This window comes from Pteropus medius, unplaced genomic scaffold (genome assembly GCF_902729225.1).
Source record: "Pteropus medius unplaced genomic scaffold, Ma_sr-lr_union100, whole genome shotgun sequence".
Classification (NCBI taxonomy): Eukaryota; Metazoa; Chordata; class Mammalia; order Chiroptera; family Pteropodidae; genus Pteropus; species Pteropus medius.
In genome coordinates, this window is record NW_024340696.1 from 18904053 (window position 1) to 18971815 (window position 67763).

A 67763-nucleotide genomic window follows, 5' to 3' on the forward strand; every position below is an offset into this window, starting at 1 on the left:
AGGCAGGAGCCTTGGAAGTACATCCCCCTTTCCAGGGCTGAAAACCCAAAGTTAGGAATAACATCACGGCTCTCATTGTTCCTTCCCCATAAGCTGAGAGCCAGCCTCAGAGCTGACTGTGGAGACCTAGTGCCTCCACCAGGAGGAGGCCAGGTTCCTGGCTCTTCTGGCCACACTCCAGGGCACCATAGTGCTGCCATTAAGGTCAGCTGATACCCAGCCAGGGAAGCCATTCTCCTCTGTTCTGTAGGCTTCCAGAGCCTGCCTGGGGCTGGTGAGTGTCCTAGCTGCCATGTCAGCTCCACCAGTAGCTGGACACCAAGGTCCCAGGCAGGTGGACTTGGGTGGGGACTGCCAGAGACAGTTGGGAAAGGTCCAAGTAGAGATCTCACCCAGCACACCAATCCTTCCAGAAACAGCAGGTGGGAGGTTTGACCCAGAGAAATCAAGGCCTTACATTCTAGGAGTGGCCTGTACCTCCCACCTCAGCCCTCCCACTGTCAAAGGCCTGTGTTAAGAAAGACATAATGAAAAGAAAGATTGTGTGGTCAGCTGCAGCAAGTCTTCCTTCCACCCTGTGGCCTGCACTTGAGCCACAAAGTGTGTGTGTGTATGTGCGTGTGTGCGCGCACGCGTGTGCATAGCTGAGAGGCTGATTCCTCTTTGGATATTTGTCCTCACATGTAACGTTAAGCTGGCCTCTGGGCCTTCTCCTCTCTACCTCCCTGTGACCTTTCCTAGCCTCACAGCTATTAACTCCCATGGCCCTAGCCCTGTCTCTCACTGTCCTCTGTCCTCGGACCAGAACCCTGAGGTCAGCTGTCCAGCACATTGACAGGCTTCTTCCTGAGATGTCCTCAGGTGTTCTCAGCCAGAGAGCTGCCTTTAGAGTCCAACTGTTGTATGTATGTCACCCTCACTAGAAATGTCCCATAATCATGTGGGGGAAGCAGGGCACAGGTGATGGTGTGTATTCAAGGCATTGGGTTGGGGACTTCCCTGTTCCCTTAGCCCCAGCCAGAAGAAAAGAGAATCAGGAGCTATTACCAGAAGGGATGTAGAACAAGCCTGGAATGTTTCTCAAGACCAGCCTGTGAGAAACCAAGGAGGCCAGAGGGCTCCGAGCCAGAGTCAGTATTTATCTAGCAGCTCCTTCAGACATCAGGATGAGTCCCTTTTCCTGCCTATTTGATTATGGCTCCCTTTCCTAAGGTACAAGTCGGCCAGACCACCCACCCCTACTTCATTATCCCTGGCATGCTGGCTCATTCCCAGTGGAATGGATCGGTTTTTCTCCTGGAGCTGGGAGGGGTGGGGTGAGGAGAAGGTGCATCCAGTAGCCTAAAGCTCCACGATGGCTTTGTGCCTCCCCTCTCCTGGCTCAGGTGTCCCTGGAGGCTGCTGCAGAGCATTGCCCCAAATCCTGATCCAAGGGCCAGTATGGGGAAGAGATGGTCGCAGGCCAAATGCACTTTATACAGAGATTTTCTATTGCTGAGAAAGTGTGTTTCTCCCATAATTTGTTTGTGAATATTCACTTGTTTCATAAATGTCTGATCCTGTCTGAGCAAAGATGTGTCATCATCAATCTGTGGGGGGTCTGGGGACTGGGAATCAGTAGCCTGAGCCTGAATGAAGCCATAGGCTAGACCTTCTTGATTCTGCTGGAACCTCCTTGGAGGTGATGGGGAAGGGAGTGAGGATGGGGAGAGATGGAAGAAGGGGGAGGCTCCTAGGTGAGAAACCAGAGCTCCAGATCTTCGTCAGAGTTGGGAGTCAGTTGGCTAGAATGGTACAGAGCACTCTAGAGCCAGGACAGGGTTCCTGAGTGCTATTCTGCAGTGACCCAGCCTTTGCCCCACTTAAACCTCGCAGGCTGGAGATCAATCAGTGGCAGGGCACTCTCCAGTCCTTCCATTTATTCTTTATCTCAGCTCAGCTGTTTAAGCTGCAGCTATGTGGTGCTGGAGCAACACAAGCCCTCTGGCTCTGGCTAGGTGGTCAGGATCTGCCCACAGCCCAGCCCAGGGCCTGGATGCTTACTTTGTCTCATGCCATTTGGCCAGAAAATAACCCCTCTCTGTGCACAGTGCATGGGCTTTCCTGTGAAGGTTTCCAGCCTTGGACCCCCAGAAGTAAGACCATTGTTAGCTCATCCCCCAACTTCCTGTGGGAAGGGGCTCAGGCAAGGCCCAGGCTGCTCTACATAGAGTGAGAAAGAGGAAAAAGGAGGAACTTGACCCTCAGACTTGTCTCATTCTTGACTGTTTTGAAGCTCCTAATGGCCCCCTTCCCACCAAGACCTGGCCCTGCCCTTCCCTCTCTCCTTTCTCCTGGCTTCTCTCCAATGTGACTTTGGCTTGGCCTCAGGAGCTAAGATACCTTTGTTCTTGAGCAAAAGGTTTTAGAGGGTGGAGTTCACACACACACACACACGCACACACACGCACACACACAGTTGACCTGAGGGTGCTCCCTAGCTGAGACAAGCACATACTCTAAGGAACAACTGATAGCTACTATGGCAAGATTGCTTTCCGAGGAAGAAAAGCCAGGCACGATAGCATAGCAGCAGGTGGTTACTGCTTGGGCCTAGTGAAAGGAGCCTGAACCAAGATAGCAGGAAAGGTAAACTAGCCACCCCTCTGGGCCCAGTGCAGGAAGACAAGCAGCCAACGCCTTTGGCTCTAGATATTGGGATGTTCTCTGGGCTGGAGCTGGAGGTTGGGCCTGCAGTTCCTTTCTGGGAGCTACATTGAAGGAAAAGGGAGGGGGATGGCTTGACCAGTTAGCAGTCCAGCTTTGCAAACTGGACAAGCTGTAAAACAGTTTGCTGTGCCCCTTCTTCAGAGAAAGGTGAAGGACAAGACCTGTGTGGTTCTCTCAGGTGTCCAGAGAAGCCAGTGAGCTTTGACCAGAGCCTCTGTGACCCACTGAAGCTGGGGCCCTAAACTTGGCCAGGCACCTGCATGTCCAGTAGTCCATGCTCTCTGAAAAGACTCACAGGCTCTTAGGGGAGAGAAGACCAGAAAGAAATCACAACCTGAACCTAACAGGGATAGAGGAACTAGAAAAACCACCAAAAGAATCCCAAGAAGTCAACTGTGGGTCAGAAGGAAAGGCCCTAAGTCTTAGAATGTGAGAAGCCACCTATGGTGTGTCTGTGGGCGCAAAAGAGAAGTACTCTTCAGGAAATGCAGCTGAGGTGCTAAGTTAGAAGAGGGAGAAATCTGGGAAAGTCCTGACATGAAAAAGGAGAAGCCGAGCAGCAGAAGCCAAGAGAAAGGGCTCAGTTCACCATTAGAAGCTGTTTGAGGCTGAAGCAGGGCTTGGGTCAGTCTTTAGAGAGAAGACCCTCTAGAGAGAGTCCTTGGGTGGATCCCCTCAAGGTGAGACAGGATGAGGTGAGACCTGGACCCCAGCAGGAGATGGGTTGTTTTAGCCTCTGGTGACAGTACATTTATATTATGTTTCATCCTCACTACAGCCAGGAGAGGGACCATTATTGTTCCCATTTCACAGATGAGAGAACCAAACCTTCAGACGGTTATATCACTAGTGCAAGTCCACACCATCTATTCACTTGGAGAGCCAGGCCATGACTTCACACCACCTGACTCCAAACCCATCTGCTCTAGGAGCCCACTCCCACCACACTCTCACCTTCCTCTGCCTTCCTCCAGGACCCTCCTACCCTCTCTGCCTTCTCCCACCATTAGTTACCTGATATCAGGGCGCTGGGCCAACCCTGAATGCAGAGCTCACAGATAGCTTTGCGAGAGGAACAAGGGGACAGAGGAGTCAGTATAGGATTTGGGGCCAAGCCCAGGGGCCGCAGGGGCCGCGGCTTCAGCACCTCGGAGAGCGCCAGAGGGCGGGGCTCACGGGCCCGGGGGCGGGGCAGGGGCGGGGCTCACGAGACCCCAGCCAGGGCCCGGAGGCGCGCGCAGTGGCGCTCGCTCTAGTACCGAAAGCGGTGCGCGGTCCGGAGCCGCGCCCTGCCCTGCGCAGGTGCGCCCGCCGTATCCACCCAGCCGAAGCCCCGCGGCAGCGGCGGCGGCGGCGGCGACCTCTCGCCGCGCCCCCGCCTCCTTCCCGTCCACCGCCTCCGCCGCCTTCACTGCCGCCTCCGCGCCGCGCTCCGCCCGGATGGCCAGGGCTGTGCGGGAGAATGGCGGAGCGAGAGAGCGGCGGCCTAGGCGGGGGGGCCGCGTCCCCGCCTGCCGCCTCCCCGTTTCTGGGGCTGCACATCGCGTCACCGCCCAATTTCAGGTGAGAATCCCCGGCCTCCGCGCCCCGCCCTTCAGCCCGGACTGATCTGCTCAGGCTCCCCCCACCCCCCAGCCTTCAACACACACACACACACACACACGCGCACACACACACGCGCGCGCGCGACCCCGGAAACGAGAGGGCAGCCCGGTGATGGGGTCTCTTCCTTAGAGTCCCCAGAATCCTCCTCAGCCTCAAGTCCAGACTGATAGTCGCTGCATATCCTTGATGTAGCTCCCTCCGCCATTCCATGTCCTAGCCTAGGAGATTCTGAGCTGAAATTAGAGGAGGGGACGCGGAGGCTGCTTTTTCTCCCCACTTGGGGATCTGGGGTTTGGGTTGAGACCCCAGAGAAGGCAGGAAGGCTGAGCTTTGCTTGTGCTCAATCCCAAGGCTTCTGAGTAGAGATGGGAGCAGGCAGAGGTGTCCCGCGGGTCCCAGTTTCTTGGGACAACGGGCAACCTTGGTGCAGGAAGGAGGAAGTTGTGGGCCCCTCTCCCGGCACCGCCTGGCCAAAGGGGGCCTGACTCCCAGGCCAGGGCCCTCTGTGGATTTGGACAAGCCCTGCCTGACCTTGTCAGGTGTGTGCAGGTGCGAAAGGTTCAGTCTCAATCCAGAAATCCTAGGCTCTACCATAGGAAGGGAAATCTGGTTTGGACCGCCCAGGCATAGCCAGGGACACTGGAGGGTGAGAGTCCCTGGGAGGGTTTAGTACCCAGGCCTCTGGTCTGAGCTCCTCTTCACCCCTGTCCCTGCCCCCTATCTGGTGTTAGGCACCTGGGAGGTGGATTTCAGAGAGCTGGGCAGTGGGCGTCGTGGGGGAAAGGTTGATGTCCCTTCCCCATAATCCCGGCCCCAGTTGGAGAGAAGGATAAGGCGGTGTAACTGCTCCAGAGCCTAGGAGGAGACCTAGACATATGGCCTTGTTTCTCCATCTAATGAGCTGGCGCTTTCCCCTCTCCTGGGGCTCCCACCCCAGTCAGGCCCCAGCTGGGCTCTGGCGCCAGCCCTTTTTCTTAGCAAGGGGTTGCTGGCTCCCTGGTCCTCAGGTGGGCAGGGAACCCTGTGGATGTCTAATGGCATCATCAGGACTAGAAGTCTCCCCTGAGACCCTGAGCTGAGACAGGAAGAACAGAGAGAGGGGACCAGATGGAGGAGGCCAAGCCTGAACGCTTGAAGGCTGGAGCCTTTGTGGGTAGTACCTCAGAGTAATGAGGCCGAGGTCTGAGACTGACTCCACCTGGCATGACACACAAACAGGCAAACACTGCCTTCCTACCAGGAGGACCTGCTGCCGTAGAAGAGCATGGAGCTTAGAGGGACCTAAGCTCTACCTCTGCATGACCTGGGCAGGTTTTTGTCCTCTCTGAGTCCCATGTGTTAGGTGAGCTAATTAATATTGATTCTTTAATATATGCCAAGATCATGCTTAACAAGTGTCAGGCCTCCATCTGTGCTGGCAGGCATTTATATAGCTCCTTACTGTTCAAAGCATTTTTCCAGTGCTGGCTCACTTAGCCCTCATAACCATGCTGGGTGTGGGAATCAGTCTGCCTATTTTATGGGGAGATTGAAATTCAGGAAGGCAGGGTGGCTTGCCCAAGCACCCCGAGGAAGTCAAAGCCTGAGGCCAGACTAGAACCCAGGTCTGTGTGTTCAACTCACTCTACCTCCAGGCCCTGCCTCTGGCCCAAAGGATGGCTTTGCCTCCCCTGCCCTCTCCAACAGGCAAGCCGTCATGGATACTTTAGTGAGAGGAGATGACGAGGTCGATACCAGCCAGCGAGTGTCCAGCCCTGGGCCAGGTGGACAAGGGTGGCAGTATGCCAAGGCTGAGGCGTGGGCCAGCCTTCCAGGACACTGTGGCCTGCCTGTGGAGACAAGGCCCGTGGGAATAATAAGAACAGTGTCTCCAGCCCCACATGGCCTGCCCTGCCTACTCCAGCAGCCCTCCCCGTCCTTTCCCTTATCCCGCCTCTCAGAGCTCTTAGCCCAGTTAGGTTTAACCCTGGTTGGTTACTGCTCTCTTGTGGCTCTTTGGTGGAGTCATGGATCCAACAGACCTGGGTTTGAGTTCTGGCTTAGCCTTCGTAGCTACGTGCCCTAAGACTGGGCAGTTAACCCCCCAAGCCTCTGTTTCTTCTCTGTGTTGCCGGCTTTGGCCCTTGCCCTGCATAGGGTGGTCTTAAGACTTGGAGGAGATGACACATGTTGAGGGTTTCAAGGGCCGTGGAGAGCTTCTTTCGGGCAGGGATGTTGTTGGTGTCGGTGCTGTTGTTGATATTAAGTGTGTGCACATGCTATTAAGTGGTGCCCCCGGCACCACTGTCAGCTTCCGGAGGCATAAGGTGTCAATACCTAAACTTCGGTTTGCCCAGTGCCCAGCACAGAGTAGGTGCTCAGTGATGCTTTATTGGTTTATTACTTAGTAAAGTATAAAATTGGACGCCACCTCCCTGGAGTACAGAGCATAACAGTTGTCAGTAACAGTGGCGAGCGCCGACACTGGGAAGCACTCGGCTTCGCTCAGGCCCTGTTCTGAGCACTTTCTGTGCAAGAGCATTTAGTTCCCACCAGAACTGTATAAACCAAGTACTGTTATTAGCCCGCTTTGCAGATGAAGAAACTGGGGCTTAAAGAGGTTAGATAAGTGGCAGAGCTGGGTTTGAACCCAGGTAGTCTGATTTCAGAGCCACCCTGAAAACAGAGAGCCCCGGAATACTGAGGGAGAGCTGGTGGAAGGGGTAAGCATGGTGTGGACCTGGAAGGGTCAGGAACCTTTGTTTGTTGGTAGTTGGTTTAAATAAATATGTGTTTTTTTTCTGATTATAGAAATGCTCCAACCAATTACTAATAATTTATCTGTGGCTATGGTATGGGGAAAGGATTTTCACTTATTTTGCATATTTCTCTGTTACTTCTTATTTTTCCAAGTATAAATTATTCTGTAACATGTATAAATTATTATTAAAATTTAATATTAAAGTGATAACATATTCATTACAGACATCTCATTTTATTGCACTTCACAGTGTTTTTGCGTTTTTTACAATTGAAGGTAAGACCCTTCACCAGCAAGAAGATTACAACTCATTGAAGGCTCAAATAATGGTTAGCATTTTTTAGCAATAAAGTATTTTTAAATGAAGGTATGTACCTTGTTTTTTTAGACATAATGCTATTGCATACGTAGTAGACTATAGTATAGTGTAAGTACAACTTTTATATGCATTGGGAAACCAAACAGTTCACGACATACTTTATTGCAATATTTATTTTATTGCGGTGATCTGGAACCGAACCCACAATATCTCCAAGGTATGCCTATATAAAGAAAACTCCATGAGAGAATTTAGAAACTGATGCAATGGCAACATTGAGCTGGGTAGGTGGAAGGAAGGGGAGGGCAGTTGGATAGTCCAAATGTGGGAGAGACAGAAGATGCTCACGAAAAGTAAAGTAAACAGCCTGCCCTGGATTAATGGGTGAAAGAGACATTAGAAATCAGCTCACCAGAACCAACCTCCTCCCCTTTTACATTGGAGGAAGCAGAGAGGCTGAGTGGCTTACCCAAGAACACACAGCAAGTTAGTGGCAAAGCTGGACCAGAGCCCTGGCCTCATGACTCCTTGGATGGTAGTAATTTTACCCTACCACAGTGCCTCAGGGATGAGAGAGAGGTCACTGCGAGATGCAGGAACCTCCTTACTTATCTCTTCACAAGGGGACATGCTTGGCTAGTCCTTCATTCACTCAACAAACATTTGCACTTTGCCAAGCTCACCAGACAGACACTCCAGAGGCAGATATGGGTCTGGTCATCATGCAGGTGATGACACGGAGGGAAGTCAGAGAGAAAAGGCCTTACTAGATAGGCTGGTAGGTCCAGTAACTAAGGTCAGGAGCCTGGGGGTCAGTGGGTCAAGAAAGGGTCCTCCCAGCTCAGGCCTGGTGGGCAAGTGAGTATCACTCAAAAAGGGAGGGATAAAGAAGGAGGGGGCAGCATAGGCGAAGGGCCCAAGACAAGAGAGAGCAGGCAGGGTGTCTGCCCGCCCACCCCTCCCCCCGTCTGGCACGAGTGTGGGTAGCAGGGCATGCAGAACTTGAAGGCCATGTTGGGTCCCTGGCCTGTTCACCGACAAGCAGTGGGAACAGCGAGAGTTTAGGCGGGGAGGGACAGCATCGAATCAATGTCTTGGGAAGATCACTCTGGCTGCTAGGGAGGGAGTGGATGGGGAGGCAAGGAGATTGCTGGCCATCCTGCAGATGAGGAAGGCTGGGGGAGGACGGAGGAGGGTTCAGAGGGTGACCTGTTGGTGAGGGATCTGGTATAAGGAAGGAGGAAAGGCAGGTGTCCAGGATGATGCTAGGCCCCTTGGGGATATGGTACCCAATGGGAGAGGCTTAGGAGACAAGGAAGTGAAATTACTATTAGACCTGTTGAATATGAGATTAGTGGTCACTGGGGGACCCAGTTGGAAGACTCGAGCAGGCAGTTGGTTTGGGGTCTGGAGCTCATCAGAGAGAATCAGGTGGAGCCAAAGTCCCTGGGAGTCTCATCTTAGAGAGACGGCCACTGAAGCCTCAGAGAACATTGCTCCCCAGCAGAGAGGAGAGCGAAGGGAGCTGGCCCAGGACCGGGATGAAGAATGCCATCCCTGTGACTGTTTAGTCAGCCCCATTTTAATGGGCAGACAGGGGTGGAAAAGCTGTTGCTGCTGGAGGAGCCACCCCACCTGCAGCCCAATCCCTGGGCAGCCTCTCCTGGCCAGCTCCTGATGAACCTTCAGTGTGGGGACAGTGTTGATGTGTGTCACCCAGCCCAGACATGGCCGAGGCAGGATTTCCACCCCAGTTCTTTGATGTTCAGAGACTTAAAGTTGGTCTCTGGATTGTTGGGACTGGCTAGTTGAGGCTGGGGGCCCCAGTGGATTCCACAAATTGGGTCACCGACATCCCCACTAGGGGTTCTTACCCATTCTAGAATGCCATCTCTGTCTCCTGGCCTCACTCTTGTAGTCATTCAGAAAATCTCTAGGAGCATTGGCTATGGGTCTCGCCTTGCTCTGGCACTGGAGATGCACATGGTGCTGTCACAGAGCATCCAGTGCCACAAACAGTACTTCTTTTAATAGGCATTTATTTAGTGTTTACGATATACCGGGTCTTGGGCTTTGTGCACGAATTAGAGCAAGGATGGGGAGTAAGTGCCAGGGTGAATATGATGGCCTCTGCCCTCATATTCACAGCTCTGTAAGAGGGCGGGCAGCCCAGAACCAGGACTAGGAGCCTGGTGCCAGGCCAGTGTGACCTGGTGCAGAAAGTGTGTCATAGAGAGCTGAAGAGAAAAGATCTCCCCAGGTCTCACCACATCTCACAACCATGTCTGTGTTACTGTTTCTTTTTTTATGCCTACAGCACCTGGTCTTCCCTAGGTGGTCTCCCATCAAGTACTAACCAGGCCCGACCCCGCTTAGCTTCCGAGATCAGACCGGATCGGGCATGTTCAGGGTGGCATGGCCGTAGACTTACTGTTTCTTCCTGTGTGTGATTCATCACATGAAACCGTAAGGTCACACATTCTTTTTGCTCATTACATTAGTTGCTGTTTTCCACATCAATACACAGACTTTATAATTCTCGTCCGAAAGCCTGCATAATATTCCATCCACTGGATGGCCGCCATTTAAACAGCCTCCCAGTGCAGGGCTACTTGGTTGTGTTTGGTTGTTTGCTGATGTGAGCAATACACATCTTTGTGTATAAGGTTTTCCATATGTGGGATTGTTTCTCAGAAGTTGAATCACCAGATTCCAGAGTTCTTGCTGCTTATGGGCACCAAGGAGTTTAAACAGATTGGACACATTACAACCCAAAGTATGGATTTCGGATGTGTTTCTCGGGTTGGATTCAGTTTTCCATTAGTGATGACCCCAGTGTGGACATGGTCGGGAAGGGAATTCTAGACCAGAGGAACAAACCCAGCCTGGCCTGTGTCCACCCAGAGCTGGAGTGGGGTGGAGAGAAGGTTTGGAGGATACAGGTGGACCTGGCTCTCCCCACCCCGCTGTTTCAGCCAGACCGTTCTTCCCAGAGGCCTCCACATTCCACTTCAGACTACGCCGGAGGTGGGGATACAGGAAGTTGAGTTGAAAGGGGACTGACTTAGAGATTTTCAAGGAGAAAATCTAGAAAGACCTGGGAACTCCAGTGGTTCATTCATTCAATGACATTTATTAAGTTAGGCACCACACATGTTGATCAAGAGAGACATGATCTAACCCTCATGAACCAACTGCCTCCAGAGGGAGCCTACTAGTGTTGCAGAACCCAAAGGTAAAATCATAATGATCTGGAACCACCAGCAAGAGGGACTAGGAAGGCCAGTAGCGGGATCATTTGGCCCCATCAGGGAGGTCAGAGAAGGCTTTAGTGAGGGAGCCTGTGGGGCAGGAGCCCAGAGAGTTGGGCGGTGGGGAGGTGGGGGCTGGGTGGAGGGGTGATGATATAAGCTACAAGGAAGAGGCAGCTCTGCTGAACCTTCAGGCCACAGGTGAGAATTTCAGCCACTTTCCCTAAGGGCCAGGAGGAGCTATTAACAGATTCTGAGCTGGAGAGGGGTGACAAGGCCAGATTTGCTTTTCAGATGGTTTTGGTTGCCCAGTGGAGAGTGGCCTTTAGGGGAGCCAGAGAGAAATGGGGAGCCCGCTTAGAGGTTTAGCATCTGATCCACAAGTGTCCTGAGAACCCTCTGGGAGCCAAGTCTTTCTTTGCTCAGCACTCAGAAGGCAGAGAGAGGCTGGACCCTTGGACCGCAGATGCTCTCTGTCCAGAGAGGGGCCCATGCACCATGGCCAGGACCCAAGGTCACTCAGCTGGCATCTTAACCTCACTCCAGGAAAGCCAGGAACAGGAAGACGAGAATGGCCCCTGGACAGCCAAATGACTGGCTCAGATGTGGCTTTGCTCAGCTAAAGCCTCGGTACTTTACCACTTATTTCTTATTTTGCATACACTTCTAACTCAGCCTGCTACTGCACTGAGACAACAATTCGAAAGGGGTAGGTCTGCTGTAGGTGGAACAAGGATAACAGAAAGAGATGGCAGCACATGACGACAGAAAAGGCCACGCAATAAACATCAGAACACAAAAGGCATGTTTGTTCATGTAGGAGCGCTCAGGGAGGGGAGGGGGGGCTGGAGAACAGCATGTGCAGAATGCAGTGAGGAGCCTGCTGGGCCAGAAGGACTGGGGCCTTGGAGTAGGAGGAGATAAGGTTATGCAGGAAGAGGGGGCCTCGAATCTAAAGATAGACGCCAAAGGTCAAGTGGTCTCAAGAGACCAAACTCACGACACAGTCACCAAATGTTATTATGGATGAGACCTCTGGGACGTCTCGCCCGAACAGGTGAGCAGGTCTGATTGATAGCAGTGGCTGCTGAGGTCTCCAGATCTAGAGGCCAGGGATGGAGATCTACGTGGGAAGGTTGTGGGATGCAGCTTTGGTTGGCCCCCTGGTGCTCAGGGCTCAGGTTTCCATGGGGAAGGTGGGTGGTGGGATCAGGAGGGAACCTCCCTCCTTTTTTCCTTCCTCTTCTCCCTTCCTCCCCCAAGGTTGCCTTCCTCAAGCCTGGAGGGACCAAGGGTATGTTTGGCTTTTCCTCCAGGAAGGGTGTCTGGGGCTTTGGCTAGGAGACTTAACATGTCCAGTGCCTGGAGCGAGTGGGAGGGCAGGGCCTGGGCGGGCAGGGTTAGCAGGATGAGTTACAAAGGAGACTTCTCCATCCTGGGTCCTGACCTGCTCACGGCACTCTAATTCACGAACGCTTCTCTCTGTGACTCCTCACCAGTACCCTTGAGATGGGTGGGCATATGTGGGTGACCTCATTTTATAGGTAGGGAAACCAGAGACCTACAGCTTCTTACGTCTGAGCTTTAGTGTCCCCATCTGGAAAATGGGCACAATAAACCCTCTCCAGAGGTTGTAGCGAAGACTGAGGGAGATGCAGGGCATCAAGAAGGTTGGTGGCCAGGGCACAGCTGCTGCTCAGAACATGGAGCGGCCACTTCTCAAAAGTGAAGGAGTCGAGATTTAATCTCTGACACGGTGACTAGTCTACTGTCCTGCCTCACTTATGAAAACAGGGAGCAACCTTAACCCACCCCACAGCAGCTGGGGATCAAGTGCAGGCCTTTGAGCCCTGGCAGAGCGCTCTTTCCACCACTGCCCAGGGGACTCGGCTCTCTCATCTGTAAAGGATGATACAGCTGTCCCCACCTGCCCACAGACCAGCGGTCCCCAGAAGTGGGAATCTTGGGTGATGCTGAGGATGTGGAGATGAGCTGGGAAGCTCCCAGCCCAGATCCAAGCCAGACCCTGCAGGCCTGTCCTCACAGGAGTGGGTGGAGACTAAGGACGTCAGTTGACATACATCTAGATGTATTCATCACCTGCTGGACACAGGGTAGAAGATGCGCTCCGTCCACCTTTGAAGCAGGCTTGGGGTGTCTGATGGAGCCCTGGTTCTGTCTACTCCACCACACTACTTTGCATCCACACAGATGGCGACACCAACCACAAGGGAGAGGATGACAGGGGTCAGTGAGTGTGGCCAGAAGGACTGTAAGGCACTGGCGTGGAGGGCCATGGGGGGTTCCTGGAGGAGTGGGCTTAACTGAGCCTTCTTCCAGCAAGTGCAGGTTGAGAGCCTGGGGAGGCAGGTGCAGGAGGCACAGGTGATCACATGAAGAGCCTGGCCAAGGAGTCGGCCTCCAGCAGGGAACCCTGAATGGAAGACAGAAGGGTGGTATTTCGGGCAGCTTTGCCTGATAGTGGTAGGTGGGTGGAGTGGTGCAGGCGTGGGGAGACTGAGGCAGTCAGGCCAGTGGGGAGGTCTGGGGCTGCAGTGGCAGGAGCTGGACTAGGGCCAGGCAGTGAGGAAGAGGAGATGCGGATGTGCACAGGGGTCACTGGCAGAGCAGGAAGCATCTGAGGGGACCTCTGGGTCAGATACCCAGTGGTCCTGCGACTCCCTAATGCTGGCTGAGTCCAAGAGGTGCCTTCTCTGTGACTGTCCAGGCAGGCAGTATGTATTAACCATTTACTTAGCGCCGGCCACTCAGTTGTCATCCTGGGGCCAGAGTTGTCACCCTGTGCTAACCAGACTAAGCAGGACTGCTCTGGCTTCTGGGCTGGGCTGCCCTCCCCTGCCTACCCCCACTTCCATACCACACCTTCCCCCAGCCCTGGGAACCTACCATCCTCAAGGCCAGAAGAAGCCTTAAAGAGCACTTTGTCTCTCCAGGCCACTCGTCCGCCATTCCCTCCATGGGCCTTTCAGCTTCTGCTTATGTCACTCCACAAAGACAGGAAGCTCATTACTTCCCAGGCCGCCCTTCCAGCCCTGCTAAGAGGAGTCCACACAGTCTGTACTTATCCTGGATATGGAGCCTCCTGTGCCCTTAGACACTTCCTGAGTGCTGAAGGATGGAGCCCTGGGCGTGGTCAGGGTTCTGTCCTGCATCGAGAGGGCAGTAGACACAGCCCAGACCCGCCCCACCTGGGCCCACAGAAGCCTCCCTGCTGAGCTATGGGGCCTGAGCGTGTAGCAGTATGGATGAGCCATTCATTCATGGAGAATTTTGGAAGCCCCCCCACCCCAATCTGGCCATCAGGCACCTTGAGTGTGGTGCTGGCCCTTTAAAGCAGATCAGGGGGTGGCTTTTGGGGGGAAAACAGCCCAGGTTTCTGCCATCCGCTTGTAAGCCTGGGCCAGGGACGGGGGCCACCCCGGCCCCCGACAGGGGCATTGGAAGGGCAGGTGGAGCCGGTGGCATCGATTGCAGTAACCTGATCCCGTGGGGGAGGCGGCAGCGACAGCGGTTGCAGCGCAACGGGCCGGGGGAGGAAGCTGCCTGCAGCTGAAGGCTGGGCTGGGAAGAGCTGGGGCTGGGCCCGGGTCGGCAGCCGCTGCTTCCTCTCCCGGCCCATCTATTTTTAATGAGCTCCTCAGGCTTCTGCAGCCGGCAGGATGCAAAAAGGCAGGCCCCGGCTGTAGAGGCCCGAGGCCCCAGCCCTGCCCTGAGCCCTGGCCCCCTTACCCTTCTGGGCATGAAAGGGCGGCCCTGGGTTCCCGCAGCCCCCTGGCTGGGCCGGGCTCTCCATGCAGCTGGTGCTGAAGATGGATTCGAGCCCAGACAATGACAGCTGGTTGGAGGATCAGTGGGAGCGCTGGTAGGGGTGTAGGGGGCCGGTGGGGAGGGGGGAAGTTTGGGGGTCAGCTTCATCGAGCTCTGTTTGGTCTGACTGAAGCAAGAGGCAGAGAGTGTGAACCTCCTGGCTCCCTTGGGGGCTGGGCCACCACCTCTCCTGGGTGACCTTGGACTGTGGGTCTCTCTTGCTCTAAGCCTCAATCTCTTGGTCTTATTTGGGAAAAGGCTCAGAATTCTCCCCAACTTCCCCAACAGAATTCTCCCAAATGTCCCATGCACACCAAACCAGGTGGAGCCCAGGGCTGGGGGTGAGCAGGTGCAGTGGGGCCAGCAGGCAGGGCAGTGGGGTGGGGTGCGGGGTTGGCCTGTTGGATAGGGAGGTTCTAGGAAAGCCTGTTAGTGTTCCGGTGTTGAAGTGCTCTGGTCTGCCTCCTGAGCTCACGGCACCTCCAGCCCCCAACCCAGGGTCTTCCTTGACCAGAAGTGCACCCTCTTGTTCAGGGTCTGAATGCTGGGCAAGGCGGTTTTGTGGTTGAAGAGATGAGACCCAGAACACAGAACAGGGGCGTAGTCTCTCCTGGAACAGGCTGAAACTACCCACACTGACACCAGATTTCCCTTCATTGCTCCACAGCTCAAACAGTGTGGGTCTTCCAGGCTGGGGGTGCGGAGCACTCCTCTGGGGCTGGAGAAGTGCCTCTGCCAGTGCTTTGGGTTTTGTTGCAGTGATTGCACAGAGAACCCCCCGACTCCAGGCATCCCACAGAGTCTCTCCTCAACTCTCTGTATTCTCCGTGGGTGAACTGGCCTTAGCACCTGACTTGACCCTGGGAGGCATTTCTCTGGCAGACTGGAGGCTCTGACCAGCTGGGCCTTCCAGGCACTGCCTCATGTTTGGTAACAGGATGGACAACTCCAGCCGGGAGGAGCAGGAGTAACCTGGACCCTCTCCTTCCACTGCCACTCCAAGAGGGCTGCCTTTTGGCATGGGCCCCAAACTCTTTCCCTTCCTGTTATTTATCCCTTGCATTGGCACAGGTACACCCCAAGTCCCATCCTCTGGGGGTTGTGGTCTGCCTTTGAGGGGCTGCCCCTTGGGAGATGTACTGCTCAGTGGGCTGAGCAGTCCTCCAGTGTTGTAACTTTGGCTTTCTGTCCCCACCAGGCTCACCCATGACATCAGCCTGGAGGAGTTTGAGGATGAAGACCTCTCAGAGATCACCGATGAGTGTGGCATCAGCCTGCAGTGCAAAGACACCCTGTCTTTACGGGTAAGGGTGGGCTCCCAGTAGCCCCTGAGTGGGGTGGCAGGATGAGTAGGGACAGAATTGAGGGCATCCCTAAACCTACAAAGGGGCTTTCAGGGTATGAACCACACCCTCATTAAATGAAATAACATGCAGGAAATATCCAGTACAATGCTTGGCACATCTTGGGTACTCAATCAGAATTTTTTTTTTTCTTTTTTGCCAGGAGTTAAGGCAGGAGGCAGCTCCTTCAACTGCCCATAAGGGAAGGAAGGGCAAGGGAAGGAGGTCTTGAGCTCCAGGAAGGTTGTAGTTAGAGCCTGAGTTAAGGGAAGGCTCAGGACAACCCTAAATCCTTTCGGTCGTGGCCTTGGCAGAGGGCCTGAGCCAGAGCAGGGTGGAGTCTGATGAAATCTGCAGTGCTTTGGGGCAGGAAAAAAAGAGCCAAGGCACTCCCTCAGCTGCCATTGCACCAAACCACACCACATGACCTCGCAGACCCTCTCTGGCCCGCAGTCTTAAAGGCCTCTTTGGAGGTTTAACCCAGCATTGCTGCTGCTTTTGACCTTGTAGCTTTGTCATAGGACAGATGGCTCTCTCCTGTCCCTAAAGTTCTGAATCCTGCCAGGGGTTCCTCAGCATCTGGGGAGCCTGGGTCAGAAAAGACATCAGAAAAGACATCCCCTATGTCTTTTAAGAACAAGAAGAACAGGGTGCTAGTCAGGAAATGGAAGGCAAAGCACAGGGCTAAGTTGTGGAACCCAGAGCCTCTCTCAGCCCCCAGGAGGGTGGCCAAAGTGGACAGGATGTTAGGAGAGTGGTTAGCAAAGGAGAGTTGCAATGTGAGTTGGGAGTGAGGTTTCTGACTCTGTATTGACATCCTGTTGCCCCCAGAGATTCTGTAAACTCTGCCACTCAAGAGAAAACCAAAGTTGGAAGATAACCTTCCAATACCTTGTATCCCAACCCTCCACCCTCTGGCCAGGCCAAGAAGGCGTGGAAGCAGAGGCCACTTATTCTGGACTTGAAGAATGGCCCCAGGGCCCAGACATAGCTTCTCTAAGGTCATACACCCTATCTTGCCCTCCCCCACAACAAGCAGAGCCTTAGAGAGGGTAGTCCTGCAACCAGCCAGGGCCCTGAGGCAGTACTAGCTAGCAGTGTACTCTGTGGGGCCTTAGACAATCTCTGGGAGGCTTACACACACTCTTGCCAGTGAGTCCTCGCCTCTAGGAAGCTGGGAGGCAGTTAACTGGTGAGAGAACGGGAGGGTGGGGATCTGTCCAAGGTGCCAGGGAGTTAGTTGCAGTAGTGGATCTAGAACGGGGTTCTGAACTATCAAGGTTAGGCCAGCCTGATGGGAAATCTCAGGTTGGAGGGCCCGGCCTGTAGATCGGGGATTCCACTGCCTGCCCAAGTAACCACCACTTGCCCCTCGACCTCAGCATCCCTCTTCCCGCTGCGCTCGGGTGCTCCAGTCCGCACTGCGGTCCTCCCGCAATCCCTCGCCTGGTTGAGACTGTTCTCCCAGTTTTTCTCTCTGTTCCCTTCAAATAACACCACCACTTCAGTCCCTTGTGGGGCCCGAACTCCTTGGCGACCCTGCGTCCCCATGGCAACAGCAGTGACCTCACTCTGGGCTCGGCTTACAACCCCGGTGAGGTCACTGGCCGTTGCCAAGGGAACGGGAGGGTGCAAAGAGTCCGGAAGGAGAGGATGGTGGAGAGGGAAAAGGTGCGGACTGTCAAAAGCGCCAGCTGGAGTGAGGAGTAGGCGGCCTCGCGCATCCTCGCGGGGGAGCAAGAGGGCGCGGCCCCCTTTCGCCAGGCCTCTGCCCCTCTTCCTCGTCACCCCTTCGCGGCCGCGGAATGGACTCGCCCGGGAAGGGGGCGGGGCGCGGCGGCATCGGCCCCGCCCCGGTTCCGCCCCCTGACGCCCCTCCGTCCGCGCCGCGCAGCCCCCGCGCGCAGGGCTGCTGTCTGGGGGCGGCGGCGGCGCGGGGAGCCGGCTGCAGGCCGAGATGCTGCAAATGGACCTGATCGACGCGGCGGGGGACACTCCCGGCGCCGAGGACGACGAGGAGGACGACGAAGAGGAGCGCGCGGCGCTGCGGCCGGGAGCAGGACCGCCCGAGGCCGAGCCTCGCCAGGAGCCGGCACCCCGCAGCCAGGGACAGGACCAAGGCGGCGGGGACACATACCGGCCTAAGAGGCCCACCACGCTCAACCTCTTCCCACAGGTGCCGCGGTCTCAGGTGAGGCGGGAGCGGTGTGGGGCAGGGCTAAGGGGGCGGCACCCTGGGTCCCGGTCCCGGGAGGTGTAAGGGACGCCCAGGCCCGGCCCGCAGGGTGGGGACGCGAGGAAGGGGTTGCGGGAGGACTTGCGGGTCCGGCTCGGGGAGAAGTCTCTGGCCTGGTGAGACCTTCTAAGGCTTCCCAAGGGGGAGGTCCCCAAGGAAGTATTCTCGGAGGCAGGCAGGATCTGTCGTAAGAGACGGGGGCTCTTGAGGTGGGGAGGGAGAGGGACAGTGGAAGGATCCGGGAAGGAGAAAAGTGGGAGACAGAGAGAACAGGCCTTTGAGGGGTTGCAAGGGTTTGGAGCTTGGACTTCAGGCTATGGCAGGCTTTCCTCTTCAGGGTATGGGGTTCCTTGTGAAGGTGGGGCAGAAGCAGGATGTGGAGAAAAGAGCATCTGAAGTGGTCCGCGTGGTGGGAGATCATGGGAGATTTTAAAGAGTTGGGGAGCTCAGGGGCATCCGCCAGTTTGAAATGTGGGCAGCTGAGCATTCCCAGAAGGCAGACAAGAGAAATGGGAGGAGGAGCTGCTTGGCTAAGTTGGGGGCCTAGGGCCCCTGGGATGGGTGGCTGGATGCCAATAGGGTCAGAGAGAGTGGCTGTGGCCCTTTGTCTTCCAAGCCCAGTCAAGAGGGGTACAGAGGAGGAGCTCAGGGAGGAGGGGATGTTGATGGAGGGTGCTGCAGGGAAAGGATTGGTCCCCTTCCCAGGATCCTCTGGGGTGGATTTTTGGCTCCCAAACTCATGAATGTGAAGATCTGTGAGGGTGTTCCCAGAGGAGGGGACCTAAGTTGTGTGTAGGGAGACTTTATGTGGGCGTTGTGGAGAGGTTTCTGAGGGGCTGAGGCTGTGGCATGGGCAGTCCAGGGGATCCAGGAAGAAGGGTTGCTTACATCTGTCATCCCTCAGTCATGTGCTCCTGGGGGGTGAGGGAACCATGTTATGGATTTGTCATTTGGATGATTCATCCCAGTCCCCAGGCCAGCTGCTGGGAAGACCCTTCCTCGTGCTTTTTTCAGGCTCTATTAGAATGTCCCTGCCCCTTCCCTAGGCTGTAGCTTCCTTAGTTCCAGGGGACTTGGGATGGAAGTGAGCATTTTCATGTAAACCCTCAGTGTTTGAGACTGGGGGTCTGGCTGTCCCCAGGTGGCTTCTGCTTTTCCCTCCACCTCCCCCCTCTCTCACCATTATACACAGTGGCCATCACCACCTTTGGGGAGACTGATAAGAATATCTCCCTGAGGGTTGGCCAGCTTCTCTAAGCCAGGAGGAGGCCCAGCTAAAGCCAATAGGCATGGCTTGGAGGGCTGGGAGTTGCCACTCTTCCTGCCTGCTCCAGAGGGGGTTGGCGGTGAGACCCTGGACAAGTGGTCAGGGTGGGGGTGCAGCAAATAGCCTAGGGATGGCCTGATGGGGGCAGGGCCAGGGCCTCCCTGTGCCGGGTACTGTTGATCGCTTCTGTCACAGGGCCTTTTGTTCTCTGCACAGGACACGCTGAATAATAATTCTCTGGGCAAGAAGCACAGTTGGCAGGATCGAGTGTCTCGATCATCCTCACCCCTGAAGACAGGTAAGTCAGGACCCTTTCCTTTACCTGGACTCCCACCTGCCCTGACCCAGTCTGCACTGCAGAGAGCAAACCCATCAGTCTCCAGCTGGCAGGTAGAGATAAACTATCTATCGTGCACCCTTGAATAGACCCATCTGGGGTCAGGTGTGACACAAATGAGAAGGCTGGCTCCAGGGCTGGCCTGTTGCTAAGTGGCCGTGCTGAGTGGAGGGAGCAGGTAGCTTGGGAGTCAAGGGTGAGGGCACCTGCCTTCAGCACTGACCGGCTTGCTCTCCAGGGGAGCAAACACCTCCACATGAACACATCTGCCTGAGTGATGAGCTGCCACCCCAGAGCAGCCCCGCCCCCACCAAGGACCGAGGCACCTCCACCGATAGTCCTTGCCGCCGCAGTGCTGCCACCCAGATGGCGCCTCCCAGTGGCCCTCCTGCTGCCCCACCTGGTGGCCGGGGCCATTCGCATCGAGACCGTATCCACTACCAAGCAGATGTGCGTCTAGAAGCCACTGAGGAGATCTACCTGACACCAGTGCAGAGGCCCCCAGACCCTGCAGAGCCCACCTCCGCCTTCTTGCCGCCAGCTGAGAGCCGGATGTCAGTCAGCTCTGATCCAGACCCTGCTGCCTACTCCTCAACTGTAGGGCGACCACACCCCTCCATCAGTGAGGAGGATGAGGGATTCGACTGCTTGTCGTCCCCAGAGCAAGTTGAGCCACCAGGTGGAGGGTGGCGGGGGAGCCTGGGGGAGCCACCGCCCCCTCCACGGGCCTCACTGAGCTCGGACACCAGCGCACTGTCCTACGACTCTGTCAAGTACACGCTGGTGGTGGATGAGCATGCGCAGCTGGAGCTTGTGAGCCTGCGGCCATGCTTCGGAGACTACAGCGATGAGAGTGACTCAGCCACTGTCTATGACAACTGCGCCTCGGCCTCCTCACCCTACGAGTCGGCCATCGGGGAGGAATATGAGGAGGCCCCCCGGCCACGGCCCTCCGCCTGCCTCTCTGAGGATTCCACACCCGACGAACCCGACGTCCACTTCTCCAAGAAGTTCCTGAACGTCTTCATGAGTGGCCGCTCTCGATCCTCCAGTGAGTGTGCAGTGGGGAGCTGAGGGAGGCCCTGGTGGGGAGAGTCAAAATGAGGATACTCCCAGGAGGTGGCCTCAGGCCCTTCTGGTTTAAGGAGTAAGGCCTGGGAGCTCTCTACCTGCCCGTCAAACCTCGACCAGAGCTGGGACTGTCTTCCTCCAGCCCGTCCCCCTCACCTACAGGTGCAGAATCCTTTGGGCTTTTCTCCTGTGTCATCAACGGGGAGGAGCAGGAGCAGACCCACCGGGCCATATTCAGGTAGGAGCACCTGAGCTGGGCTGGCCAGGCAACAGTTGGGCCACCCCCTCCCTGCCTCTGCCATTACCCCATGGCCCACCACTGGCATTCATTCTTCCACTCGGCCCCAGGGACAGTGTCCACCCTCTGGGAACTCAGAGTGTGGTGATGGAGTGGGTGGTTTCGGTGCAGTGTGGCCTTTGCTGTGCTACTGGAGCTCAGGACTGGGCATCTGATCTGACCAGGGTGTGGAGCCCAGGAGGGTGCCCAGCAAAAATGATGCCTGACCCCACACAAAACCGCAGCCCTCACCCTCCTCCATGTGGAAGTGCTTGCTTCCCATGACTTCTCACAGTGTTACCGGTGGCTCTGGTCACTTCCTCCCTTGGCCTGTGAGTTTATCCATGGCAGATGCATGTCTGATTGACCTTGGTCTCCCCCTGAGCTAGCACTGAACAGGCTCACTGGAAGCTTTGCAAATGTTTATTGAACTAATAATGATGCCAGTGCAGCTCCCAGACCCCAGAGTAGATGGATGGCCTGGCTGGAGATGCCTTGATGGTAAAGTCCTCACGTGCCCTCTTTGGGGACAGGTTTGTGCCTCGACATGAAGACGAACTTGAGCTAGAAGTGGACGATCCTCTGCTGGTGGAGCTGCAGGCTGAGGACTACTGGTACGAGGCCTACAACATGCGCACGGGGGTCCGGGGCATCTTTCCTGCCTACTACGCCATCGAGGTCACTAAGGAACCTGAACATTTGGCAGGTAGTGTTCCTTTTCCCCTGCCTGTTGCCACCTACCCTTCCCCGATTTACTGCCAGGTGAACCTGTGCTCCAAATCTCAACCACCCAGGGAGTGGGCTAAGCAGAGGTGACTTTGGGTCCATTTCACAAAGTGAGGCCCAGCCAAGTTGGGACATCCATGGATTTTAACACCCTGTACTGGCTCTGCCAACTCCTCACTTCATTCTTGCTTTCCAGCCCTGACCAAAAACAGCGACTGGGTGGACCAGTTCCGGGTAAAGTTCCTGGGCTCAGTCCAGGTTCCCTACCACAAGGGCAATGACGTCCTCTGTGCCGCTATGCAAAAGGTAACTACTCCCTATTTCCCTGGGGTGGGTGCCAACCCCTAGCCCAGTTAACGTCCTCCCCTGGGGAGAGGGACACCCAGCACCTGATGTTCCTGTTCCTCACCCACAGATTGCCACCACCCGCCGGCTCACCGTGCACTTTAACCCGCCCTCCAGCTGCGTCCTAGAGATCAGCGTGAGAGGCGTGAAGATAGGTGTCAAGGCTGATGATTCCCAGGAGGCCAAGGTGACCACTCTGGCCCCTGCCTTCGGCTCTCCCACCAGATTTCCCACCTGTGCGCCTTGCAGACTGGTAACCACCCTCTTTTCCTCTTCCCTCCTGTAGGGAAATAAATGTAGCCACTTTTTCCAGTTAAAAAACATCTCTTTCTGCGGTTACCACCCAAAGAACAACAAGTAAGTGGCATGGGACCAGAGGTCAAGGTGTGGTCTGGGGGCCTGGAGCCATTATGGCAGGGCGTAGGGTGAGAGTGAGCCTGGAGTGGTCTGAGCCCCATCCTACCCAGACTGCTGTCCTCCCACAGGTACTTTGGGTTTATCACCAAGCACCCCGCCGACCACCGGTTTGCCTGCCATGTCTTTGTGTCTGAAGAATCCACCAAAGTCCTGGCAGAATCCGTGGGGTACGTATGTGTGTTTCCTGTCAAGTGCTAGGCCTGCCAGCTAGCCCCACTCCCTGGCCCTCGAGCACATTCCTTGTGCTCACCGTCATCCCTCAGTCCTTCCCCATTTCTGCACACCGCCTCCAGGTCATAGTGTGGTGGCCTGGAGAGAGGCCTTGGTGGTCTTGAGGAGCAGCTTCCAAACTTTTTAGCTGCTGGACCCTTTCTTCAATTGCATTCTCATTCAGGAAGCAGAATTTGTAGAGAACAAAGCTGAGCAGCTCCAGCTGGAGGAACGGGAGTCTCACCCAGGGACACCGAGGCTCTAGCTGGAAAACTTGGGTTGAGTTCCTGTTCCTCCCTAGTCAGCGTGTGTGTCTGCCTACCTCCTAGGAGAGCATTTCAGCAGTTCTACAAGCAGTTTGTGGAGTACACCTGCCCCACAGAAGATATCTACCTGGAGTAGCAGCGCTGCCTCGCCCTCTGCATCCCCCAGGCTCTCAGGCCAGTGCCAGGACACCTGGCTGCTGACAGGAAGTGGCACTGCTTGAGGAGGGGCACCCGCCACCACCAGAGGATGGAGAAGTGAGGGCCATTGGCCGAGGGTGGGGGAGGGTGGGGGTTACGGGGAGAGGTAAATGCAGTTTATTGTAATATAAGGGGTTAGATTCATCTATGGAGGACAGAGCGGGCTGCCCGGGGATTGGGAGGGAGTGGGGCTGGTGGGTATTGGGCCTCTGGCCAGGAAGGATGCCCACCCCAAGAGCAGAGGGTTCTATCCCATCCTGGGGCTCGCTTCCCCTGCCAGGGCCTCTGGCTCCCTCGCCATTGGCTTCTGCCTCGATGAAGCCCATGCCACCTGCGAGTGCCCACCCTGCCCCCAACTCCCAACCCCAACCAAAGGCCCCGAGGTCAAGCTGAGCCCAGCCGCCTCCTGAGGACTTTCTAGTAAGGAAACGGCAGCAGGTGGAGGTGCAGTCCCTGTTCCCAGCTCTGTCACTTATGTGGCCTCTGGATGGCTCCCCCGCCAACCTCATGGGCATGCTGGCCCCTGTTAGGTGTGGGGCCTCACAGGGAAGGAGAGAGCTACAGCACGGCCCCGCCCGGGCAGGAAAAGAAGCCTTCTAGACCGGCCTGGGCCAGCAGGGCCTCTTGGCTGCTTTGGCTGTAGCCCCATCTCGGTCCTGTCACCCTGGCCACAACTATTAAAGTGCCATTTCCTGTCTGGATTGAAGTGGATGTGTCTACTTTGACCCCTCCCATGCCCAGCTCATCTCCATCCCAGGAAAGCCCAAGGCTTTGCTGCACAGAATAGCTTTATAAGGGGATCCCGTCACAGGTGTGCATCGTAGTAATACTCAGCCATGTCCGGCCCGTCACGTTTGCGCTGCTGGGCCCGGGAGAGGAGGGGTCGAGGCCCTCGTGGCCATGGGTGCTTAGGTCGGACCCCATAGTCTAAAGAGAGAGAAGAGAGTATGCGTGGGAGGGAGAGTCTGGTTTTGAATCCACTAAAGTCACCCCTGAACAGATACTGTTTGGAATTGAGAAGACCCCGAGGCTGGAGGACCCAGGTACCTTCCCTAGGGCATGTCTCTCCGCTCAGGGAGGGGCGAGGGTAGTGCAGGGAAGGGGGAGGAGGAGAGATGAGAGATACTACCATCCACGAGGCCGGACAGTGGCTGTGAGAGTTCCAGGGGAGCTGAAAATTCCTCGGGAACAGATCGCTGAGGCCTGTGGGAAGCGTTGGGGTGCTCAGCCCTAGCTCCAAAGACCACTTTGAAGTAAGAAATGGCTCAGGGTAGGGAGCTGCACGAGCCCCCATACACACCAGGGTAATGGTGCCAGCCTCTCCTGGCAGGGGAGGGAGGGTGGCCACACGGCAGAGTCCCACCTTCCAGGCCCTGGGCCCTGCTGAACCTTGACTCTGTGCTCCCGGGAGTTACCTCAGTGGCTGGGGGCGGAGGAGTGCAGCTGCCAAGACGAGGTAGAGGAGGAAGAGGCTCAGCCCAGCCCTGGGGTACAGAGCCCCCAGCATGGTGAGAACCATCTCCTACTCAGGTCCTGGCTCCTGGCTTCCACCTGCCCCTCCCCCAGCAAAAGGATGGAACCCACTGCCAGCTCCCAGGGCCGCCTCACAAAGGGCACTGGTTCCAGGGCTCAGAGTCAGCACCAGCTCTGGACCAGGCCAGAAACCTCCACGCTGAGGTTTGGTTTTTATTTGTTTGATTTCACTGACACTGTAGGCCAGCAGGTGCTAAGCCACATCTTGTTCTAGTGTCATTGCCCAAGGTTCAAGGGCACAGACCTATGGAGTTAGATTTCAGTTCAAATCCCACCTTACCTCTTGCTATGTGGACATGTCACTTAATTCCTGTGGGCCTGTTTCCTCATCTGTGAGGTGAGGTACATAATATGCCCAAGGTCTGGCACACACAAGACCCTCAGCAGAGGTCATGGCCACTGAATCTTCACCACCCAGAGCCCCGCCCATTCCCACTCAGCCCCCTCCATATCTCCTGCTACTACCACTACCTGGTGTCTCTGACATCTCATAGTCCCAGGAAGGTCCTGTCGGCTAAAGAGCCCCGAGTGGTCACTTAGTCCTGGCCAGCTCAGACAGCACTTGGAGGGACTTCTCACTTAGCTCCCCACAGCTTAGAACAGCTTGGCCCAGGGCCTCCAGAGGCCCTGCCACCACCCGAGGCTGGACAGAGGGATTCAAGTTAGGTGGCAAATCCTGGGACCTGCTTCTCTAGAGTGTCAGCTTTCAGAGGGCAGGGACTACGGGACCCCAGTACCTGACACTGGTGGATGCTCAGTACATATTTGTCGAATGAATAAATACAATGTGACAGTGTGCTGGAGACAGTCTCTCCATAGGCCTGAGGCAAAGCTGTGTGGCCTTTGGTTCCTGCCCAGCCCTCCCTTAATGCAATGGGGACCTGGCTCACTGCAGAAGCCCAGAGCCCAAGGCTTTAAAACCAAGCCCCAGGCCCCACCCAGACCTGTGGGATCAAAACCTTTGGAAACCCGGATGCTTCTAAAACACATCTACTGGCAGGTCCAACCCCTTCCTCTAACTGCTGAGATGCCCCCAGGTTAGAAAGGGAAGCCCCTTGTTTCCAACCCTGGCTCCTGGTCCTGAGTAGCCCCCCAAGGCTGACCTGCTCAGGTTTCCTTCACTCTATCTGCTCCCTGTGCTTGGAGCCTACACACTGACTTCTCACTGAACACCTCCCTTTCTGTCCTGTGAGTTCAGGACACTCAGTGCCTAACTCCACACCCCTCGTCCTTCCCCCCGCTTGCCTCCGAGGTGCCACCTCTTCCTCTCTATGCACAACCAGTCCCAAGGCTGGCTAAAACCTCTCTAACCCCCTGCTATGGCCTTAATTCAGCCCATCTGCTGTTCTAGGTCTCTGCCCTCTATGTCAGTGCCCCTCTCCTCCATCTCTGCCCACTAGTCCACCCTGCACCGGGTAGCTGCGACGAGGTTTGAAACAGGCTCTTCCCTGCTGCCTCCCAGTTTCTCAGCTGGTATGTGATAGCCTGTTAGCTTTGGCCCTGATCTCCCCCTGCAGCCTCACCCCCTGCTCACCACCCTCTACTCCTTTCTGCCCTAGCATTGGCTTCATGCCACTGTGACACAGGGCTTCCTCTCAAAGTCTGCCCATTGAAAAACTGTTGGAGATTTTCCAGTTTAAAAGCCGGCTTGAATGGAGGCTTCCCTGACCAGTGCACCTCCCCAGTCATCAGCCTGGGCAGGCCGACAACCCATTCGCCCACTCCAAGTCTAGACTACTTTTCGCACACACTTCTAACTACTGCAGCGATGCGGTGCATTGCATGCAATTACACACCTGTCTCCACCGATCAGTGAAGGCAAGAACTGTGCCTTACTCATTGCTGATTACACAGCACAAGGCTAAAGAGCAAGGGCCCAGCAATACCTGTTAGACTCAGCGGGATGTGGGCCTCGAGCGGCGACTACCAAAGCTCAACACCTTCATTCCCCGGCCAGGGCCGGTGTCGGGGGATTCTCGGAGGCACCTGGGGAAAGCAGTCAGGGAAAGGCTGGCCACTCTGGCTGGGGTGGCCCTCCACCCGAGAGTCTGGGAGGTGACGCACAACAGAACCAGTGCAGACCCCAGCCCCCTCAGAACCTAAGGGGCCACCCCTCCGGCTAGAAACTCCAGCAGGAGAGTGTGGTCTGTTCACAGGGCAAAGTGGGCAGGGGCAGGGGTTAAGAAAAGGAAAGACTAAGCAGAACCTGCGCCCGGCTTTCTCCCAGAGCTTCTCAGGCTCCTGTTTACCTTCCATTCCCTCCTCCAGCCCCCAATCCAGCATCACCCCCAGTGCTAGCTGGTGCCTGACATTCTTTTCCTAAAAGAGAAAAGCTTTTTGCATTGAAATAGCTGCCACTCTGCACTGAGCTGGGCCCACCATTCACCAGGCTCCCTCCCAGACAGGCAACAGGGCCCTGCAGGGCGAAGAGGCAGACAAAAGCTCTGGCCAGAAGCCACAGGGGTGGCTGTTATGCACTCACTGCCCAGGTTCAGCCTTGTTGTCATCAACAAGGAGTGGTAAGAGGCAGTTTACTCCCACAGCTTCTCTGACAAGCAGCTCCGCATGCTCGAGGTTAAATTCCAGCTTTCTGTGGCTCCAGCCCGGGTCTGCGGGAGCCCGGGTCCCAGTCGGACCTGAGACATCTCCGCCCAGTGATATGCAGCTGCAGTGGCTCCATCACCAGAGGGTACAGTCAAAGTCGAGAGAGTATGAGAGGGGCTCTGGTGGCAACCAGGGCTGTGTGTGGAGCCTGGCCAGGGTGGGAGTACCGGGCACTCTGGGCAGTTGGCACAGAGAGGCCACAGGTTTGGACATTGCCAGAGTCAGTTTTATTAGGGTAGAGGGGCCCAGGGGACTGAGGGCTGAGGTACTCTTGCCCACAGCAGCAGAGCATGCCACTCCGCCCCGCCCCCCACTCTTGGGATGTCTTGTCAGCCCCAACTGTAGAAATAAATTTTCTGCCAGGCGGGCAAGTAATCCATGAGTGGCCCTGCAGTGAGAGAGAAGAACAAGTTCAGGGCTGAGGGCCAGACTCCTGGTTCTGCTCTACCCCGGGACCTTCTCAACCAACCGCTGCTCAGATTTAGCTGCTCACATCTGCACAGCCACGAGCTCCTGACTCTCCCACCTCGTCACCCCTAGAGAGGCAGCATTGGCAGCAATCTTGTCTCCATTTACTGACAAGGATTCTCAGGCTGAGAGGCCACACGTCTTGTCCAGCTGTATATGCTGACAGCCCAGCCCAGTGGCTCTTTGCTGATGTGGGATCTCTAAACAGCCCAGCAGGCTTCATCCCCACCAGACTCTTCACCCAGAAACCCTGGTGTCGTATCGCCTCAGGACACTGAGTCAGGAAAATGGCTAATGGCCTGATGAGGTCAAATACTCATCCCACCACAGGGCACCCTCCTTCCAGCCACCCCTGAGGCTCTACAGGCCCGCCTGGCCCATGTCCAGGAGCTGTCATCCATCCAACCTGACTCCTAGGCTCCCTCTCCCAACTGTGCCAAGAATCAAATTACGAGGAGACAAAGAGAAAACGGTTGAAGACAGGGCCACACATGAAGTCCACGGCACTCCATAATAATCACACCCCACCCCAGGCTTACTTGTGACCAGGCCAATGCCTGGAACACGGTCTGCCAGCAGCCGGAGGAGGAAGAGGATTCTGGCCCTGCAAGGAGGAGATAAACAGGGAGCAAGCTGAGTAGGGAGTCTGGGTTCCAGCAAATCAGGGTGCTAACAAGCCTTCACTGACCTCTGACCACAGGCAGTGCATCCCAGAAGACAGAAACTATAGAACAAGGACAGACTCCAGGACAAAGGACAAGACCCCTGGGTGTGGCGCTGGTCCTGCCCTCCCCCAGCCACAGGCCGGGGATGCTCACAGCTGGAAGGCAGCCTGGCTGCAGAGAGTAAACTGTCTCTGACGGCAAGAAAGGGATAGAGAGACTGACGGCCTCCCAGACTGTACCCCAGGGCGCCTCCAACCCTGTTCCTGTCCTCTGGGGAAACAAAGACTTTCTCTGACAGGTTTCTAGATCCTTCTCAGTCTGGGCCGCTGCTCTGAGGGCACCAGGCTAGTCAGGTCAGCAAGACAGTGAGCCAAACTGGAGACTTGCAGCCCGGGAAGCCGCCTCTGTAATTACCGTCTCAAAGTTCCTCAGTTCAATGAGATACTTGAGCTATAATATTTCCTCTGTAAAATGTAAGTGGTTTGTTAGGGGAGGTCATGTGATCCATGTAAGCCTCTGGAATGTTCTCTCTAGAGTATGGGATAGAGTTTGGCTTTAGTACCTTATGAGCTTTCAAACTTATCTGAAAGCAGGAAATTGCCAAATAATTTTCACTGATGCAAGGTTGCTTGCTAGTATCTCAGAAAAAAAACCAGAAGTCGTATGGCCATAGTATAAAGTACAATTCCAATTCATATTCCAGTCTTTAAGCAGTGTACTTGTTAAAACCTAGACAGAAGGGTCCTGGGAGCCTCCAGTCTGTCTCATGGCCCCAGGTGCTATATATGGACCCTTTCTCAAATCTCAGTCTGACCTCGGGCTGTCACCCTGGCCCTGAGCCACCTCCAAATACCCCCAGCAGGCCTCTCTGTGTCTGGCTGAGGATGGGAGCTCTTGACCCTCACAGGTAAGAGTGGGGACTGGGTAAGGCAGGGACTGGGCCAGGAGAGAACATGGATGTGGGGTCTGGCTCTGCCACTGGCTAGCTGGGTAGCTTTAAGCTGCCCAACCTCTTTGAACCTCAAGTGCTTCCTGTGAGGAGTGGGGATAATCCAAACTATTTGATAGGGAGACGTGCAAATGAGCTGGAAGGTGTGGAAAGCCTGCACCCACCACCATCCCTGAGGCCCCGCCCTTGGTGCATCTCCTGCCAACAACTGCTTAAGCTCCTACACACATTGGCTGATGGCCCCGAGAGCTTGGAGGGCAGGTCTGGGCTAGCATCTGGTAAATGAGGGAGTGACTACATCCCAGGGAAGCACATAGCAAGTGCTCACTGAACCCAGAGGATGGGAGGAGGGAGGAGGGAGGGGTGTGATCAGGGGCTGGGCACTGGTGTCCCACTTCCCTCCCGTCGCCTTCGCTGAGGCTGGGTCCTTACTCAGAGAAGCGGTCATAGAACGGGGAGCGCAACAGGTAGTAGAGCAACAGGATGGTCCGGCGCCGCAGCTCCAGCCGCTCCCTCCGAGTCAGGCCCTTCCTGTCACTCAGGAGGCTCAGACTGGGGTGAAGAGGGAACACGATCAGGGCCAGCAACGGGAGGAGCAGGGGCCTCTGCCTGCTCAGGTGAGGCCAGGCCTGCGGCACGAAGCCCAGCAGGGGGAGTGGAGCCCCAAGGTTTGTCCAGGCTCACCTGGTCACGTCGACCACACCAGACAGAAGCCAGGGTGTCCACGACCGCTGACCCCATAGGCCCAGGCTGAGCACTGACGGCCAAGTTGTCAAGGATGTCTCTAGCACAGGGCCTGCCCTGCCCACTCCCATCTGTCCCTACCCCGCAGTGCCAGCAGCCCTACACTAAGGATACAGTGCAGGAGGGGCCGGGCAATATACAAGGACTCTGCAATGGTCTCTTGCAGTCCCAGTGGGGTGGGGGAGATGCTCAGCTCCTCCTGGTGCTGCTGCTGCCATCTCTCCTGCTGCTGGGGGGCTCCCCAGTGCCTTGTGTGCAGGGATGGGGCTAGAACACAAGGACAGCAGATGAAAGCCAGGCCCTCAGGCCCACGCTGACCTAGCACAGAGGCGCCCCGTCCAGCTACGTCCTATACTTACTGTTCTGGAGGGTTCGCACCACTCGGTTAGACCGCTTCCCTACATATGACTGCTCCTGGCTGCCAGAGCTGTGGTAACCATCTAGCAGGGATAGAAGGCCATACTGTCAGAGGGACATGTTTTCAGCAAAACCTGTTAAGAGTATGTGTGCAGTGAACACTCTTGGGCCAAGAGGAGAATGCAATGAGCTTATACTAAGGCAGCAGCTGAGTCAAGGACACTGTGTAGGGGCTGTGGCTCAACCTGGAACCTGTCCACAGCGGGCAGCATTCTGCAGTCCTTCCTGGCCTGGGGAGAGGTCAGCATCACCTGTTGCACATGAGCCAACCAAGAACCCAGGCTTCCAAGGGACTGGAACAAGGCAAGGAGGGTCCAACCACATCTACAGGGACTACAGTAACAGAGGAGCTGTAGCTCCTGTCTTTGGCTTTCAACATGACCATGAGGAGAAGCAAAAAACTGTCCCCACTCAAGGCCAGGAGAGTGAGGCTCAGAGGCTAACAGGTGATGGTCCCAAAGCCCTGAAGGGACAGATCTGCTAGGTATCCTGCCTCATGAGCCTGGGATTCTTGATATAGAACCAGACCCAGAGACGAGATTGGCAGGACCCCTGTTTCCTGCTGATGCTCTGTCCCTTCTTTGTGCTGTCCACAAAAAAGGATGAGGATCTGACGCCAGAGCTCCTGAGTTCGAGTTTCAATTCTGCCCCAACCTAATGTTTTTCTTTTTGAATGGCAACATTCATTAGATCAGCTCTAAATCCACAAATGTCCCATGCTCCATTCCACTCCAGAGTGGGGAAGCAGCTTACCTGGGGACTGCGCCTGGGTCTCCCTGTCCAGCGGAATGATGGGGGGTGAGGTCTGGAGGCCAGCCTTGAACCAGATGAGCAGGAACATTCGCAGTACCGCCCTGGATTGGGAGTAAGGCAGGGCTGGTGGGAGAGTGACTAGCGGGCAAGGGGACAGGGGTGCTCTGCTGAATCCCATCTGTACAGCTGGCCTCAGGTACCCCACCCAGGGCCTGCCCACCACAGTTCTGACATACTTGGCCAGCTGGATGAGGGCGATGACAAGCCAACGGCCCACTTCGCCCCACACCTTGGCAGCCCCCATCTCCATGAACACCTCCACGCACTCCAGCACGCTCAGCCATGTCAACAGCTTCTGCTGGGACAGCGACTGCAAGAACCCCAGGCCAAGAGGTCAGGGGACACTCCCTTATCACAGACCCTCCCCCTAGGGCAGCGGTCTCCAATGTTTCTGGCAATGGGGACCAGTGCACCTATAAGAATCTAATGCCTGATGATCTGAGGTGGGGCTGAGGTGATGATGCTAGCGCTGGGGAGCGGCTGCAAATACAGATGAAACTTCCCTCACCCGCCACTCACCTCCTGCTGTGTGGCCTGGTTCCTAACAGGCCACTGACCGGTACTGGTCCGTGGCCCAGGGGTTAGGGACCCCTGCCCTAGGAGACTCTTTTGACAGAATATGTGAATTTTCCCCTTTCCAAGTAACCTGTTAGATCTCCACCTGGGACAGGCTACTCCATGTCTCAGTCTCTTCATCAGATGGGGACACTGACACCTTGACATCTCACCTAATGAGATGACTTGAGGCTCAGATGGACGTAGGCATGTTTCATACTCTATGAGACCACAACATGTGCTACACACACAGGCTGGTTATTACTATTTTGTTCCCAAGTCCCTATGCTTCCCGCCTTCAGTTCCGGGCAGAGTTCTCACCACAGGCAACTTTTTCCGAAGCTCCTTCCGTAGAATTCCATCATTGAGCAGCACAAGCAGGTTAGAGGCAGAGTACACTGAGGGGTAGAGTGTGGCCTTGAGAGGCTGGCTCTGCAGCCTCCACCCCTTCACCTTCTCAGAGCTGCATGGGTCACCTATCACCTGCTGGGCTCAGCCACCCATAGACTATGTGGAAACCACTCTGCCCCTTAGCTCATATCCTCAGACCTCTATGCTCCCCAACGTGATCTCACATGGGTGGTTGGAACAAGAAAGAATGATTTGATCTCAGTGACAAACCAGCTACTGCCCTGCTTAATAGCACTGGTCATCCAGCGGTCCAGAACTGTCCATTGTGCTCCAAATAGCCACAGATGTGTGGTCTCACCTCCTGGCCTTTGCTCTCTCTGCAGCCTGTTTCTGAAAGCCTACTCCATCTCCACCTTTCAAACCCCACTCGTTCTTTCGGGACCGTCACCTCCAGTACTCACTGGGCAAACACTACAGAGGCAGTGGGGTCCTGGAATCTGGGAGATCTGGATTTGAATCCTTTTTCTAGGATCATCAGTGGCTGTTCCCTAACTTCACTGAACTTCTGTTCCCTTAACTGGACACTGAGGACCGTACCCACTTTATATGACTGTGGGGAGGAGTAACTGAGCATAGGCAGGGAAGGCACTTGACCCAGCTGCCTGACCAGTCAAGGTCCCCAGATTTGCTTCTCAACTATGGGGACATAGAGGGCCCAGGACAGAGGATGCTGGACCTTTGTCCCATTCAGTCACAGCACAGGATGATGGTCTAACGGGAAGCCTAGGACTATAAGCTGGGGTGGTCACCCCTCTGGGACGCCCTCCTGGGCCTTCCCATCCCCCAACCACCCCTCAGCCCGGCTCACCCAGCTCTGACAGCTCGTGCGAATCGGCGAAACGACCTGAGGAGAAGGCACAGAAGGAAGCGTCGGTGAGCACTGCCTCACCCTGAGGCTTTGGATCCCTGGATGTCCCCTCCCTATGCCCTACGGGAATTGGAAGGTACTTCTCAAGCACAGCGATCACTACCCTGACTCCGCAGAAAAGGGGGCCAGTGGGGTCAGAGGTCAGAGCCCCGAAGGGATGGGTCAAAGGTCGGGGTGGCACCTGCCAGCAGGTAACTGAGGCCCCGCACTGCCGTCTCCAGCTGGGCCGTGGCGGCCGGGTGACGAGTCACGTACTCCTGGTAGCGGAGGCCCAAGAGCCGCAGCTTCTCCATCCTGCTCGAGGGACCGACAGACACACTGACCGACAGTAGGAGTGGTTGCGGCGCCCTGCTTCCTGCGGCCTCCTTCCTGCTTCCGGTCCTAGGCCCGCCTCTCGATTGCTTAACTTCCGCAGGCCAGAAGTACGGTGACGTGAAGGACCATGGAGCCCCTCATCACCTCATTTCTTAAATCGCCTCCCACTAGGGTAGCGTTTAGCAACTGTGGGCCTAATCCCGCCTCCCTACTCCTTCAAGTCATTGGTTAACACACTCTCCGCCCCCGACCCGTTCAACGCTGTCGGGACTGGCTTTTCCGCCTTCCCGGTTGGCTGCCCTTGCGTCTGCGCAGTTACAGCTGCAGGAATGCTACCGCGGCAGTCTGAGCTGTTCTTTCTAGAGAAGGGACCGGGAGCCTAGAGTCTTTCCAATGGAACACCGAGAGGCTCGAACGGGACCGGATTTTAAAGGGCTGGGAGATAGCGCGCGGAAAGGAGCCTCCATCAGACTTGGGGAGGTGTCGAGAGAGTCTAAGGAGAGTCGAACTGTGTCTCGGCAGGCACAAGTGTGGCCAGGTGCCTCGTCTCCCCCCGGAGGTAGTGCTGGGGAAACTAAGGCAGCGAGGAGTCCAGCATCCCACGTAGGTTCAATCCCCCGGCCAGCACTGTTAGTGCTCCGACTTCGGCCCCAGTTCCCGCAAGGACTCTGCCACCCAAGAGCGCGCACCTGCACTCCCACCTCCGTGGAGAAAACCCTGGCCTGGGCTTCTGCTCTCAGCTCGGAGCGACCTTGGTCGGGAGTTTCCCTTCTCTGGGCCTCCGGTATCCCCATCTGTAAAATGGTTTGAGGGCAGACTTGGTCTTGGGACGCAGGATCAATCTCAAAGCGCTTTTCGGCCCTCTGATGCCATGCTTTGTGACCTCTCGGTCCTCAGCTGCTCCCCAAGGGATGGGGTGATTCCTGGGAATCCCATCCTAAAAGGGGAAGCCTAGCTGGACCGGTCGGCGGCGGGAGAAGAGTGGTCAGAGGTGGAAGGAACAGAAGCTCGGGGAGGTAGCCGCTGATTGGCTGTGAGGAAAGGGGCGGGCCTCGCCCATCGAACCTTTGTTGGCAGATTGGTGGTACCCTGAGAATAGTAATACATTATTTTACATAATCCTCTCCACCAGATATTATCTCCAGATGAAGAAAAGATCCGCTTAAGAACCAGTCAAGATTCTAAAATCCGGGTCTAGTCTGACCACAGAATCTAGGGGTTTTAAGTACAACATTTCACCAGAAAGACACAGCCTCTCCTTGCATTCACTCCTCCTAGCCTCCTCCCCAGCTTGAATTTTTTCTGTATCTTGTGGGGAATCATAGCTGCCCTCCCTACTCAGGCCAAGGAATGAAGACCCAGGGAGATGTGTCCAGGCACCTCTGGAGAGGCAAAGGCCTTGGAGAACTCAGGAGGTGAGCTTGGGCATCACCAGCATCATTTCTCACCATCTTCTGCATGTGAGGCTCACTCAACTCTTTTTAGCAACCTTGCTAGGTTGCTGTGAATTCCTTTTCACAGATGGGGAATAAATCCCAAGGAGGGGAAAGAACTTGTCCTGGGTCACACACCATGGCATTGGCCAAAAGGACCACAATGCAGGTCTCTGTGATGGTGCTCTTTCTCCTACTGCCCACAGCCAAGCAAGAACAGTGACATGTTGAGGCCATTTGGTCATGAGTCAAGTTAGTAACTGGGATTAAGACCAGGGTTTAGGGCATTCAGTATGGGGCTCTTTCTCTCTTCCTCCTTGCACCCCACCATCTTAATTTGTTTCCCAAACCTCACCAGTGGATAGTCTTCCAGCTCCTCTCTCTCTGAATGTAGAGAGAATGAGGAGGGAGAGTGTGAGGTTTCTTTGGCATTTCCTGTGCTTCTGAGGAGGAGAGGGGCATGGAGGATTGAGGAGCAGCCTCCCCCGACAGAATATGAGGGGTGCTTGGGCTGGAGCCTGTTTCTCTTGCCTCCCTTCAGGACTGGGAAAGGATCATGGGCCCAGCCGAATTGCCTCTCTAGATCCTGGGCCTGATTAGGTCCCAGAGACAAAGAGTGGCCATGTGTGCAGGAGACGCCCAGGGCAGCTCCTCCCTGCTGGGCCCCTGCCTAGATTTGGTCACCTGGCTGGACTGAAAGGGCCTCTGGGCAGGTTGATCCAGATCTCTCCTCCTAACTCTCCTCCTAAGTCTGCCGGGAGCCGCAGGGGAAGAGAGCTAGAGCTAGACCAGTCCAACAAGTACAGATGAAGACACTGAGGCCCAGAAAAGGTCCTGACTGGTTAAGGTCACACAGCAAAGTCCTGGGCAGAGCTGGGCCAAACCCTGTCTCAAGCTTAGAAGACTAGCACCCACTCAAATGCTCATACATGTCTCTCTTTCCCCTCCTCAACTTAGAAGAGGCCTTGGAGGCATCTCAGCAACTCAATCTCTTGGAGGCCTAGGAGGCATCTCAGCAACTCAATTTCCCCTGAGTGGTAAGGTTGAGTGAGAGGTAGGATCAGCATTGCAAGTGACCACAGTCACTCTGCAGACCCGAATGCTGACCCAGCTTCCTCCACAAACTCCCTGGTCAGGCCCTAACTGTTTGCTACCTGCTCCTTCACATTCAACCTCCACAGACACTATCTGTTGAGGATCTTGCAGAGGGAGTCACCCACCCTCCGCCCCAGCTCCAGGCAGAGATGAGGGGCAGAGGGGCTGGGGGCTTAAAGCTCCAGATGCTTGGGTGGTCCCTGCATTCTCTGATCTCAATTCCCGGATACACAAGGAGCTGCCTTAAGTCTCCATGGCAACCACTGCCCCTGGCCTCCAAAGCCTCAAGCCAACCTTCCTTGCAGACCTCCATCTCCCAGAGAAAGGCATCTCAGTGGAAGAGACTTGGAGGTCTCATGCCGGGCTGCTTTGCCACAGCTTTTCTGGGGGTTGGGCCTCTCAGGCCTTCACTTTTTAAGCTAAAGGACACAGTCTGAGCCCCTTTCCAGGTCATGGCAAAGCCCCGTGAGTCCCATCCACTTTCAGCACATACTTAGCGCCGGGTATGTGCCAGGCCCTGATTGACCCAGTACCATGACTGGCCACCTTCTAATGGGTGGGGGAGACAGATTATAAACAGACAAGGTCAAATTTTTAGAAAAGTACTAGGAATAAGCCTAGGGATGCAGAAGTAGAAGCCAGCCTTGTGAGAATCTGAAGAATCCAGGCAGAAGGAACATCAAGGGTAAGTCCTAGGACAGGAAACTCAGGAGCAGCAGGAAACTGTCTGCAGGGTAGAGCCTGGGGAATAAGCCCAAGGGTGTTCTAACAGGTTACTTGGACCCTCTGGGGTAAGAAAATGCCTGAGTCACAGGACCGATGTGAGGGTTAACTGAGATGAGGCTTGGTGGAATCCGGCACAGGGCCTGGCACCGAGTGTACGCGCTCAATCAACCGTGGCTGTTGTTCACGGTCCAGAGCGCCCACCAACCCCTCCAGGGCCGAGGCCATGCTGGTGCCTGCTGTGGGGTTCGGGGGGGGGGGTGGAAAGGAAGAGAGCCAGGCCGGCGTCTGGCAAAATCGCGGAGGTCTAGGCGAGCATAGGGGATCCCGGCCCTGCCCAGGCGACCCATGCCCCGCCAGTCTGTGAGGTCTCTTGCCAGTTCCTGGGCAGGAGGCAACCCTCTTAAGGCTGCTTTGTCCCAGCCGCGCCGGGTCGCGGGCAGGCCACGTGGAGCGTGGGTGGAGCAGACGCGAGGGCAGGGAGGAAAGCGGGGCTCAGGTGCTCACTGGCTCCAGGGCAGGTCTCGGCCGCCCCGCCTCCAGTCCTCTGAGCAGGTGTCTCCAATCCCCAGGGCCAGCATTCCAGCCCCCTCCCTCTTACTCTGGCAGTCCCTTTCAGCCCAGGCCCGGGGTCACGGCCCCTCTCACGGAGGGACGTTAAGGGGAGGCGGTGGGGCCCCAGAGCAGCGAAGAGGGGGATGGGCTCACAGCAGGTAGCGGGGACTGGGCCTTCCTGAGTGGCGGTTTCTCCCACGCCGCTTCCTCAAGCTATCCCGGGGGTTTCCTGGGTTCCTCTGGATATTGGGGGGAGGCCGTCGGATGGTGGGGCAGGGGCGGGGTCAGGCCCCCGGGGGGTCTCCCCGCCCTTCGGGCTCAGCCAAGCGGAGGTGAAACCTGAACCCAGGTTGGGGGCGGAGCTGGCTCCTGCTCGGACGGGCCAGGCCTGCGCCTCCACCCCCTTTCCCAGCACCCTGGCCGGCTTCTGGAAGAGTAAGGTCCAGGTCCCTAAGCCGCTGGAGCAGGTGAGGTGGCAACTCAGCATAGGTGGGGACCGGGCAGCCGTCGGGCCCGGCCGCCCAAGGGCTGACCCTCCTCTCTCCCTCCTGGGTCTGTAGAGCCGGAGATGGAGCCAGCAGCCTGGGGGCGCGCCCCGCCCTGAGCGCCCCCGCAGGCGGCCATGCTGCCCCGAGGGCGCCCCCGGGCACTGGGGGCCGCCGCGCTGTTGCTGGTGCTGATTCTGATCGGATTCTTCCTGTTCGGCGGAGACCTGGAGTGTGAACGCCGTGAGCAGGGAGGCCCGGGATCCTTCCGTTGCTCGCTAACGCCACGTGTCCCCCCAGACGGAGACCTGCCGGCGGACCACGGGGGCTGCAACCGCTCCGACTGCGTCCCGCTTCGGCCGCTGCCTCCCAAGTGCGAGGTAGGTGCGCGCGGCCCCTGGCGGCGGGAACCCGGGGGGCGCCGCGGCCCCATCCTGGCCACCCAGGCACCTGTGGGAATCACACCTGGCGTCGTCGCTCCTGCACTGACCAGCCAGCTGGGGGCGCTTCGGGTTCATATCTCCCCTGCTCCCAGCCTCAGTTTCCCCATTTGTGAAACCAGGGGACTGGACTCTTGCTCCGCCCCAGCCCCCTACTCTCGTCTAGCTCGGATGACTTGTGGGACTACAAGTCCAGGCCCGCCCAACCATGGGTCCTCACGGCCTAGTGGAGGGGGTGCTGCTGGTGACCGTGTCTCCTCCTCAGCTTTTGCATGTGGCAATGGTGTGTGCGGGACATAACACCAGCCGGGATGTCATCACCCTGGTAAAGTCCATGCTCTTCTTCAGGTACAGCCAGGTGTTGGCGGTGGGGGTCCAAGAGTGGGGGAGGGGACAAAGTCTTGGGCAGGATTGAAAAATTGGTGTTTCCTCTTCTGAGCCTCATGGGGTGGGGCTTGCCCCATGTTATTACTTCTGGGCCCTATCAGCTTTGCTGCCCTGTCCTCCCCAAAGGAAAAACCCGCTGCACCTCCACTTGGTGACTGATGCAGTGGCCAGGAACATCCTGGAGACACTTTTCCACACATGGATGGTGCCGGCTGTCCGGGTCAGCTTCTATGATGCGGAAGAGCTCAAGGCAGGAGCCCTGGCCCTTCCGCCCTCCTCCCCAGCCTGCCCAGCCCTCTCCTTCCTCCCAGGGCGTGGAGGGTAGGGAGAGGAGAGGTTAGAGCTGCCTGGGACCCCCAGTTCCATCACACTTACTGAAGCTCGAATCCCTCACCTCTCCTGGGGCTCACCCCTTCTTCGCCCTTTGTCTTCCTGAGTATGTTCTGGCACTCACCACCAGGCTCCACCAGGCTCATGCTCTGTCCTTCCTACCCAACAGCCTCAGGTCTCCTGGATCCCCAACAAGCACTACTCTGGCCTCTATGGGCTAATGAAGCTAGTGCTGCCCGGTGCCTTGCCGCCTGCCCTGGCCCGTGTTATTGTCCTAGATACGGATGTCACCTTCGCCTCCGACATTGCAGAACTCTGGGCACTCTTTGCTTATTTTTCTGGTGAGTGGCCTGGGACCCTGCCCCCACCGGCCCCTCTCCCTGGCCCATACGAGCACCCCTATGGCCTAGCCCTGAGCCGAGGTCCTACGGCAACCTCAGGCAGCTCCCTCGTGCCCTCCTCTCCCAGACGAGCAGGTGATCGGTCTCGTGGAGAACCAGAGCGACTGGTACCTGGGCAACCTCTGGAGGAACCACAGGCCCTGGCCTGCCTTGGGCCGGGGATTTAACACAGGTGGGGATGGTGTGGGGAGGCAAGAGGGGTGGCCACTGGTCCCTGGGCCCCGGGGACTGGGCAGCGCACAAAATGCTAGGAAGCCCCCCAGACTTAGTGCTGTGGAAAGAACACTGGGAGAAGAGCCAGAAAACAGTTCCAGCCTTGGCCGTAGATGCTGGATGACTTTGGCAATAAAACTGCGCCTCAGTTTTCTCATCCATTAAATAGGGGTTTTACCAGCCCCGGGACCACTGAGTGGGAGAAGATGGCTATGGAGGTGCTCCGTAAGCAGCACCTCCCCTTCACCCGCAAGAGGATTGTAGTCCATGCTCATGTCAGAAAATATCAATAAGCCTAAAAATAAGCAGGGGCTAGGTCATCCCAGGTGGGCATGACAACCTCTTCGTGAGCAGGTGTGATCCTCCTGCGGCTGGACCGGCTTCGGCAGGCTGGCTGGGAGCAGATGTGGAAGCTGACAGCTACGCAGGAGCTCCTCACGCTGCCTGCCACCTCGCTGGCCGACCAGGTCTGGGGAAGCCTTCTGGGGGGAGGGGGACAGGCTCAGGGCCAAGGTGAGATGGCTGTCTCTGCCCAGGACATCTTTAATGCCATAATCAAGAGGCACCCCGGGCTGGTGCTTCCCCTGCCTTGCATCTGGAATGTGCAGCTGTCAGACCACACGCTGGCTGAGCGCTGCTACTCAGAGGCAGCTGACCTCAAAGTGAGTCGGGGCGGGGGGCTAAGTGGGGGCGGTGGGCCGAGGATGGGGACCCCTTCCCCCACTCCCGCACCGACACCCTCCCGGGTCACAGGTGATCCACTGGAACTCACCGAAGAAGCTGCGTGTGAAGAACAAGCACGTGGAGTTCTTCCGCAACCTCCACTTGACCTTCCTGGAGTACAATGGGAACCTGCTGCGGAGAGAGCTCTTTGGGTGCCCCAGCCCACCCCCACCTGAGGCTGAGCAGGTGAGAGAGCCGCCTTCTCTTGTCATGGAAAGACTCTGCCCCGCTCTGCTCCCATTGGATCTAGTCTGGTCTTCTGGTCTGGGGACTTGCTCGCCCGCCCCAGCTCCCATCCTTCTCCCCTCGACTGTCTCAGTTGCAGCGGGCCCTGGCACATCTCAGCGAGGAGGACACCTGCCTTGAGTTCCGTCAGCAGCAGCTCACTGTGCACCGTGTGCATATCACCTTCCTGCCCCATGAGCCACCGCCCCCCCGGCCTCACGATGTCACCCTTGTGGCCCAGCTCTCCATGGACCGGTGAGGGTGCTGAAGGCAGCCCCAGAGAGCATGGCGTGGGCTGAGAGGAGGGTAGAAGGAAGAGGTCTCAGTGCCCGATGCTTGAGGAGTTGCAGAGGTTGGAGACACTGGACATGGTGGAAGGAGCTGGGCTTGGGATCATTTGGGTACCCTCCGTAGTAGTGCGACCATGGGCGAGTCTTAATATCTCTGGCCCTGTTTCCTCATCTGTCAAAGGAGCAAGTACCCACCTGTGGGGTAGTTGTGAAGATTAAATAAGACTGCTCAAAAAGACACTTGAGGGGTGTCTGCAGTAGCTCCCTGGGCTGACTACCCCCCTCGCCGCAGGCTGCAGATGCTGGAAGCCCTGTGTAGGCACTGGCCGGGCCCCATGAGCCTGGCCTTGTACCTGACAGACGCAGAGGCCCAACAGTTCCTGCATTTCGTCGAGGCCTCGGCGGTGCTCTCTGCCCGGCAGGATGTGGCCTACCACGTGGTGTACCGTGAGGGTTCCCTCTACCCTATTAACCAGCTTCGCAACGTGGCCATGGCCCAGGCCCTCACGCCTTATGTCTTCCTCAGTGACATTGACCTTCTGCCTTCCTACTCCCTCTACGACTACCTCAGGTGGGCGGGAGAGGACGGTATATGGATGGGTGTGGACAGGGTCGCGGGTACCTGCAGGGCCCCAGGCGAGTGTATCCCTCCTTTCTGGGCCTCAGTGTCCCCTGTGAAATGGGGTTTGTATTACAGCCGGGGGTGAGACCACACCATTTCTCTGGGCTGCCGTGAGAGCGTAGGGGAGGCTGGGGCCTGCTTCCCACAGCAGCTCCACTCGTGTCGGTCTCCTAGTGGGCATCAGTGAGCTAGCTTTTGAAAGCCGGTCATAAAAGCAAGAGAATCACTGGGTCCAGTGCTGGAGGCAGAGCCTTCTCTTGTCTCCTGTTCACGGTGCTCCCTCCTCAGGGCCTCCATTGAGCAGCTGGAGCTGGGCAGCGGGCGGAAGGCAGCTCTGGTGGTGCCAGCATTCGAGACCCTGCACTACCACTTCACCTTCCCCAATTCCAAGGCCGAACTGCTGGCCTTGCTGGATGCTGGCTCTCTCTACACCTTCAGGTAGGAGAGGCCACTGCTCTGTCTCCCCGTTTTTCACACCAGCCCCCACCACCCGTGAGCTCCTAGCCTCAGCCTGGCTCCCCACCCTGTCCTGCTCCACAGATCTCACGAGTGGCCCCAGGGTTACGCGCCCACAGACTATGCCCGATGGCGGGAGGCTCAGGCCCCATACCGTGTGCAATGGGCAGCTGACTATGAGCCCTATGTGGTGGTGCCACGTGACTGCCCCCGCTATGATCCCCGCTTTGTGGGCTTTGGCTGGAACAAGGTGGCCCACATTGTGGAACTGGATGCACAGGTGAGGGGAATCCTTCCTGCTTCCAGCTTTGATTTGAATACCTCCAGACCCGGGATCACTACGTCTGGGTGAGGCACACTGCACCGGTAGGTGGCGCTGTTAGAAGTTCCACCTTCTTTAGAACCAAAATTGGCTGCCCTTTGGCCCTGGCTTTGGCTCCAAGAGGCTATTGGATAAGCCTGCTCCCCACCCCAGAGCTGTTCTACCCCCAGCCCAGGCAATGACCTTCCGTCTGCCCCCACCTCCGCAGGAGTATGAGCTCCTGGTGCTGCCAGAGGCCTTCACCATCCATCTGCCACACACCCCAAGCCCCGACATCTCCCGCTTCCGTTCCAGACCCACCTATCGTGATTGCCTGCAGATCCTCAAGGATGAGTTCCACCAGGACTTATCCCGCCACTATGGGGCTGCTGCCCTCAAATACCTCACTGCCCTGCAGCAGCCTGAGGCACCCCAAGGCTGAGCCTGCAGGAGGCACCCTGCCCTTTGCCTTGGCTCACACCCCACAGACCCTGGAGCAACCGTGCCACTTCTCCTGCTCTGTTATTTAAATTATTTAAGGTCTCTGTGGGAAGGGCTGCAGTGGAACATCTGTGAGGTGGGGCCTACAGGCCTCCCTTTGCTGCTATTGTATCTGAGGTCTAGTCTCCTTCTGCTCCAGCTGGTTTGGGGCTGGTTCTCCCATCCTCAATTATATATCCTTTTTTCATAATTAAAGTTTTAAAAGCTTTGTTGCATGTTCGTCCTGGTTTGGGGCACGAGGGCATCCATGAGGCCTGGGAGTTGCTGAGTCTTGCTGGAGTCACAGGGGGGCCCGGTTGCTCCCCCAGAGACCGGGACGGCAGTGTGTCTTGCCCACCCTCCCTGGCCCCAAACCCAACACCATGAGGCTGAGAGACTTTATTTGGCTTTATTTAGTAAAATGTTAAAATAAATAAATACAAATTGATCAGCTGCTCTGTATCCCCCCACTCCCACCCCCTCAAAACAAAAATCAAACAAACAAAAACAAAAACTTTGAAGCACAAAACTCCAAATACAAGTTCTACCAAGACTGAAATCACAAAGGGCGCAGACGAGAGACAGGTTGGGGGCTGGCTGGCTCTTTGCTGCTCAGAGCTTGCTGACCTCTGGCTGCCCGTCCTGTCCTGCCTGACTGCAGCTTACCCTGGGCTGAGGACTCAGTGATGCTGGAGGGAGGGGCAGGGGGCCAGAGGCTGCCGTGGGGGACAGTGGAGTCCTCGGAGTTCGAGAAGAGCCTTGTGGAAAGGGAGAGCCAAGTGGGTTTTGGATTTGGGAGCCCTGCTCTCCCTTACAAGGGCTGTTTTTAAGATATCCACCATGGCTCTCTGGAGGGTTAACTCCTGGCTTCCTCCTCCTCACATTGTGGGAGGGCCAGAGGAATTTTCTCAGGGGCCACCCCCTGCCTTCTTGTCCAGGTGCTGACACTGAGGATGGCTGTAAGGGTGAGAATGGGCCTCCTGTTTCCTGCCAAGGGTGCCCAGCTGAGGGGTGGGGGTGAGGCCCACAGCCATTTACACAGAGCAAGGCTGCCTCCATCCAACAGAAGCCCTGGAATCTGGAGAACCCAAAGCCTGGAAAACATACCTGGGCCACCATCCATCCTACTACTCAGAAGAGCCTTTTGACCCTGGGGTAAAAGTCTCCTATTAAGCCCTTTGGATAAATAAGAAAGACCACACCCTAGAAGAGAGCGAAGGGAAGAAACCACTTTGGGCGTGTTGTGGGGTTGGGAGAGCCCAAGGAGGCTCTGCTGGCCCCAAGAGAGGAAGTGTCTGAGATGGCCAGAGAGGCGACTGCACAGAGACAGGTGAGCGGGAAATGTGGTCACCCTCATGGGAGAGGCACGAGGGAGCAATTTTGCCCATCCTCTCCGCCTGCTGAGCCTGAGCCAAGCAGCATCAGGGGCAGAGAGGCAGGCCTTGTAAGGAAAGCGGGCACTCAGGTGGTGCCAGCTGGAGGCTGCCATGGCCATGTTGCTGGCCCCACAGGTCTCTCTACCAGGCGTAACCAGTAGGCTTGCGCTAAAGGGCCTGGTAAGGAAGGAAGCAGAACTCTGGATGAGCTCAGTAGAGGTGAAACAAGACCCAGCAGGCTCCAAGAAAGAAAAAGGACCTGTAGGCCATTGGCAAGAATGTGAGCTGAGCTGGGAAGATGACAGCAATGTGACTTCTCTGCCTCGAGGGCACAGCACCTGAGCCACAGGACCGACAAGGGCCCCTTGATCAATGGCCAGGTGGGGAGCTTTCTAGTCCCAGACAGCTGCTACCTGGTCTCAGATATGTCTGTCAGTGGCTAAACTTGGGTGTGGGGAAAGAACAGGAGGGAGGGAGAAGGAGGTGGAGGCAGCTCAGGTAAGGGCAGTTATGAGTGTGTGTCACAGGCACCAGCAGGTCGGGGCAGACAGCGGATCTTCTCTCGTCAGGAGAGTGAAGGGAAAGGAGACCGAGTGACTAGAGCTCTTTCCTTGCAGTAAGGGGTGTTTTAGAATTTGGGTCCAGAATGTGGTTTTGGGGCAGGGTTGCATTTTATACTCCATACTAGCTGCCTCCCAAAACAGCTCATATCTGAACTTCGGGAAGAATCCATATCCCAATCTTGGGCAAGTTCAGAGTGTGACTGCTCACAGCAGTAGGCAAAACACCGATCAAATCCTAGCCCTGCCCCACCCCAAGAATCCTCAGGCATCTCCTTTCTGAGCGAAGGCCTCTAGTGATGATAGTTTCCCAACTTCTTTCAAGAAGGTAGGTACTGCGTGGCGAGCTCCAGGCTCTGGGCCCAGACAAGTCCAACAGGAGAGCTGAGACAGGGCCTACAGCCTGCGACTGGGCTCTGAACCTCTGCCAACTATTCCCCCAACTAGTCCAGGCATCTCCAAAGCTCCCTGACTAGACATAGCACCTTGGTTTCCGCACGAGGAAAGGGAGCTCTTCTCTGTCCTCCTCAGCCAGGGCCTGGCTCTGAGGCCCGTCAGCCGGCCACTCTTAATCCCCTTTTCTAATCTCCCCAGGAAGATGAGTATCCGGAAACAGTTGGTAGCAATGAGACATATTTAACCTAAGAAGTATCTCTGCGGCATTTACTTTCAGGATCCATCTTTGTCTCTCCGGGTCTAACTGGGCGAGGGAGAAACTAATGGGACCTTTTCTGCCCCTCCTAGACTCTGGCCATGAGGCAGCATGGGGTAGGCTGGGGTAGTGTCTCTGCTTTCCTCCTGTCAGCCAGGTACGCATTGGGCAAAGGACTCCAGCAGGAGCACGCGCACCTGACAAAATTTCCCACAAGGTGAGATGATAGAAATGGTCTGAACCTTTCAGAACCCTGGTTTTCTCAAGAAAGAGACAGACCAAGCCAAGGCAAGCTCAGTGATTCTAGCCACAGGTCACCCAGGAATCGCGTGGGTGGGAAAAGGAGAGCAAATTCCATCTCTGGTGCCTGGGACCAGCGGGCAGAGAAAGGGGCTGGATTTTCAGACCTCTCTTCAAAAGCAAGACAGACACAAAGGCCACCCTGGGGCTCTCTGTCTCAGAGACACCATGTACCCTCAAGACATCTTACTCCATCGTTCCTTCTAAGCACCAAGGGCTGATGTAGCTAGCCTGCCCCCTGCCCCCTCCCATGAAGGCCAGGGTGCATGGGCACCAATGAGCTTCACTGGCCATGTCCTTCAGAGTTGTCCCCCAGGCACTCAAAATGCTGGTGGCAGAAAGACCGAGAGCAGCACCAAAGGAAAGGATCTCATTTAGGCACCAGCCTTTTGCTGTAGCGAAATCCAAGGGGACAGTGGGTAGGGCCCTGACACCATCCACACTCTACTGGGCTTCAAAACAGGAGCCCAGATCCCTGCACTGAGAGGAGAGGGCAGTCTTTTCTGAGGAGGGCAGAATGGGGGGACAGTTCCGTCCCTGCCCGGCCGGGCTGCAGCCTTCCAGAGGACAGAAATCGTGGAGACTAGCCCACCAGTTTGAGACACAAACACGGCAAAATGTCATCATGATCAGCAGGTTCTGTGCTAAAAAATTATAACTACACAGCATTTTCTCCAGTTCTGACACCTTTTTAATAGAAATCACTGTTTTTAGGAAACAAATAGCACTTTTGTAATTTTTTTACAATGTTTCTTACCTTGATCTTAATTTAAGTAACACTAGGAAGACCTCAATATCTTTTATTTTCCTTTTTAATTTAAAAAAAAGTTGCTGTTTTTTTCCCCAGATACAAAGATTTTTGCCCTTGCATAAAAAAACAGTGCCCCGAACGATGACACAAGGACTCACACAGACTCACTGGACCTCACTGACAGACACTATGACTCCTACCCTACCATGCAAGGTCTCAACTACCCTTAATCGGACTGTCAGCCTGAAAAACAGCTTTTCTATTCCTTATTTTAGTTTTTGTTACCAAAAAAGTAAAATAAACAACAAAATAAAACTTTATTAAAGAAAAAGGAACAAAAACAAAAATTAAAAAAAAAAAAAAAAAAGGAACGTCTCCATTCAATTCACACACACCTGGGTCGCGTGCTGCTTCGCTCAGGATCTTCTCTTCTTATAAATATAGAAAAGGGATGGAGCTTGTTTTCAAGTAAAATCGCTGATCCACCTTTTGTCCTTCCTTGCCACACACACCCTTCGTCCCTGCCCTGGGCGGGGCCGGCTGAGCCCGCCTCGCTTGCTCTTGGAGAGGGACGGAACTGGATCATCCACAGGGATGCGCACCAATTTGCCAAAGCAGGGAAAGAGGCTCGGGAGTAGTGGGGGCGCCCACGGCGGGGGAGCGGGGTGCTCGGGAGAGGGACCCGGTGGCTGTTCTTGGTGTCCGTCTCGCCATGCACTGTGCCCCACCCCAGACAATAAGGAATACTGTTTATCTGATATACTCTTCCCACCCTGGCTCCCTCCCTTCCCCTCCCCATCCCTCCTCTGGGCACTGGGGTTGGTTAAATCTCGATTTCCTTTTTGGTTTTATAGTAGTGAAGGTTTAGAAACAGGAAAGCCCACACACTCTTTGGACTTGTCTTCTCTACCTAAACAAACGGCTCGGCAAATAAGGATCTGAAACCTGCTCTCCTCCCTCCGCCCGTCCCTGCTCCCCACCCAACGAAACAAAAACAAACCCATCGTGGCTGTGGAGGCTGCTGCAGGCACACACTGGTGTATAATAGAGAGAGTAAATATATTATTTCACTTGGCATGGTGCTGGCAAAGAACCTCCAGCTGGCACTATTTCATGTAACATGGTCCAATCTTTGCATGTACACACAGAATAAGAAGGATCAATTGGCAAACTCTGGTGCCACCTGGCACAAGCATCTTCTCTCTCTCTGGAACCAAAGAACCAAAAGAATTCTGTACTTTCCAGAAGAAATCCGGCTTTGCTTTTCTAGAGTCTTCAGTGTTTTGCTCTCCTTGCCGCCGGGATCCCGTGGCTTCTCCTAGCAGGGCTCTGTTATTTAGTCTCTTCCCCCTGGTTACAGTTCGCTGTGCAGCTCTGAGAGGGGGGGGAGGGCGCCGGCGTGGAGGTGGTGGCATTGGCAGGGGGGGTGCAGTCCGGGCCATTGGACATGGCCCCCACAGTGGCCTCAGAGTCTACAGGTTTGGAGAGGTCGATGCCATGGATGAGGCGAATCAGCTGTTTTACCTTCTCCAGGGAGCTGTGCATCTCCTTCTGCCGGGCCAGGATGGTGTTCTTCATTTCCATGCATTTCTGCAGCAAACAAGAAGGGCGGCGGCACTGAGCCTGCGGGTTCTCTGGCAGGCCCGGCAGCCTCTCCAGTAGGAGGATCCTCGCTGGCTGGTGTGCAGCCCAGACCTGCTGTGCCCCATGCCAGAGTGGGCGCTACTGCCCAAGAGGTGAGACAGAGGGGGCGAGTGACCGGTTTAAAAGCCAACTCTACTTGACACTAGGACTTAAAACCAAAGGTGAACCACCACTATGAAACTACAAAATAAAAGTCATTTTACAAAGTTCCTATGGCTGTGTTGAAGCTGGTTTGGGCAGGTTTCAGTGAGCTTCTGCTGTGCTAACAGGTGCTCATGTGCTCTGGACTGGACTGAGTTGTCCTGGATGGAAAACGAGCCAGGGGTTCCTGGGTTCAACTGGAGAGCCTACTAAAGACTACTCTGTCAGCAAGCCAGAATGTAGAGGCAGGGCCTGGGGCGGGACACCAATGTTTAAGAGAATCAAAAATGTCAGCCAACAGAGCCCCTTCTGCTTGGTCACTTGTAGTCTCTCACTCTTTGGCCCTCAGCCTCCCACACCTGTTGGCTCCTCTTCTAGGGAGGGAAAGAGATGTGAAAGTTGCATGCTGCGGGTAGTGTGGTGAGGAGAGGAAAGCAGGTGAATGGGACAGGACACAACCTAGTGCCTTTGAGGGCTGAGGTCACCTCACTCCAACAAGGGGCACCAATTCAACGGAAAAGAGCCTGCTCCTGGCAGGAGGAGCATCCGAATCCGTTGCAAATACGACCTTCCCACCTGGACAGGGCAGCCTGGGCGGTATTTACTTCCAATACTTGTCTCTAGAAACCCCTCTTCCTCAGGCTGGTCAGGAAAATCTGGAAATGCAATCGGCACGGTGTGGGAGAAAGGGTGGGAGGGAGGGGCCACGTGGATGGACCCGCTAGCTCAGGCAACTAGAAAGAATCACACGTGGGGACCTGGCCTGCGTGCCATGTCAGGAAAGGCTCCTCTCAAACCCACAGAGGAAGACATGAGGGCGGTTGCTACAGTGTTATAGCTGCTACTCCGTCTCTTCAGCCTGGAGACCGAAAATCCACTCAGGTCAAAGCCAAGAGGATATTCCAGAGCTTGGCTAAGGCACCACAGACCAAGTGGCCACCTGTACCTCAGAACCAACACTAACTGAAGGCAAACTTTCACCTGCCCAAGTTAACTGTGTTAATAAGCTGAAGGGGCTGAATCAGCCCTTGGGAGCCACATGCACTATAATGTACATGGAAGAGTCTGTATTTCTGTATCCATCACTGAAAGTATGAGGTTTACTTACACTTATAGAATTGCTGAGCTGTTTCACCTTTTGCTCTAGTTGTTCTCTTTCTTGTTTTAAATCTGAACTCCATTTAAGTAACTTCTGTTTCTCTTCTTCTTTTGCTGAAAAGAAAAAAAGGACCTGTTTTTAACAATAAATTCTTTGAAAAGGCCACTATGTTCCCCACGATTGCCAAAGATGATATTTTCCCCAAAGCTCCCCGAGCCCCACGGCCGACGCACAGAACCTGCTCACCTGGACTTTCCCTTGTACATGTACAGATACGCTAGAAAACTGTCACTGGCTTGGGCCTGGCTTTACACATACAAAATATACTCATTTTTCGTCCCCAAGAAAGTGCTACACGACCTTCATTTCATTCAGTAGCAAGCTTTTCATTTGTAACTAAATTTCTTTTTGAAAACAAACCAAATACTGCCTTCTAGGATTTTTTTTTTTTTTTTTTTAAACAAGGGAATATCACACAAAATGGGGTATGAATAATTCTTTACCTGCTTTGTAGGCAATATAAGAATGAACAATTGCTAAAGTTCCAGGCCATGGAATTGCTTCTTCCTTCTTCAGCATCTGAAAAGATTTTTAGAATTTTACCTTTAGGAGGTATAAATACGCATCCCCTGTGTAATAACAAGCGGTGTAGCTACTGGCAGACAAAATCTAGGAAGGATTATGGTGGCAGGGCTGCAAAACCCTCATCTATAGTTTCTGGATTATAAAGTTCCAGACATCAGCCTGAGAGGATGAGGTACAATGCAGGAAGAGCCAAGCCAATTGAGCCCTGGCTTAGAAAGAGGCTGAGACTTGGCTGGACACTCCTATCTTTTCATATGTGCCACGTGACCCCAACTACTCCCCACAGCCAGAACCACCAGCACAAGCTGCAAGTCTGCACAATGGGAGGAACCATTGAGAGTTCTGTCCTTGACCTGACATGGGCTGCTTGTCTCAATTTTCGCTTTTTATGTCTCTCAAAGACAGCCTGACCAAGGAAATTAAATATCTATCAGTTCCAAATACTAAAACATAACCTAGACTCCATGTGTAAAATTATCAGAGGGCCACAAGGCAGTAACTGGAAGAGAACAAAGAACTATCTCAACCACATCAGGGAGACACTAGGAAGAGGACCAAGATTAAAAGGGGAAAACCAGAATTCTCTCAAATCAGGATTCCAAAGAACTGAGCAGGATCCCAAAGTCTGCTCAGTTACTGAGCTTATTTATCTATTATTATACTTTGTCTACTTCCAAAAGAGACTTGAGACTAATTATAATAAAAACATGAAGATATATGGATAGCTGAGAAAAAGAAATCAGAAACTAAGCAGAGAAAGAAGGAAGAGGCTGAGATAGTTAATAATACAGTCGTGCGCCACATAATGTTTTGGTAATGACAGATGACCAAATATATGATGGTGTCTTCCTAAGATTATAATGGAGCCAAAAAACTCCTATTGCCTAGTGACATCATAGCCATTGTAACATCGTAGTGCAACACATCCCTCATGTGTTCATGGTGATGCTGGTGTAAACAAACCTACCCACTGTCAATTGTATAAAAATATAGCATATGAAATTATGTACAGTATGTAATATTTGATAATAAATGACAACATACTGGCTTATGTATTTATTATACTATACTACACTTATTATCATTACTTTACAGCAGCGGTCCCCAACCTTTTTGGCACCAGGGACCGGTGCATCTATGAGAATCTAATGCCTGATGATCTGAGGAGGAGCTGCAGTGGTGATGCTAGTGCTGGGGAGCGGCTGCAACTACATATGAAGCTTTACTTGCCCGCCTGCTGCTCAAACTCCTGCTGTGTGGCCCAGTTCCTAACAGGCCACAGACGAATACTAATCCCCTGCTTTAGAGTGTACTCTTTCCACTTATTAAAACAAAAAGTTTGCTGTAAAACAGTATGCTGTATTATACTGGCAGCAGCTTCATATGCCTTGTGTTTACTGAGTCTTGATGCACCATTTTCTCTTGTGCTGATTTAATCTCATGTTGTTTTGTTCAGTATACTCCTGCACAGGCTTGTAGCCTAGGAGCAACAGGCTACCTCACATAGCCTAGGTGTGCAGCAGGCTAGACCATCTAGGTGTGTGTAAGTGCACTCTATGTTTGTACAACAACAAAATCGCCCAAGGACGCATTGCTCAGAATGCATCCCCATCGTTAAGCAGCACATGACTGTATGTTTGCCTTTCAAGTCCAGGAAATATTAAGATAGCACTTTATAGTTAGTTATCTGATCCTGATGACAACACAGATTACGAGTGAAACTTATTATTTGACTTAAACAATTAACGGAGCACTTTCATTCAAGGATTATATTTTCCAGAGTTTCAAAACCACATACTGGGTTTGGACTATTCTTAAGAGCATGAGGCAGAAAGTCTTAAGGATTTTGAAGGGTCAAGGTAATGAGAAGATAAGTCATTTCAAATAAAGGGAAGCAGTTAGGGTCCTGCCCCATCCGTACACGGAGTCACTGCCTTATAACTGTGACAGAACCTCTGAGTGGATGGATGCTGTGAGGGTCAGTGGTGTGCCGCAGACAGGGCAGAGGTGGCCCGGAGAACCACCAGGAAAGGGAAGAGGCCCCACCATTCCCTAGGTTAGAGGGGAAAGGAAGTCCTGTTGACTGTGTTGCCTTTCTCCTTGGCCCGCACCCTGCCTGGGCCCCTACGGTACCTGGTCCTGACATCTGGGACAGATCCACATGCCCTTGGGAATTGTTTTCAGAGGCGGGTCTAAGCAGTCCAGATGATACACACGGGAACATGTGTCACACATCAGCAGCTGACCACTTTTTCTGCAAACACTGCAAAAATCCTCATGGATATCACCCTATGAAATTTAGAGGAAAGGTAAGAGAAAGGACAAAAAGATAAAATGTGAATGTTAACATGCACATTCTGGATATGTATAAATGTTTTAGGACAATTAGCTGTGTCCCCTCTAACATGTTACGAGAGGATTCGTGGAAGTAGAATTACCAATGGCACAAGCCCCCACCTGCCCCATATGGCAAAGGTTCCCTGGTCAGGGGCAATATTCTTAATTTTAAAGTAGACTTTATAGGAAAGCTCTGCAGTCATCTAAGCCAAAATTAATTTTACAGGTGATAGCTCAGCATTTATTATGTTTTGGCAGAGTCCAACCCACATATCAGAAAGTTTAAAGACATTAAAATCTGTGCATCAAAGTGTCTACAATATTATACAAACAATCCTTATTACCTATCATTTTTGGAAGGAATTTAGAAGGATTGGGAAAGAAAACAGACAAGAAATGGAATTTTACTAAACTCTTGCTCAGGGAGAAAAAAATACAGTCAAAGTTCAAAAGGGAAAAGATTAAGTCAGGATCAAATTAAACTCACATGAGCTTTCTAATATGAAGGATTTAAAAAGCCAAAGCAACAGCTGACAATGTTCTCTCTTAAAACAAGTATTTGGCATTTGCTGTTCAATGGACCATTCTATTCCGGAGGCTTTAGTCCTCCAGATGGGAAAAGAAGAGCAGCCCCAGTGCACTCTGCCTGTCTCCCACACCCCTTCAGTGAGTTCTAGTACTCGGGTAAGCCTGCCGGAGCCCTCTGAACAGAAGGCACGAGCAGAAAAAAAAAGGCAGATCCACTTAAAATTTGCAGAGAAGAAAACTGAAAAAAACAAAAAAAAAACAAAAAAACCCAGAGGTATTAAAGAGGTAGTTTTCGGCAAGTCAATTCCTGGCCTGTTCTCTAAATGGGATTAATGCCGCTGATAAAGACACCAAAGAAGGGAAGACTGAAGGGACGTGTCAGAGGTGAGCTGGCAAAGGCAGTGCCACCACTTGGAGCAGCCCTTTCACTTCCAATGTGCTGTTTCAGATTTGTAGGCTATTCCGCCAAAAAGCCTAATTTAGAAATTCTGCACAGGAAACAATGATACAGACAGCAGTGTTCAATTCTTCCTTTCTATGGTATAACCCCTCAACCACCACAGCTGAAGGAATGTACCTGCCCAGACCTATAATTTCTCTCTCTAGGAAAGTTTCTCTGTAATTCACTAGGGTATCCAGCAGCCTAGAAAACTGGCTGTAAAAAGTTATAAGATAATCAGAATGTGGATGGATTTTAACCTTTCTCAGTAAGAAAATGTTACCTCTGGGCAGTAAAAAAGGTACTCAGTACATGTGAAAAAACACCGCATGATAATGCAGCCCAGCAGCTCAACTTCCAGGCGTTGAAAGAGGTAAGGTTTTATCCCTCGATTAACCATGATTTTCTTCTTTCATTCTTAATATCGGGCTGAGGGGTGCTCTTGTCTGCAGCACTAGCCCTATATTACAAGTCTGCATCTTAATGAAGTTTATAAAAATTTTAGAGTTGCAGACAATGTTTTGCATGATAAAATTATCAGCGATGAAGTAAATGACACAAACTGGGTATCTTATTCAGAGGGATTTGTTGGGTAAAGAGTTCTACTCATTCTCCTTTGCTCCTGAGTAAGGAGATCATCAAAGCAAAGAATAGGTAAAATAAAAATTACTTTCTTTCAAGTTGTGAAAGGAAAGAAAACTTCCTATCCTCTTTACATATCCTATAGCAGCAGTTCTTAACCTTTTTGGTGTCAGGACCACATCACACTCTTAAAATTACTAAAGACCTCAAAGAGCTTTGGTTTATGTGTGTTATATATATTGATATTTACTACATTAAAAGTTTTATAACTTTTTAAATTTGAAAGCATTATAGAATTAGAAGTTATAAAAATAGCTTATTGAAAAAATTTAAAACACCAGAACACACAAGTGCACGCTCCATTAGCTGTTAAAGCGATGGCATCATCACTTGTCAGGAAAACTCCACTGTCCACTCGAGAGAATGAGAATGAACATGGAAAAGAATGTTTTAGTATTATCATGAAAGTAGTTTTGATCTTCGAAACTCCCTGAAAATGTCTCAGGGACCCCTCCACACCACACTTGAGAACTACTGCCCATAGAAATAAATATAAAATGATAAGCTATGTATTTCATCCGCACAGAATGGCTTCCTTGCTGAAAGAGAGCAGATAAAGTCCTACAGAGGTGTGGTACCAGGTCAAAAAGCTTGGACTTTGGTGACTGACCAAATTATTATCATAAATCAAATGGTAAGTTAAAAGATAGCTGACCCACAATTCTTTGCTAGGAGCTGAGGACACGTTTTTTTATATCGATTTCAACTTTGCTAAAATAAAAAAAATCATAACTATGTCAACATATCTTCCCCTTCTCATAGAAATGGTGATGGCAACAAGGTATATCCTAAGGATTAGTGTCTGGCTGGGTCTTGTATTATCACATCCTTCTAGATGGTTATTGATCTCTAGGAAATGCCTGCCTCTCAACTGTTACTGTTTAATTAATATTGTTGGGGCTTCTGCCACCCAGCAGCAAATACACAGAGCCCTATGTGCTGATTTTAATCACTGCCACTGTAGGAATACTGTAAAAGTAGAAGTCAATTATCATTTTTAAAAACTCCATTCCACTAGGCTTAAATTAGGAATTTCTCAATACACTTAGTAGTTCTGGAAAAGCTTCCCCTTATCTTTAGGTTTTTGAAAAGAACAGTGTTTGCATTTTAAGACAAAACCTGGCAGAAGCTTTTAGTTTGTGATTTGATCTGAGTGGATCCTTTTAAGAAAACAGTTTTATAAACTCCCTCAACCAAAAATCACTTACAAAAAAAACAACACTGTTTAGGAAAGAGACGCACATGCAGAACCACAAAGCCATCTGCTGCCCGGCGCCGTGCACCACCCTGAGAGAGAGCCCTACCAAGAGCTAGGAGCTGTCACTGCCTTTGGCAATGCTTCAACTGAGGAAAAGTCGGGACAATCATTAGTGCCAGAAAACAAGGTTTCTAACAGGGACTCCCCGTTGCTAATTAGCAGGTCAGGTAGAAAACAGGAATCAACTACTAATGCCAAAGGTCAGGAAAGCTGGACGAACCGCTCGATCCTTAGAGTGAGCCACCAACTACATCCAAGGAAGGACACCTGCTGGAGAACAGAACTCTTCTATGACCCCAGTCCCCCAAAGATGACACTTTTTTTGTTGTTTCTGGAATTTTAACTCAGGATGTACACATGGTATTCTTCTGTTCTTTAGAGAGGGGTAGACTATTAGAAAATATTAAGAATCTTAAAAGTCATGGGACATTTTACTTGAAGATGATTCTAAAGACAAGCTCTGTAACTCACAAAAGACATGGGACATGCACAAAATGAACCTCTTGGTTTCCCTCCTCAAACCTGCTCCTTTCATCATTTCCAACAAATGGCAGCTTCATCCTTCTAGCTGTTTCAGGCCAAAACTGGATTTACCCTTGACTACTCTTTTTCTCATCCCTCATTATCTAATCCTGCTGGCTTTTCAAAAGAGATGCAGACTCGATCGCTTTTCTCCATCTCTACTTGTATCATCCTATTAGGCCAAGTGAGCATCAGCTCTTGCCTGGATGACCGCATCAGCCTCGTGTCTGGTCTCCCTGCTTCCCTCCTATCCTTTCCACAGTTTCTTCTCCATCTTTCACACACAGCAATCCTTTTAAAATCCAAGTCAATTCTGTAAACACCTTAGAATAATAAATGCAGGCAAGAACCATCAAAGGATGCTAAAACCAATCAGTAACGGTTTGTTGGGGAACTAGATATTTATACAGACTCGAAGCTGTCTCCACCAAAGAAAAAAGGTACCTTTACAAATGGAGAAAGTTGATGGAATCTATTTTAAGAGATGAAAGTTAACATCGCCGACAACAGGACAGACTGACAGACAACACATGCCATGCCTCCTCCTGCGATGCACTGAGAAGGACTCAGCATCTCTTACTTAGTGTTCCTACAAACATGCACAGCTCGAGTCTATTCTTCAGGAAACAATTAGGTCATCCAAATGGAGGACACTCTACACAGTGACTGGCCTATCTTTTTTAAAAGGTCAATGTCATGAAAGACAAAGAAAGGCCGAGAAACTGTTCAAAGTAAGGAGACTAGAGACAATGTGATGACAATAAATGTCAAGAGTGATCTTGGATTAGATTCTGGAGTGGGAAAAATAAAGTGCTGCTAAGGCAATACCTGAGACAACTGGAGAAATCTAAATATAAACTGTGTATTATATAATATTTTATCAATGTTAAATTTCCTCAATTTGATAACTGCATTGTAGCTATATCAGAGAATATCTTTAGTCTTAGGAGATATAAACCGAAGTCTTTTGGGTGAAGATTCTGCAATTTCTTAAGTAGTTCAGCAAAGCGTGCGTGCGTGTGTGTGTGTGTGTGTGTAGGGTGGAGAAGCATACGTGGTAAAATGGTTACTGATGAATCTAGGTGATGGGTATACATTTGTTCGTTGTATTGTTATTATAACTTCTCCATAAGTTTGAAAATTTTCAAAACAGTCAAAAAGTTACATCACTCTTCTACTCAAAACCCTCTGGTGTGTTCTCATTTCGCTTAAGAGTAAAAGCCACAAGGCCCTGCACTACCCAAGGCCCTGTCACCTCCAGGATTTTACCCCCGGCCACTCTTGCCTGCTCACTGCCCTAGCATCCTGGCCTTCTTGCTTTTCTTCCATGCTATGTGCATTTCTACCTCATGGCTTTTGCACTATTGTTCCCTCTGCATGGAATGCTCTTGCCCCCACATATTCCTCTTCCTATCAAAGAGGCTTTCTCTCACCACTTTTGGTAGAAGAGCAGCCTCCTGCCATAACTCCTTATGCCCCTTATTCTGTCCCACTGGTTTTCACAGCACTTATCACTACCTGACATATTATATGTTCATTTGCTTATCGCCAGCCTCTGGCCAAGCAGTATGAGCTCCTTGAGGGCAGGGAGTTGGTTTTGTTCCCTCTTTTGTCCCTAGCCTTAAGAACAGTGCTTGCTCAGCAGAGTAGCACTCAGTGTTTGTTGAGTGAACTCCCTGCTTTGTAAATACTCATTTAAAAACTTAGGGCACTAGTTTACACTCCTGCAGTTTCTGGGTGAAGGACTACTAAGTATCCGACGCTTTTTCAAGAATCTGTTTCTGACCAACTATGCTGAATATAGCTGCTTTAAAGAAAAGTTTTCCACTTCTTGAATTCTACTTGAAGCAGGAAACAAGAACTGCTGCGGGAAGGTACACCTTGTTCATTTCCCCACCTCCAAAACACCGATGACAGAAACCTGCACACCTTCCAATTATATGAGCTGACTCCCCACCACGTCCCCTGCCTGAGAACTCATTCACCGCGGATCAAATCCAGACTCTGAAAACTCTGACGGAGCCTTCTGATGTTGTGAGCCTCAAGGACACAGCAGGACCTGGGGCCCGAGCAGAAAGCTGCTTTACTGGCATAAAGTGTCCTGTAGGGATTACTGCTGTTCCAGGGTTAGTCAAGGAGATGCAGCTGGTAAGGAGACAACACAGGATAACGGTTTTCCCGATTTAAACTCTCAGAAAGAGAGTGAGCTTTTCCCAAGTTACTTACGTCTGTGGAGGTGGGGCTGGGCAGGGACACAGGCTGAACAGGTGCAGGGAAAGTGAATGTGGTCTCTGTCTTTTCATTTTCAGGGGACTCAGGATGACTGGATGGGGGGGATGTTGGGGTAAGGGCTCCAAACCCCAGCACTGCATTGTATTTTGGAGGACGACCTATATACCAAGAGAAGGGAACAAAAGGGAAAAAAGGGGGAGGGAAAGAAAGGGGGAAAAATGATCTTACATACCTTTGGCCAGTGTTCCTCATTGGCTAGCATGGAAAAGGAAGTGAGGTAGCAGACAGAAGGTTAATACAACAGTCCCAAAGAGAGAAAGAGAAGCAAAGATTTAAATGTCATTAGAAACAACTTCATGAGTCTCAAAAGAAGGGAGGAAAAGAGAGCCTTGGAGAACGACAGGAGGTGCTGGGTCATGTTACAGGGCCTTGCCTTGGTCACAAAACAGTGACATTCCTGGACTATTACAATTTGAGATTTCTAATGCGAGAACCAAAGCTCACTGGGAGTCAAGGCCAGGTATAAGAATTGATTTTATTTTTCCATATCTTTTGCATATTTGCTCTCTAATGTTTCTCTGCAACCATCATTCTCACAATAACATTAATGATTCTCAGTTCCTGCAAACAGATTTATGATTTTTTTCTGCTTTTCCTTTTCTCTTCTGCCTGTATTTTGGACATTTCACTGCCTGGGAGGGTGGAGAAAGGCAAAGCAAGGAGACGAAATTCAAGTTAACTATTCTTACCCCTTGCTAGCAGAGCTAGTGAGAGATACATATTCTGGGAGTAGCTGGAACCTAGGGGTAAGATGTCCTGGGCTGAAACATGAATGTAAGTGGGTCTGGACTCAGGTGCTCTGTCTCCCTGCTTTCTATCACAAACATTTTGGTGAGCAACAAGTCTAAGAACTGGGGCTATTCCAAAGTCTTAGGAAAGGCCGTCACCAGCAACACTGCTAACTCTGCGAGACCTGATTTGAGCAAGAGCATTCTGAATCAAACTTCATGGCTACAGAGGATCTATAAGTGAGCCCTAAAGGGTGTGGAAAGCCCAGGCCAACCACTCTTGCCAGACATGTCTAAGTCAGGGTCCTTGTCTTCTATGGGCCAGGGTCATAGCTTCTGAGCTATGCGTGAACAAAAATGTAAGCCTAGACCCCAAAGGAAAAAGAGAAGTACATAACTGCCTACGAGCACTGGTAGATGGTACGAGCATCATGACTTTGCCAACAGTTATAATTTCTACCAAAATTATGCACAGACATTACACAAACATTACATTACCTATTTGTGTTAAACTGGCAATGTTTGTGGTACAAAGACAGAGCATACTGGTTTGTCTTTTCTAGGGAATTTAGTGCTCTGAGAAGGAGAAGTGGAAGATGAATGCTCTTTGTTCACGCACAGAAGGTATATCCTAGGCATTGCAAATGCAGGCTTTTATCTTCTGACCTTGGCAAGAGATGCCAAGGTCTTTCTGGCTCATTTACCCCGTCCTCTTATCAGATACTGCCCACCAGCAGGCCAATTAACTGTGGCTTCTGGCTGGGGGCTCCTTTCTGAGAACTGTGTCAGAGGTCACTAAAAATCACCAAAAATAAAACAACAAAAAATAACCCATAACATTGATTATTGTGGCCCAAGAACTGATATCAAGCAATGACTTAGGGTTTCCTATCTGAGTATATTTGACTATTTGAATGATGAGGCTGATGCAACATGAGAATGGGTCACTAAGGGTGGGTATGCTACCTCTTTGGGGGAGGAGGTAGTCATGGTACAGTTGCAAGCTCTCCCTAAGGCAGACAAAGGGTCGAGATGACCTCCTAAGCTTCCAATAGCTCTGAGATTGTGTGTGCACACGCAAAAATTAGTATGCTGCTCCACTCACTCTGCAACCTTTCTAGCCTGGAACTATAATTCAGGGACACATTATCATGTGGAGAAAGGGACCTTGGGATGTATTACTGACATCAAAGAACAATTTCAGAACCTTGTTTATGAGCTCAAATTCTGAGCTATTAAGACCTATTTAGACCTGCACAGTGAGAGCTGTTGCTGCTGTCATCTTTGGCCTGCCCTGGGGAGGTCTGAAATACGGGGATGGAGCTCTTTAGGAATTTCTGCTTTCGGGAGCCTGATTTGACAGTGACCTTTTCTTCCTCAGCTGGAGATGCACTCTTTTCATAGATTCTAAGTTCTGGGTGTGGCTACCTCTCTCCTTCCTGGAGAGTCTGCAGCTCACAGAAACTTGAGAGTTATGCTCTCGTCTTACTGGCAGCAAGACAACTTAGACACTACTAAGAACACCTTGGCAACAGCGGTGCTCTGTCTGCTCGAGGATGCTAAAATGCTTCCTTTTACACTGTGTGTGCTGTTCACTGTGCTATTCACAGACGGTCTGGTGGGCCCGGGGCAGAGACGCTGCATTAAGCCATTCCCTTGAGTCAGCTTAGCTAGATTTCCAGGAAAGGCAGCTTTTGATTCAGTATACACAACTCTAAAAAGAAATATCGCTCTCTTTTTCCCTCATTCTCAGAGACTAACAACAACAAAACTATTTTCAAGGGATATAGGAGTCAGGCTCTAGGACAATGGGAGGAGGGACAGGGAAGAAACACAACACAGAAAGCAAAAGCAACAGCGAGGGAGAGATATAAAAAGGTACTCACCTCTCTTCCGGGTCCCCGGATGCATTGTACTGTTCAGGTATGTGACTGCACTCTTCTTACGCTTTGAAGTGTGAAGAAGGAAAGGTGATTGGTTGAATAGCATGGTTACCACTAATACTGGCAAAAGTTAAAGACCAAGCCACAGCACGCCTGTCAACATGCCAACTAGTTAGTGTTAGTCACCCCAAAATCTCAGTGCTAACGTGTTTTATTATATGTACTTGGCTCCGAGAATATTCCAGAGAGATTTGCCTCTGTTTCAGATGACAGCTATGTTGAAGCCAGGATGAATTAAATTTTTTAAGGCAGGTTTGTATCAAACTTAGGAAAAAACTAAGGGGAAAGCAGTGAATAATAAAAATGAAATAATGGAATCAACCAGAGGAAAATCCATCACTTCACAAAGTTGGCCAAGAACAACCAGGGTACTGCTCTTAAGCGGGTTTTCAAATGGGAGGTGCCGAACAAGTCATAAATAGAACTGGAAGGGCCAAGCGCTGGCCAGGAGTACCTCTGGCTCGAAGACCGCTCCACTGTACACCGGATTTGCTGTAGTTCTTCTTTTTCGCTCTTGCCTCTTGCTTTGGATTTCTTGGGAAAGCAAAAGGTCTGAATTAGAAGAGAGGTATGAAGACCCTCAAAAACTTCATTTCATTGTTTTAACTATTAGTTTCCACATGAGAAATTAGAAATGGGGGCCAGTCTCTTTGTTGCACTGTAGCCTCAGCAGAGACAAGCACGTTGCTGGAAGCAAATACATAGGATGATCCACTCTCACCTCAGAAAGCAGGATCATGCTGTCCTACAGTGTGGCTCTCTGTAATTGACAGCTTATTGGTAGACAACACTTGTAAACAAGTTGTCTTGATTTATTTTTAGATCATTGTAATATAGGTATGGATGAACTTACTTTATCCATAACCATAGTTCATCATTCTTGAATTAAATAACCAAGACAATATAGCTTTGTAACTGTTCTTAAGATTCTGATAACCTAGAGTGATTGAAAAATATAGACAAATACTTGTCAGAGGGACATTTGCTACTTTATGCTGTCAGGGGAAAAAAAAAAAGTTCCCCTAAGTGAACAGAAGTCACCTTAAGCCAGGCACTTGGGTGGCTTCCCTAGCACAGTGGAAGGGGAGGGAGGGACTGAACATTACAAAGAGGGAAAGTAATTTTTACTCTAAAGGAAATAAAGTCCACATTGATTGAATTACACTGTACTTGTGTTCCAGCTTCCTATTCTAGCAATACAGTCAAACACCATTTTCAAGAGCAAAGCTCTGGACCAGAGAGGCAAAGCATATTCATGAATATCTTCTCTTACCTTCTAGATGGTCATGTGTCACCAACCCCAGAGACACCATGAAAGCAAGTTTCTGTGCCAGAGAAACAAAAGAAGAATCTACTTCAGTTTGGGTTCTCACAGAGCCAATCGCATGTTCCTAGTTAGAGTCCTGGGGAAAGCCAGCCCAACAGGCTAGTCACCTGAAGGAGGCCAGGTTCAGGTGAACAAACAGCAGGGTGCCCTCTACTCTTAGCAGCTATGGAGCCACCTGTAGCTTTCTTGTCTTACAAGGACCAAAAGAGAAGGACTAGGGCCTACATCTACATTCTCAATGACAGAAATCAGCATCTTGAGTGACCCAAATTTGTTTGTTTCAGAAATATCCTCTTAGAGGGAATAGGATTTCATATTTGAAAAACATGCAGAGCATCTCACACAAGCTCCAGATTCTAAGTACTTCACTTATCATAATTAGGTCTTCACTTGTCATGACATGTCAGGGTTCCTTACCTTTTTACCACTAATGACTAAACAATGCTAACTCAAAGCTAAATGAGTTTTAGGAATAAATAGCAGGAGGTTCTGCTTAATACTATGATTCTTTAATCAAACATGGGCTTAAAAATTATAGAACCATTTCTCTCTAACTAGAATGATTAAAATACTACATCCCAGAGCTGGAATAATAGATGCTTAAAGTTGGAGAGAACAACAGTTTGACTCCTATTTTGCTCTTTGGTTGCATGTGGTCTGGAAAGTACTGTCTTCATTTTCTGCTGTACCACCGCATGTGGCTGCTATGTATACCGAATATGCCTCATTAACTTCTTTTGCTGATGAATAAAGAACATCATCAATTGATAGGAGACATACTCCTGTAGAGTTATTTATACCACAGTTTGGCCTTTAAAAATCTTGACATTTTATCCTCAACATTAAATATCATGATATTTTGGCCTGAAGTGATAGGTTCAAGCTATTCAAGGTAACTTTTTTGAACATACAGTCCTTGAGCAAGTCACTTGAAAACACAGAAATGTCCTTTATTGATATTCTAAGTCCTAAAGAAATGTCTTTGTTTCTTATTCCAAAACTTAGGTGGGCACCAATCCCCCCAGACTACTTCAGGAAGGAAAAAGCAGTCTTGGACTTGCCCATTTTCCGCACTGCGCTGTTGAAACAGCATGCACTTTGTTGTTATCAATTAATACATTCCTGATTTTCACTATTCCTTCAAAACTTAATCAGGATTAGCAGGTTCTGTTAATAAGGCAGTGTGAACCGACATACACATGCCCTTTCTTTCAATCAGGTAACAGCACTCTTCTCGGTCACCCATATCCAATTCACCTTTGCCAGTCTAGATCAAGCTCACAAAAGTATTATTAAATGGAAAAAAACAAAAAAACAAAAAAACATCTCTTTTCCCGTGGAATGGATTTTCAGTGATAAACTAAAAAGTTATCAAGAACTTTCACCTCATCTATGTATCACACGTATGCCAAGAACTAATTTCTTCTCTTTATGGCAGTGATTCTGCCCATCTAGAAGGTGAAATATCTGCTACTCCACATGCTTGCCCATGCTGTGCCACTGACATAAGATATCCTTCGGTTTCTTTTCACAAGGAAATTTTGCTAATAGCTTGATCTATTTTTGCTCCTCCAAGCATAATAATTGTCGGAAATTTTACGGATGATTTTACAAGTTTCTCAGCAATTTGCATGACTAGTACTTCTCTCTGGTTCACGTTTTGGTCCCTTCTTTAGAGATAAACTAAACGCAAATCCATTTCCTATCAGAAAGAATTATAATTTGTACTTGTTTTAGAAAACCTTCACTGGCTTTAGTAAGCCACTGCCTTAAAAAAATTACATGAAGCTTTGATGGCTTCATGCCACTATTTGACATGGTTTCATTACAAAGGATGCATTGAGGATAGAAGGAAATGGATCACTGGTCTAATAATATCCAACTATCAGATATTCATCATCATATTATCTGTCCAATTTTTATTTTCTAGCTACTTGTACAAAAGCATCAAACTAAAAATTTGATGCTATTTCTCATCTCAGAACATACAAATTCACATTCCATATTTGTACCAGAGTCATGTTGCTACTTAAGTTTATAATTCTATCCTACATTGTAGTACAGACGTTACTATTTCCATCACTACTCTCATGCTTCAACGAACTAGTTCTGAGCTACTGATTCATCTGGGATTTGGGGATCTAATTCAATACAATGGTAATCACAAAAAAAGCACATGTAACAACTGTAATCAATAATGTGTAATAGACCTTCGCTGAGTGAACTGAACATCTCATAAATGTTGGCTGAGACAAACAAAACATAATGATCAGTAGGAATGCAACAGGATATCTGGGGAAATGGTCATCAATCTTACATTTCAAATTTATAATGTGTATGAAATGCCTGCATGCCAGCGCATGGACACTCAAGGCCATACTCATCATCTACTTTGGGCCAACCTGACTTGGTGATAACATTATTGAATAGTAAAAAGACCAAAGAGGAGAAAAATAAAGTGATTCAGGGAGCGAGTGTCTCTCCTGGTGCATGAGAATGAGTCACATCTCATAGACTGAGCCACGCCTTTGGAGGGCTGGGCCTACCTGAGGGTTCTCCTCCCGTTTTGGTTTGGGTGCAGCAGGTGGAGTGATGGTGCGGCTCTCTGTTTGTTTCTCATCTGTTTCTGTGTGGGACTTAATTGTCTAGGAGAGGAAAATTAAATAAAAATTCAGAATTCACTTTTTATTAAAAGAATGAAAACATAGTTTGACTGTAGTCAACAAGAATTCGAGAACAACAACATACTAAAACTGGAAACATGGTGACACAGGAGGTAATATGGATTTCATTTTGGAAGAAGAGAAAAATGTAAAGCCCTAGTTGAAATGATTAAATTGCATAACTAGAGTAGACATGAATCTATAAATACAACAATTTAAATCATGCAAAAAGAAAAATCCATGGTTTAATTTCTTTGTATAAAAATAAAGGCTACTCTCTCTGACTTTAATGTATTTTAGATTGTAGAGACAGTTTTCCAGAAGCAAGCCCACTCCTGTTACATATGGATCAAGCTCAAGTCCATAGCGTGCGTAAGATCGGAATGTCAAAAAAACCTTACAAACGCACTCTTCTATTCTAGAACATTTACAATCACAACCTAAGAGGTTGCAGAACTACCCTCATTTGGGATATTTAAAACCTGTCTGTATCATCCATTAGAGGAGAGATGCAATTGCCAAGGAAAGGTCATCTAGCAAGAGGCTGACATCCTGATTACCCGCAACCTCACCTTCCAGATACATCCATTCTAACAAAAGAAACACCAGTAGCATTATCATCTTCAAACACAAATGGCAGCTAGCAAATTGGTAGACTGGGCTTGCAGACTATTCTTATCATGACCCAATGGATAATTCAGTTTATGAAGCCCTTTATAAATACTGAAATGATATTAGAGAAGTGGATATAAAACTGTAAACACAATCTCAATTTACTTTTTCAAAATTAAAAAAGCAGATGCTAATGGTCTTTTTGTATGGCAACAACAAGTAATTAAATGAGAATGAAACTGTCTGATTCTTGATGGGTAGGAGCCAAATGAAAGACTTCAGTCCTCCAGGCAGGACATCAAAAGTTCGCAAAAATCATTATGTTGTGAAATATCTTACTAGATCTGAAAAACTAACACAATCACAGAGATCCTTCTCTCTCCTGTCCACTTCCATATTTTCCTTCTGCTTCTCATATTATTACTTCAGCAAAGTGTAAGCACCTGCATTATCAATACTGTGGCAGCCATTGTTTTGGGGGCACAAACGCCGCCTTGCAATTTCTTCCCCACTGTCTGGTCATATTTCTCCTCTATAAGCTACTTAAGAACAGGGATTGTTCTATACACTTTCACACCCCTTTGTGTCTCGTACAGTCCCTCACGTGGAACAGGTAGACTGTGAAGAGATGTCGATCTTCCGAGTGGGGAATATGACCTCCCTCTCCCTCTCTCTCTCCCTCTCTCTCTTCCCCTCCTCTCTCTCTCTCTCTCTCTCTCTCTCTCTCACACACACACACACACACACACACACACACATTTTTGAACCAAAAAGGACACATTTACTCCATAAAACAAACCACCAAAGAGGGGATCACAAGGGGAAAGTAGTTTATAGTGACATTTTAAAGGTCTTGGGTGTCCAGAAAGCTTATTTTCATAACTCTCTGAATGTGGAAGGACAGGAGTCTGAGGGAGGAAGGAGACAAAAGGTCGACTGTGAGGGTTTGCTGCTCCACTCCAAGGCTGCGTGGGGTTCCCCAGGGTCGCTTACTCCCACTTCCAAGGCCGAGTAAAGCACGCAGTGGTCATGCCTCTGGGGATGGGCAAACCAATTCCTCTCCGCCAAGAAAGTACCCAGGGTTCAAATTTTCTCTCTCATGCAGAAGAGTACAATTATCTCAGGGTTGGACAAAGAACACCAAAAGCATGCAAGAAAATCAAACAATAGAAACACTGGGAAAGTGTTTTTTTCTCAAGGACCTCTCGCTCTTGGGGAAGCCAGCTGCCATGTTGTGAACAGCACTATGGAGACGCCCATGTGCTGAGGAACTGAACTTCCTGCCAGCTGCCAGGGAGCAGGAAGGTCTGCCAACAACCACGTGACTGGGTGTGGAAGAGGACTATCCAGGCCCAGTCGAGCCTTGAGATGACTGCAGCCTGGCCAAACAGTTTGAATGCAAACTTGTGAGAGACCTTGAGCCAGAACCACCCAGCTAAGATGCAACTGGATTCCTGACCCTCAGAAACTGTGTGGGATAATAAATATTTATTGTTTTAAGCTGCTTAAAACAGACAAAAAACATCAGGCTGAGAGTGACATCACAGAAATGGCAGAACATAGAGCTCAAGTAAGTCCTTCTCCTGAAGCATCCATTAAGTTGGCAAGACCAGAATAAACTTTTTAGAATGCTAGAATCTGATTTTAAAAGTTATTGCAACTATGGGGGCACTTAACTCAAGAAAGAGGCTGCCAAATTTCATTAAGAAAGCATTTTTCCTTACCTAACTATAAAACCCCATTCCCTAGCTGGGCAGAGGCTGTGGGGATGGCAACCCGTGTTCTTTGTGTGGCTTGCTGGTGCCATGCGGAGCAATATGCGGCCTTGTTCTCAAAAACTTGTGGTTGTGCATTTTGGCCTGTTGGCCTGTTTGGTGGCTCCCTGAGGAATGGGTCAGAGGCTGACCTTTGTTTTGCCCACCTTGGGCTGGAGTAGCTCTCCAGATGGCATCTGATGAAAGCACCTAAAGACACATATAGTATAAGACCTTACTTAATGTTGTCGATAGGTTCTTGGAAATTGTAACATTAACCAATTTTACTACATGCTAGTTGACATAAACAAGAGTTGAGTTCCTACGGTATATTTCTGTATATCAACTAGCCTACAGTAAAACTGGTTTCCTTATATGTCACTTTGCTTAAAGCTGTTCAACATGGTTAATTTTATGTCAATTTCACCTCAATTAAAAAAAAAATAGGTTGGGAAACAACGAAAAAAATGGATTAAGCTAAAAGTTTGGTCTCTATCAGAGATTATAATATAAACTCTTATCCAGAGCTGAAGCTTCTCTGCAGATATTATTTTTCACCTATATGGTATTTAAACAGTTACCAGGTTTTTAAAAACTAGGTGATTTCTCAAAATATTTGGATTTCTGGTTTTTCTTGAAAAAGTTTCCATATAATAAAAATTAGCTATTGTCAAGAAGTGGGTGCTTCCTTGAGGGGGAGTACACACGTGACTTCGCAGTTTACCACAGTCTCTTCCACTCTCTACTGTCTTCTTGACACCAAGGCCAAACTGTCAATTTTATCATGTTTGTCTTACTATTTCAAAGAGGAATTAAGGATAAAAGTGGGATGGTTCTTATACTCATGTTCCCATTGAAAATGGAAAAATAAAAAGTCCAGCCTGCTTTACTCACTTCCTGCTCCACACCCGTAGCTATTTGAATTTGTAAATCTTGTTCTTTTTGACACTGTAAAGGCAGACAT

The 67763-nt window shown here is 51.8% G+C and overlaps 5 protein-coding genes and 1 pseudogene across 31 annotated transcripts in view; 2 read left to right on the forward strand and 4 right to left on the reverse strand.

Moving 5' to 3' along the window:
• Positions 1-4056: 4056 nt before the first annotated feature.
• Positions 4057-23844, forward strand: MAPK8IP1 (mitogen-activated protein kinase 8 interacting protein 1). Of its 2 annotated transcripts, none has more exons than XM_039867962.1 (12): positions 4057-4272; positions 15651-15756; positions 17690-17986; positions 19515-19596; positions 19874-20686; positions 20869-20944; positions 21517-21689; positions 21906-22015; positions 22125-22241; positions 22341-22411; positions 22540-22638; positions 23011-23844. In XM_039867962.1, exons 1-12 carry the CDS (start codon positions 4172-4174, stop codon positions 23081-23083), a joined length of 2118 nt encoding a protein of 705 aa, XP_039723896.1. In that variant the 5' UTR covers positions 4057-4171; the 3' UTR covers positions 23084-23844. The 2 variants fall into 2 exon arrangements, with proteins under 2 accessions (XP_039723896.1, XP_039723905.1); XM_039867971.1 differs by lacking the exon at positions 4057-4272 and adding an exon at positions 14422-14507.
• Positions 9682-9800, reverse strand: LOC120610686 (uncharacterized; annotated as a pseudogene).
• Positions 21391-26107, reverse strand: FREY1 (Frey regulator of sperm-oocyte fusion 1). The gene is made up of 3 exons (XM_039868103.1): positions 24561-26107; positions 24275-24348; positions 21391-24072 (listed from the first exon to the last, which is right to left on the reverse strand). The coding sequence occupies exons 1-3, from the start codon at positions 24662-24664 to the stop codon at positions 23951-23953; spliced, it is 300 nt and encodes a 99-aa protein (XP_039724037.1). The 5' UTR covers positions 24665-26107; the 3' UTR covers positions 21391-23950.
• Positions 26108-27486: 1379 nt separating this feature from the next.
• PEX16 (peroxisomal biogenesis factor 16) lies at positions 27487-35299 on the reverse strand. 3 transcript variants are annotated; one of them, XM_039868068.1, is made up of 11 exons: positions 33354-34126; positions 33113-33148; positions 32215-32291; positions 31515-31648; positions 31279-31379; positions 30468-30548; positions 30223-30375; positions 30049-30121; positions 29797-29916; positions 28290-28354; positions 27487-27670 (listed from the first exon to the last, which is right to left on the reverse strand). In XM_039868068.1, exons 1-11 carry the CDS (start codon positions 33463-33465, stop codon positions 27612-27614), a joined length of 1011 nt encoding a protein of 336 aa, XP_039724002.1. In that variant the 5' UTR covers positions 33466-34126; the 3' UTR covers positions 27487-27611. The 3 variants fall into 3 exon arrangements, with proteins under 3 accessions (XP_039724002.1, XP_039724021.1, XP_039724012.1); XM_039868087.1 differs by lacking the exons at positions 31515-31648; positions 33354-34126 and adding an exon at positions 34177-35299; XM_039868078.1 differs by lacking the exon at positions 31515-31648 and having other exon boundaries at positions 33358-34138.
• A 2158-nt stretch (positions 35300-37457) lies between these two features.
• On the forward strand, positions 37458-42841 carry LARGE2 (LARGE xylosyl- and glucuronyltransferase 2). Of its 16 annotated transcripts, none has more exons than XM_039867829.1 (14): positions 37480-37760; positions 37854-38158; positions 38484-38566; positions 38732-38855; positions 39105-39276; positions 39404-39508; positions 39904-40016; positions 40086-40211; positions 40303-40458; positions 40592-40752; positions 41080-41423; positions 41698-41847; positions 41920-42145; positions 42396-42841. In XM_039867829.1, exons 2-14 carry the CDS (start codon positions 37916-37918, stop codon positions 42694-42696), a joined length of 2304 nt encoding a protein of 767 aa, XP_039723763.1. In that variant the 5' UTR covers positions 37480-37760; positions 37854-37915; the 3' UTR covers positions 42697-42841. The 16 variants fall into 16 exon arrangements, with proteins under 16 accessions (XP_039723800.1, XP_039723754.1, XP_039723817.1 ...); XM_039867892.1 differs by having other exon boundaries at positions 37521-37760; positions 41080-41358; positions 41950-42145; positions 42396-42746; XM_039867866.1 differs by having other exon boundaries at positions 37458-37760; positions 39904-40211; positions 42482-42746.
• A 3361-nt stretch (positions 42842-46202) lies between these two features.
• Positions 46203-67763, reverse strand: part of PHF21A (PHD finger protein 21A) — a 121573-nt gene continuing 100012 nt past the window's right edge. For all 9 annotated transcript variants that reach the window (XM_039868000.1, XM_039868046.1, XM_039868036.1 and 6 more), the window contains 9 exons: positions 64317-64415; positions 61717-61768; positions 60898-60977; positions 60387-60447; positions 57707-57870; positions 51888-52043; positions 49673-49748; positions 49179-49282; positions 46203-47875 (listed from right to left, as the gene is read on the reverse strand). In XM_039868000.1, the coding sequence (XP_039723934.1) occupies positions 47618-47875; positions 49179-49282; positions 49673-49748; positions 51888-52043; positions 57707-57870; positions 60387-60447; positions 60898-60977; positions 61717-61768; positions 64317-64415 (1050 nt within the window). In that variant the 3' untranslated portion in view covers positions 46203-47617. The remainder of the gene's footprint in view (positions 47876-49178; positions 49283-49672; positions 49749-51887; positions 52044-57706; positions 57871-60386; positions 60448-60897; positions 60978-61716; positions 61769-64316; positions 64416-67763) is intronic.

Excerpts from the sequence above, each read along its gene's own strand:
- LARGE2 (XM_039867810.1), top strand. The coding sequence starts at position 37,916 with ATGCTGCCCCGAGGGCGCCCCCGGGCACTGGGGGCCGCCGCGCTGTTG. Across the intron at positions 38,856-39,104 it reads ATGATGCGGAAGAGCTCAAG|CCTCAGGTCTCCTGGATCCC; the intron begins GCAGGAGCCCTG and ends CCTACCCAACAG. Across the intron at positions 42,146-42,395 it reads TTGTGGAACTGGATGCACAG|GAGTATGAGCTCCTGGTGCT; the intron begins GTGAGGGGAATC and ends CCACCTCCGCAG.
- PEX16 (XM_039868068.1), bottom strand. The coding sequence starts at position 33,465 with ATGGAGAAGCTGCGGCTCTTGGGCCTCCGCTACCAGGAGTACGTGACT. Across the intron at positions 30,549-31,278 it reads GACCCAGGCGCAGTCCCCAG|ATGGTTACCACAGCTCTGGC; the intron begins GTAAGCTGCTTC and ends TATCCCTGCTAG. Across the intron at positions 27,671-28,289 it reads AGGCATTGGCCTGGTCACAA|GGCCACTCATGGATTACTTG; the intron begins GTAAGCCTGGGG and ends CTCTCACTGCAG.
- FREY1 (XM_039868103.1), bottom strand. The coding sequence starts at position 24,664 with ATGGTTCTCACCATGCTGGGGGCTCTGTACCCCAGGGCTGGGCTGAGC. Across the intron at positions 24,349-24,560 it reads CTCCGCCCCCAGCCACTGAG|GCCTCAGCGATCTGTTCCCG; the intron begins GTAACTCCCGGG and ends CGCTTCCCACAG. Across the intron at positions 24,073-24,274 it reads ACTGTCCGGCCTCGTGGATG|ACTATGGGGTCCGACCTAAG; the intron begins GTAGTATCTCTC and ends CTCTCTCTTTAG.
- MAPK8IP1 (XM_039867962.1), top strand. The coding sequence starts at position 4,172 with ATGGCGGAGCGAGAGAGCGGCGGCCTAGGCGGGGGGGCCGCGTCCCCG. Across the intron at positions 4,273-15,650 it reads GCGTCACCGCCCAATTTCAG|GCTCACCCATGACATCAGCC; the intron begins GTGAGAATCCCC and ends TGTCCCCACCAG. Across the intron at positions 21,690-21,905 it reads GGAACCTGAACATTTGGCAG|CCCTGACCAAAAACAGCGAC; the intron begins GTAGTGTTCCTT and ends CTTGCTTTCCAG.